This window comes from Saccopteryx leptura, chromosome 3, assembly GCF_036850995.1.
Source record: "Saccopteryx leptura isolate mSacLep1 chromosome 3, mSacLep1_pri_phased_curated, whole genome shotgun sequence".
In the NCBI taxonomy this organism is placed as follows: domain Eukaryota; kingdom Metazoa; phylum Chordata; class Mammalia; order Chiroptera; family Emballonuridae; genus Saccopteryx; species Saccopteryx leptura.
In genome coordinates this window covers 200,400,705-200,472,793 of record NC_089505.1, presented here as the reverse complement: position 1 = coordinate 200,472,793, position 72,089 = coordinate 200,400,705, and the positions used below count along the sequence as shown (strand labels likewise).

The following is a 72,089-nucleotide window of genomic DNA, read 5'->3' as shown; positions in this document are numbered from 1 at the left end:
GCACATATTTAAGTTGTGCAGGATGAACACTACTAAGATGTATTAGGCTGGGCTTTACCAGCTTTTACCTCTGAGTTCTGTTTCACATTGAAACAACCAACAGAGTATATAGATGATTCACTTCAAATAGGGAAAAGGTACAATCCACCCAGTTGAAAAGTCTTCCCAAATGACTTTGGACTTGGTTGCTGGACTGGAGGGGGTGGGGATGGGAGATGGTTAAGGAAGTTGACTTTTGCTACGTTTATGTTTATAACCAGTTACTGATAAGCATATGAGAAACTTAAATGGAGAAAATAAGATTTAGGAAAAAAGAAATACACTGAATATTAGAAGTCTTCCTGATATCATACTTTGTTATTAATCACTGCTTGCTAACCTAAGGGTGGCAATAAGGACTTGTATCCCAACATCTATAATCTTTCAAGGAAAAATAAACTAATTTCACAGATTAGCTTAAAAATTATTGTTAGGTTATTGGTGTTGCTAATGCTGGGAAGGCCGGATTCTGAACCTTCTTCAATGCCTGCAGACCAGCACTGTCCAATATGGCAGCCACTAGCCACGTGTGGCTGTGGAGGGTTTAACACAGGCATGGCAACATACGACCCGCAGGCTGCATGCTGAGTTTATGCAGCCCGCAATTAAATTTTTAGTATTCTCCGCTACTTTAAAATCTCAGCTACTCAGAAGCAGAAGCATCTTTGATTATTGGAAATCGAGATATTTAAGAAGGTAGTGATACGTGGAAAAGAATTCCGCGTGTGACTAATCTAGGGTTAACTTCCAATAATTGGTGGAATGGATTTGCGATACTTCTTTATTTTTTTAAAAAAATCTATTATAAAGATTTACAACTTTTGTACTCATCCATACTTGATATGAACTGTTTGACGTTTAGTGGCGATGTGAAACCCACATTCTTGTAGGCGTAGTTTGCCAGTGCGCACCCAAGGTCAAACAATTGGTTATTTTTGTGGTCAAGTGTGCTGATTCAAGTGGCATCGTAGCATAGACAATAGCTGCAGTTGATAACTGAAAATGTGTCCAGGCTGTTTGTAAAACAAAATAATTGTTTTATTTGTGATATAACCCCTTCAAGTTCATTCCATTAATTAAATATTGTTTCAATTGATTACGATACAGTTTGGATATTTATAAGGTATATAATTATATTTTTATTAAAATAATATTGTATATTAAAATATTTTTCACTCACATTTATTCATAAAGAAATTACATAATAAAATTTTGTTTACTTAAATGAATCATTTTTCTATTTAACATTTTTTAATTTTAATATTTCATCTGGCCTGTGAAAAGTTTTCTTTCTAATCTGGCCCGGGGGGAAAAAAAGTTGGCCAAGCCTGGTTTAACATGTGAATAGTCTAAGCTGTGATGATATGTTGACTATGTATCTTTAAATAGAACATTATCAATGTTCATTTAATGTGTTTCTATTTACATTTTTATGTGGCTACTAAAATTTTTTTTTTTCGCATTAACGGTAAGAAGTATTTTATTTATTTATTTATTTTTTAATAATTTTATTTTTAATGGGGCGACATCAATAAATCAGGATACATATATTCAAAGATAACAACTCCAGGTTATCTTGTCATTCACTTATGTTGCATACCCATCACCCAAAGTCAGATTGTCCTCTGTGACCTTCTATCTAGTTTTCTTTATGCCCCTCCCCCTCCCCCTTTCCCTCTCCCTCTCCCCCCTCCCCCCGTAACCACCACACTCTTATCAATGTCTCTTAGTTTGGCTACTAAAAATTTTTAACATCTTGAGGTGCTTTGCACTGAAGGTCCGTGCTACATTTTTCTGGGACAGCACTGGGATAAATCAATCAGAAGAGAGAGTGGGGGGAGAGGTCTCAGAGCAAGCAGGCATGGAACAATTCTTACAAGGAATTACTACCTAACAGTCCTTGTCCCACATACCCCAATCCTCAAAGTGACAGAGAAACCATGACACAGAAAACCTAAGCACTGCTCATGGTGTTTTCAGTAGACGAGTCATTTGAAATAATCGATAAACACTGATTAAGTTATGTCTATAGCTTTGAGGTAATATATATGAGTTGTACAGAGAGGGGTATGTCTAAAAATTAATAATTGGTGGTAGCAGTATTAGGATCAATACAGGGAGTAAGTGATACAGTCATAATCATCACCCCCTCCTAGCAACAATTCAAAGCTACTTGGTCAGTGGTCTCTTTCAGTGATTGGCACACTATGTCATGCAAACCAAATCCAGTCATCACTTGTTTATTAAATTAAAGTTTTATTGGAACACAGCTATGGTCATTTATTTACATATTGTCCATGGCTGCATTTGCACTAAATTTAAAAAAAATCTATGGTCAACACTAAAATAAGAGTGGCCATTTTAAATTAGATGTCTTTCCTCTTCGTAAGATCATCCAATGGTTTCCATTTTACATAGAATAAAGAAAAATAAAACCAGAGTCCATCCCACCCCCTTGACCTCACAGCAATCAGTAACTTGCTCTTCTTGCTGTTCCTAAAACACACCAACAAACACTGGCATCTGCCTTTGCCTTTACTGCACCCCTACCTAAAAGGCTCTTCACTATCTATCAAGTTCCATCCCTTACCTCCATCAGGTTTTGTACATATGTTGGTGACTACAGGATGTAAAATAATCATCTCCTTTCCTTTCTTCTTTTATATTTCCACACAGCATTATCATTAACTGACCTACCATATATCTCACTTCAGTGTTTACTCTTTTTCCTCCAACTACAGATAAACTCTAAAAGGTCAGGACTTTTTGTTTTCCTACTGCTGTATCCTTATTATCCAGAATGGCCCATATATACATCATTATGATTGTAACTGCACATAAGATAGTGAAATGTAGGCAATAAAAATATATCATTGAAATAAAGTAATAGGCAAATGGAAATACCTACATATCCTTCTTTTCTTCCTTCCTTCCTTTCTATCCTTATGCATCCGTCCATCAACTTAACCATCCACCTACCCACTAGAAAAACACTTACATAGAGGAAGCATGATGGCTTGAGGAAAGTAGCCAGCTCCAGCTAAGATAATTGTTGGAATGCTTTTCAGAAATTTGTTGTACAAACAGGAGCTAAACAATTGTCCATGCTGAGTAATGGAGGAAGGAAGATGATTCAGAATTTGTGATGGTCTAGCTCAATGTTTTCAAGATTTGGTTCAGCAAATATTTTTTTATAAAAAGGAATTTTAAAGACTTCTAATATATAATTTAAAAGAGCTGGTTGAAGTTTTCTCTTTCTGAGAAGTCCAGAGAGATGTGGCTTTCCCTTCTTTCCTCCATAGCATCAGAAGCATCTTTGTACTTAGACTATTTGAAAGTGTCTGACACCTAAAAAATGGTATCTCAGAGTTTACATCACTTTCATAATTTACAAAAATTCCAAAACATTTGGAAAATTAGGAAAGTAAGAACTGGGGAATCTAGGATGGTAAAATTGAAAGACTTTATCCCATCACACACATCATAGATGATATAATAGACTCATCTACTAATAAAGAGACATCCATTCTCAGCTCTGCTGCACTCCTGGCTTCACCTTAGCCATTTGTCGTCATTTTTTTTTAATTAAATGAAAGCCAAGATAAATAAAAATGTAGACCTCAGCAGCAGTTACCTGATAAGGATTCCAATACCAGAGCTGCTGACCAAGCAGACAGGAAGCCAGGCATGGAGGCAAGCTCTTCCTTTGGTTCTGACACTAGGAACACTCCCAGAACATTCCTCATACCATTTTCTTTCCTGTTCCTCACTTCCTATTGCTAATATTTTGACATATGCTTATGACAGACAGAGCAGTCCACTCTTCTGTTGAATAGTTTAGCTGATTACCATCATTTGAACCCACTTGAAAAGAGGAATGATAAATCATCATTATTGCCATCAATGGGGGTGGGAAGCAATCTTGCAATATATTATATAAATATCATCCAGCAAATACTGTGACATAAAGTAATACGTAGGACATAAACATGTTTCCACAAAGTTTTGAGGTCTTATATTGTATTGATTGCTTCAATCAAAGAAATCCAAAGAAATAGATTTAGATTTTCCCACATTTATATTGTATCTGAACAAATAATTCTGTTTTTCTTTTTTTAAAAAGCCAAGCTGAATTAAATTTTCCTCCATGATTTTTATTGTCTATATCACATGGCTTCTGCTAGAGGGTGTTCTCACAACCAGAGGCATTATATGCAAGACTATACCTTCACCTTGGGCTTTGACCATCAGCAAAGTGTTTAAATGTTAATTATCTATAAGCTTAAAATAATTCTGTTGAGTTAAAGAGAGAGAGCTGTTTTTAACTCTTTGATGTAAAACTAGGTACAATAAAAATGTGTTATAACATTAACATAAAGCTCTCAATACTCAACAACAATAGAGTACAGGCAGTGCCTGGGTTGCCAACGAGATAAATTTGGTGAGTTTAAAAATGTTTAAGCATTTATATGCACAGAAAGGTAAAAATAAATACTGGAGTCCTTAGATTACAACAGTCTGGACATACAACGTTTTGAGTTCACAATGCTCATTCCCATAAAAACTTAAAAAAATTGAGATGTGAGTATTTTGGCTTACGCCATTAGCACTGTACTTACAGACTACATGGGCAAACTAGTGTGATTAGAAGAAGTCATCAACCTTCCAGACTTGCCTGGAACAATTCTTTAAAAAGGTAGAGAGGCCTGCAACAGATCCTGTACCCTCTACATTAACTGCGTCTCGAGATGAAACACCTGTGGTGCAGGTAGAATCATCTCCAGCGTCTCCTGCATGTTTTTTAGGCAATCCTGATTCACCTGACCCAGTATCTCCAGCACCTTCTGCAGGTTCTCCTGCCTCTCCAGCTTCCTCCTCCCAATACGTCACGCTCTCCCACCTTGTAATGACCCTTCCACTGTGCAAGCCAGCCACAGAAATAAAGGTAAGGAATATTTTTTACACTCATTTTTTGTCATTTTTTTTCTTGTACTACAGTAGAGTCTACAGTACGGTAGATTTATGTCTTTTTCTTTTTTCTGTGGCTTAGTTGTGTTTTTATATTCTAGATTATGATTTTATAACTGTCTTAGGATAGGTAAGTGACTTAGGCTAGGGTGTTTTGACTTACACCAAAATTTGGGTTACATTACTGTCATAGGAACAGAACTGTGTCAAACCCAAAGGCCCCCTTTACTTTGTTAAGAAAATATCTAAGTTACATTTAATAGGTAAATGTACCTATACCAACTTACATGCAAATTCAACATAAAAACAAACCTACAGAGCCTATCTCGTTCATAACCTGGGGACTATCTGTAGTTATTCTACTACTCTAGCTGCCGCCCAGTTTCTCATCCTAAAAACCCTTGTCATAGAGCGATATTCTAAATTATCGAGTAATATACATTCACATTTTCAGAATCAGTTCAGCAAGAAATAAAACTTTGCATTGGTGGAAAACCAACAAACATATAATGCCTACTTCTAAATGGTACAATGTTTCTTCTTGATTTTTCTTGAGGAAAAATATACCAACAGCCAAATTTCAAAACTAAAAAATAATTTTAGGGATGGAAACTTTGACATAGTAAATAGGGTCAGTTACTGTACTCTTTGAATGAAATGGTCAGACTTTGTATATTTTTGTAAAGGGCTTTCATAAAACAAGTAACACTGTGATGAGCTGATTCAGTTAAGTCCCACTCTGATGCCAGGTTAAAAATCCAAAACCTCCAAAATGGTTCTCCTATTTCACATCAAGATATCCTTTAAATAAGTCATAGAAATCAGTGTTCAGGAAAAATTTCAAGAGTACAAACAACTTCCCTCTGTTCTTCAAGTCCTAACTCAGCAAAAGCCACATTAACATTTACTGCCATCTAAGAACAGGCGGATTTAATGTTATTAATGAACTTTTGTCTCTGTCCAATAGTATATAAAATATATTTCCAACCACTTCTTCAGGAAATGAGCCTAAGTCATCATGATTATCTGTAGAAGACATGTAGAAAATATTCAGACACGGGTTGGAGTGGGAATATTTTTATATCAATACTATAGGAAAATAGGGCCAAAGAATTAGAAGAGGGAGAGAAAGAAGATGAGGTGGAAGAGGAAAAGGAGAAGAAAAAAGAGAAAAAGGAGAAAAAATATTTTACATATAGGTATACTATGATATACAGAAAAATGTCAATGAATGATAAAAATGTAGCATAATACTAATCAAATAATTCAAGCTAAAATAATAAAATACTACTTGTCATACATAATATGCTACTCAGCATTTTTTTAATTACAATACCCATTGGTAGTTAGATTTTGGTAAATTTAATCTTGTAATAGATGATAGATGGTTCTTTAAATGGAATATAAACATACATATCAAAAACAAAAGTCTTCATCCAACAACTTGACCTTCCATCTCTCTCAATAAATAAAAAATCCAGAATATAGGAAAAAACCTCATGTGTACAAAGGGGTTCATCTTAGTTTAAAGAAACAAAAAATGACTACAATTCTGGCTTAAAACTCCATAATCTGTCCTTTGTTTATTCTTAAAATGCTTCTGCTTTTTCCTTTTGTTTCAATGGGGGTATAAATACATTGAGGGCAGCAAGTTCATGTTCTTCCCTCTTGCTACTGTGCAGTACTCACTGCCAGTGAGGGAAAAGCTGTGCAGTACTCACTGTCAGTAAGGGAAAAGTCAAATCTGATGGCCCATGAACAACTGACACTGTTTCTGTAAGTGTGCAAATTATGAAACTAGATGGCAATTCTAGATGTTTCTTCAAATGCCTATAGGAAATTTTGATTCTATAATGTAGATCTTTATAATAAATGAATTCCTGGCAGAAGGATAGTGCTGTATACCAATGTTTTAATGTATTTCAAAATATGTGCACCCAAAATAAAAGAATAAGCTCTTAAAAATTCAAATTTTGATTGCTAAGATATATTAAGGAAAGAGTTAGAAAATAGAATAAAATCTCCCACAACATAAAAACAAAGATAAAAAGATAAAAAATACAAAGGAAAGATAAGAAATGTGGAGGATCAAGCCAGGGCACTTGACTGACTGACAGGAGTTCCATTAAGAAAAAACAGAGAAAACCTAAGCAAAACCAAATAATAAAATAATGAAAGAAAATCTCCCAGGGCTACCAGAGATATAGTTTCCAGATTTCTCCAGGTACTATTCAGAATTAATAAGACCCAAAATCATTATGAAATTTGAGAACACCAAGATTAAAAGAGATCCCAAAAGTTGAGGGAAAATAAACATGGAATCTAGAGAAAAAATTTAATTTTTAAAGGTTTATATTTCTTTTCCCATCAAGACAAAAACAAAGATCAAACACTTCAGAGTTTAACAAATTGTTTAAGAAGGTTATACGCCAATTTTGAAGGAAACTGAATGTTACATGGTTTCAATGAGTTGATAACATTAAAGAGTCTGCTTTGGACTGGTTTTTTCATAGAGAGGCATGGGGGGTTATGAAATTGCAAGAGAATATGATCAGAGCATCTTAATTGGCCCTGTAATAAACATTATTTGCATAGTTATAGCATAAACACTGGTTACTGGGGTTTTGTTTTGTTTTGTTTTGTTTTTTTGTATTTTTCCAAAGCTGGAAACCAGGAGGCAGTCAGACAGATCCACCCGGCACGCCCACCAGGGGGCGATGCTCTGCCCATCTGGGGCGTCACTCTGTTGCGACCAGAGCCACTCTAGCGCCTGGGGCAGAGGCCAAGGAGCCATCCCCAGCGCCCGGGCCATCTTTTGCTCCAATGGAGCCTTGGCTGCCGGAGGGGAAGAGAGAGACAGAGAGGAAGGAGAGGGGGAGGGGTGGAGAAGCAGATGGGTGCTTCTCCTGTGTGCCCTGGCCGGGAATCGAACCCGGGACTTCCGCACACCAGGCCAACATTCTACCACTGAGCCAACCGGCCAGAGCCTTGATTACTGGTTTTTAATTTTAATTTTAATTTTAATTTTTTATTGATTGATTTTGGAGAGAGAAAGAAAGAAAGGGAGAGATAAATGATAGGTAGATGATAGATGATAGATAGATGATATAGATAGATAAATAGATAGATAGATGATAGATAGATAGATAGATAGATAGATAGATAGATAGATATAGATTCATTTGTTGTTCTACTTAGTTGTGCAGTCATTGGTTGATTCTTGTATGTGCCCTGACCTGGGATGGAACCCTCCACCTTGCTGTTCTGTGATGACACTGTAGTGGACTGAGATAACCTGTCAGGGCCTAGTTTTCACTTTTTAATTTTTTTTTATTTGTTCATTTTAGAGAGGAGAGGGAGAGACAGAAAGAGAGAAGGGGGAGGAGCTGGAAGCATCAACTCCCATATGTGCCTTGACCAGGCAAGCCCAGGGTTTCGAACCGGCAACCTCAGCATTTCCAGGTCGACGCTTTATCCACTGCGCCACCACAGGTCAGGCCTAGTTTTCACTTTTTAGTACCAACCTAAATACTTAACATGGGAGACTTCATAATGGTTACAGAATAGAACTGTTAACTTTAGCAGTGTGAAAACAAATGTACATTTTATACATGTTGAAGAGTAGAATGGTATAGAGAGCTAAAAGAAAAAGACAAGATCCAGTATCCCTACCTTTTGAAGTAGATTTTTTAATGTATTATTGTAAAGTTATCCAAAGAAATCAGAAGTACAGGGTTAATATACACACATTAAAAATTTGTACTGAGGAAACCCAGAGACATTTATGTCAATTGGGATTGTATTTGATTTTCTTTCTCTTTTACATATGATTCAAAGTCATTATATTAGTAATTGACAATTAAACATAAAACAAAAAGAAAAAAATCACATGTAATATATTAGTCTTGTTGATGGAAGGCATTACTAGAAACACATGAAATACCATTTGGGGACACATTGTACAGAAGACAAACTGTGGCATTTAATTTACAGTCCAGATAAAATCACTGTCATTCTAATAGCATACCCCAAAGTGATTTCTGAGGATCACAAAGGCCCATTTTGGCATGCATGCATCTTTAGAGAGCCTCTGAACTCAACATGCACTTACTCATTTCAAATTAAGAGGAAACTGACGCAATGACTCTGCCAGAGGGACCTCCTCTAATAGCTGGCTCTGGTGAGAAAGGAACAGACAGTACTATCTGGTCAACTGAAAGAGCTTATAACCTCAATTCTTTTCAAACTCTTTTGTTCTGCAATATAAGTGGGCCTTCCTCTATTCCCATCTACCTATACTTTTGAAAGACTTTTCTTCCAAAGATTCAGGCTACTTTATACATATTATCTTGATTATCCCTGTGTAAAGAAATCATCTTGCAACTCCAAGAAGAGTGGAAAAGTGAGGACCACTAAACTCATTTTTAAATGGAAAAACAGGTAAAGAAATTAAATAGTGACATTATAACAATGAAGTAGCATCAAAATTTCTATCTTCTAATTATCCAGACAGCTTCTTTGGAGCTACAACAAAGTTATCTCCAGACATTTTAATGATTCCTGTAGGAGTTTACAAATTCAGACCAGAATAGTTAAATACAACTTGAAGTGCATGGTCCTAATGGATGTCCAGCATTGTACCATTTACCTATTCCTTAAAATGTTTTCTCATAAACATCCTGAGAATATCATGAGCTCATATAAATACAGGAGGAAAGCAAACTTACACAAGACCATATAAAGAGAAAAAAATTAGTAATAAAAGTATATACAAGTAATTGAAAATAACTCTGTATTTAAGTTTCAGGACTTACTAAGTATATATTTGCCTTTCTAAATATTCTGAGGATTAAAAACTTCAAGGGAAAACAATAAAATTTAAATGAATAATATGTTTCTTTTTTCACTTTGGGTAGAGTTTATTGTAAACAGAATTGTAAAGGAGGGAAGAACAAAAGGGGTCCTCACTAATTAAGCATGAAGTCACCTTTGGTGTGGTGGCACTGGCTGGCCCTGTCTAAGAGTCAAGAGTAGGTCTTCCCTGCAAATGAGCCGACTTGTCCACGTAGAAAGTACAGCCTGGGAACTATCCCTAAGAGAATAGAGCTTTGCTTACATTCCTACTAGCAAGCAGACGGGAAGCATTCTCAGCCTGACAAAGAGGCAGCAGAAGCCAAGGCTAAAAGTAGATTGCATTTCTGAGGTTCCACCATTGAAAGAACGGAAACCATATGGAGATTACTTTATTATTCAACTGAAGCCTTCAGGTGACTTTAAATTAAAAAGAATATTGTCAACCACATCCCTGGGCCCTTTTTTGTTTGTTTGTTTTTCCCTTTTCCACCCCCTCCCTCCTCTTTTCAAATTTTACAAGCTCTGTGATTTAGTAGTGGAAATTCCCTAAATATAAATTAGCATTATGTCCACCCAAGGAATTCTTCCTGGCACTCAACCAGTAGTTTGGCATTAAAATCTCTCATGATTCTTTGGAGAGTAAGTTAACATTTAACGTGTGTCTGTCTCTCTGTGTGTCTGTGTGTCTGTGTCTATATCTGTGTGTGCGTGCATATACACACGTTGTTCCTTCTTTAGAATTATTCTGTATTATGTAAAGATATTTGCTGAAAAACATATGTGCGGTGTAAACTGAAGAAATGTAGCAACTATAACTGAAACGTAGGTCACACTTCTAAGAAATTACACCCAGTTTTTGTGCAACAGCAACTTCCAGATATCCTGTGGCCATCACAACTGTGAATATGCCCTCCAGAGCTCAAACACCTAGGCTTTACCTCCTCCAACTCTAAAAATAATAAAGCTGACTGCATTTGTCAGGACAGATCAGTGTGCAGCAGACAGATCACCTGTTCCACCAGCCCAAACCCTAATGACTGTAGGCACCAAAACCCACTTCTTTTTCTCACTGTATGTTCAACCCAGGTCAGGAGATCTTTTCCACAGAGCCCCTCTGAGACAAGATGGCGCAGTCTCCATCCCGTGAGTGTGTCCACTATGGTAGGAGGAAAGGAACAAAGCAAGTTTCACAGGGACTCTTAATGCTTCATCTGAGAAGCAACATTAGTGATCTCTGCTCACATTTCATGGGCCAAAGCCAGTCCCATGGTCATGCCTAACCTCAAAGGGGGAAAGAAAGTGCAGATGTCCTCTGTCTCTCCAAAGAGGGCAGTTGATACATTCGTGATCCTCTTTGATGACCACAAGAATCTTACAAAGAATTTTAAAGAACAAAACAACCTTCTAGAATCCATAAGGACTATCATTTGATTCTTCAGGGAGGTTCATAGATCTCACTTTACTGTTGTTTATAATCCAACCTCCAAGACAGGGAACTCAATTTCAGCTTGACAAAACAATAGAGACTGAATAGTATATCTATGATAGTTCTTATTCTTCTAGACCCCAGCATTACTGTGGGAGGTTAGGTAAAAACTTTCCTTTCTGCTGTTAATAACAAAGATAACAGAATAAATGGGTTCTCAGGACAGGAAAAGGGTGCTCTGTCTTGAATAAGCTGGTTAAGACAAAACTTTACAAGGATATAAGGAAAGAATTTTCTTGCTAGTCCTTTAACAAGGACCAAAAGAGTATTTCATCGCTTACCCTTAATGCAGATGCAAATTTTCTTACCAGCAAATAGTACTCAGGCCAGAGTATTCCATTTTAATGTAAGTCTTTTTACTTAGTACATATAGAACAACAAAAGAATGTCTGCATAAATCTTGCTTTCCCAAGATCAGTCCAAAAAACATATCATCTAAAGAGAAGCTGAAAATCAAATGAGAAATACATCGAAGTGGAACCTGATTTTCTCTAGCTCAGAAATATTTCCTTAGCATTCCTTCTTGGCTACATTAACCCTGCCCCATGCCCTGAACTTTCAAATGGGAGGAGTAAAGAGAGTTTATTGGAAGGAGTCTTGGAAGGCTTTTAGTAATATTAGAATACTGCTTACTGTTTACTAGATACATGGAGAGACTTAAATAAAATATTCATGCCAAACAGTATCTGTACAAGAAACCAGCTGTTCTTATTTATTCCAAAGACATGGTTACACAGGACTCCAAACTCTATTATCTAGGCTCAGCAAACTGCTCTAGCAACAACTGTGTGAGCTTTGAAGCATTTCACGTCACAGAACGAGGCCCTCATTTTACAGAGAAGTGCTGAGACAGTTTATTCTAAGAACCCTACATTCTACCTAAAAGCTATTAAACCTTAACAAAGGGGGAAAGAGCTCACACTAATGTAGGCTCAGCTCCTAATTACCTTCCTTCTTCCTGTCATGCCCAAGACTAGTAAGCCCACTTCGCCTCCAACACACGCCTCCATGCCCATGTTCAATGACTAACACCACCTCTTGAAATAGGACCAGATGCTGATGACCCCTATCTTAGTGCAGTCTTTCAGTGGTAAAACTTGAGTGAATTCATATACCTCCATCCTAAAGTACCTTTAAGTATAGTCATCTCACTTGAAAGGTTTTTGAGGACTCATTTTTTATTTTTTCATCAACATCAATAAATGACTGAGAACTGTATAACTACAGGGAAGAAGCTCTAAAGACTACTGGCTTTTAAATATTGAAGAGGACTAGTGCAAAAGCAACAACTACGGTAGCAGTTAAATGACATTTAATGATTGTTTTCTAACTGCCACATTCTGTATTGAGAGCTTAATAATCTCATCTAAATCTTAAAACAACCCTATGAGCTATTCCTTCCACAGAGGACACTATGAAAAGGGGAAGGGGAGGAGAATAACTTTATAGTGGGGAAACTGGCAAACATGACCTCAGCCAGGTGAATAAGGTCAAAATCAACAGTAATAAGCCATACAAATAGTATATATCCATGGTATGATGTGTTGAAAATGGTAATTCCACTTTGTGATCTTCCTCTCAAAAACCTATAACTCAGTCTAATCCTGAGAAAAACATCAGGTAAATCCCAAACATGGGACAGTTTATAAAATATTACCTAGTAATCCTTAAAACTGCAGAAGTCATCAAAAACAAGTCTGCGAAACAGATGGGAGGAGTCTAAGTGGACATAACAACTAAATGTAATACGGTATTCAGGGTGAGATCCTGGAACAGAGAAAGGACATGAGGGGAAACTAGCCAAATCCAAATGGACTCTAGAGTTTAGTTAATAACAAAGTACCAATGTCAACTCTTTAGTTTAGACAAACATTCTGTAGTAAGGTAATATGGTAACAATAGGAAAACCAGGTGATAGATATATGAATACATTCTTTCCATCTTTGCAACTTTTCTGTTAATCTAAAACTATTCTACAATAAGTTTATTTTTAAAAATGCTTTGAGTTTGGTGCTTTTATCTTCTTTCTAGAAATAGTATATGTATATATATATATATAACTGTATATATATATACACACACATACACACACACACACACACACACACACACACACACACACACACAGTGTGTCCATAAAGTCATGGTGCACTTTTGACCGGTCACAGGAAAGCAACAAAAGACAATAGAAATGTGAAATCCGCACCAAATAAAAGGAAAACTCTCCTAGCTTCATGCCTATTCAGTGCAGTTTGATGTGGGCTCATGCACAGATTTTTTAGGGCTCCTTAGGTAGCTATCCTGTATAGCCTCTACAGACTCGTCACTGACTGATGGCCTACCAGAATGGGGTTTCTCCACCAAACTGCCGGTTTCCTTCAATTGCTTATTCCACCGAGTAATGTTATCCCTATGTGGTGGCACTTTGTTATAAATGCGCCAATATTCACATTGCACTTTGGCCACGAATTCGAATTTAGGGAGCCACAGAACACACTGAACTTTCCTCTGTACCGTCCACATCTCGACTGGCATGGCCGTGGGCTGCTCTGCTGTATACATGGTGTTACATCATCATCTGCACATGCGCACATGCTGCCACATCATCCTACAGAAACTGGGAGGGTTTTCCTTTTATTTGGTGCAGATTTCACATTTCTATCGTCTTTTGTTGCTTTCCTGTGACAGTCAAAAGTGCACCATGACTTTATGGACACACTGTGTGTGTGTGTGTGTGTGTGTGTGTGTGTGTGTGTGTATATATATATATATATATATATATATATGGTGTACCGGAAAGTTCTGTCCAATTTTGGAATAAAACAAAATACAAATTTTTCTTACCATCAATAAACTTTATTAAATAATATAATTGCCATTATTATTAATGATTTCTTGCCAGCGTGAGGGCAATTTGTATACTCCATTTTTGAAAAATGTTTTATCTTTTGATGCGAAAAATTGAACCAGTGCTTGTTTGATATCTTCTTCATTTTTCAATTTTTTGCCCTTCAAAAAATTTTGTAAGGACAAAAACCATGTGATAGTCAGAGGGTGCTAAGTCCGGGGAATATGGTGGATGTGACAGAATTTCCCAGCCTAGTTCTGCAATTTTTTGACGAGTCCCCAAAGCAGCATGTGGCCTGGCATTATCATGATGCAGTATGATGTTCTTCCTATTGAACATCACCGGCCTCTTTTCTTGGACTGCTGTCTTTAAATTATCCAGTTGTTGACAATACTTCTCGGAATTGAGCTTTTCATTCAATTTTAAAAGCTCATAATATATTGGTCCTTGAATGTCCCACCATATACACAACATTCTCTTATTCAGAGTCAAATTTGGTTTAGAGGTGGGAGGGCTAGGTTTTCAGGGTTCACAATATGCCCTTTCCCTTACGATGTTTTCGTAAGTAATCCACTTCTCATCCCCAGTTATCATCTGGTTCAAGAAGGGCTCGATTTTGTTCTGAGCAAGCAGAGATGTGCATATAATGACTAGATCATCCAAATTCTTCTGACTTAATTCATGTGGCACCCATCTTGAATATTTCCACACCAACCTTATCTTCCAAATATGGTCCGAAATGGTTTGCTGAGCTGAATTAAGCCTTTCTGCGATCTCTGATGTTGTCAGAAAAGGATCTTGCTCCAACATGGTCTTAACAACATCGTCATGGATCAAAGATGGTCGCCCAGAACGTGGCTTATCAGAAAGGTTGAAATCACCTGTTTCGAATTTTTCGAACCACTTCTACATGTCCTATCAGAAACTGTACCTTCACCAAACACTTTCAATAAATTTCTACATGCTTCTGTAGCATTTCTTCCTTGTTGAAATTCGTAGAAATTACAGTGGCATAAATGAACTTTATCAGTAGCCATGGGTACACTATCGCTTCACACATAAGACTAACATGAATCAACTTTGTTTTAGTTAATTTGCTACGTCAGTATGTATACATTAAGTGATAAAAATAGAGAGGCACACATGCACTAAATAAACATGCTTACGTGTCAAAACTTGTTGTGATAGAAACAAACAGAACTTTGTGGTAGACCTGATATATGGTTAAATAGCTTTCCAAACTTACAAGCTAAAAAAGAGCAAAAGAACTTGGTCTAATATGTCTAGTCCACATTTAAGACATCAGTGGACCAGGGCTGTAAGATAAGCCTTCAGACAATGTCTATGAAAACTATTTCATCCCACATTTGAGGTAAGAAACTTAAATGAAAGGAATTTACTTCCTCAGGACAATGCACTTTTATTTTAGTGCACTCTTTTACAGAACGAGGGCATAACATTACTTTCTAAATATTTCATCTTTGTTTTCATCAGGAATTTCAATAATTTAATTTCATGTGATCAAATTTAAACAAAAGTATTAGCTCAAGACTTTGTCAAAATGTCAGTGTTTTAACAATCCATAGGAGATAAAAGCACTCACTAGCCAATGTATACTTCACCCCATAATTCCCTCTCTTTCAACTATGCTCACTTGTTACCACCCCCATCTTTTTATATGCTTGATATTTCTGTGCAAGAGAGCTCAGCCTGTAGCTTTAACAGGATGAGGGGGTTCAAAGCCAGGGCACCCTTTAAAAGGAAATGACATCAACATAAGGAAACACAAGCATACACTTCTTCAGGTCCTGAGAGATGTAAGATCAGCTGTGCCTACTCCAAAAACCTAAAGAAGACTAAATGCCCTCAGAAATATGAATTCTAACAGTGCCATCTGTGAAACCAGTGTTTCCCACAATGTGAAGCCAGCCTCTCTGGGAAAACACCAATATCCTCCCAGAAAGGCTCAAGTAGTCCAACATAAGATACATCCTTTTTTTTTTCCCCCTTAGAATTTGCCAAAATCAGACAGTAGGATTCAAAAAATTTTCTAAATACTGTACTTAATATACTGTTCCCTGTGAGAATATACAGCGGAAGTGATCCAGCAAATAAGAAAGCAGGCTACCTTCTGTGTGATTAGATTAGCTTGCCTAAAGACAAGTTTTTCTTAATCTTATTCAATTTAGGTCTTCCTTTTTATTTTTTAGGGCAGGTGATTCCTTATTGATTTATTTTATCACTCTGGGCTTGTCTCAGGAATAGCTAAACCCCCCCAATTATACTTCAAACATTCCCAAGGCAATTAGTTAATGGCACCATATCTGTTTGAATAGAAGGATAAAGAGAAAAACAGGGAAGTGCATGTGACACATTTTCCCACAGTATCAGAGCAAAACTGCAGTAGAGTAACAGACAGAACTAACTCTCTTGATTCATTGGACAATGGACGCTGAATCCAATCCAAAGTTTAACTCCTTCCCTTCACCATTGGAAAGAAATGAACCAAGTTCAAAAAGCCACAATTAGTCTCCTAGACACACACATACACATGCATACACACGCAACTTGGCAAATTGGTATTCATCCAAAACAAACCCTCCCTCTCAAGTATCTTTGTTATTTTTAGAGCTGAACTCATGAAAAATCTTCATTTTGAAGCCCTTGAAGGTTTAGGCTGGAAAAAATTCAGAAATTATTAAAAATAATTTCTAATCTCATTCCAATAGGAGAGGCCACATGGAAGCTACACTTCTAGGAGTATGGTGATGAGACAGAGACTGGACATCAGAACACTGCCCTTTGGGTAGATTCTTGGGGGTTCAGAGACACATTTAAACCTCTAGATGAGTATCTCCAAGTCTGCCTGAATCCTGATCCTCCTCCAGTCAGACGTCCCTAATCTAAACTTCCTATTTATATCCACCACAGTTTCAACATTCCAGGTGGACGGACACTGAATTCATTACACTAATCTCCCACCCTTCAAATCCTGTCCTAACTCCCCAAAGGACACCTGCTGAACATTAAACCCAGATTGAGTTTCAAAGCCAAAAACTTACAAAATAAGGAGAGGTCAGATTTTTCAAAGCTCTTGCCGAATAAGCTTTTTAGTGTCCTTTAAAGTTCCCATGAATGGTGTCAATTTCTCCCAATGATTTTTCTATCTGCTTTTGGCTCTACAGACATCTGAAGTTGCCAAAAATCTACATGGTAGAAAAATTTTAACCATGTGAGACAGCACAGAGCAGATAAAACATACATGCAAAATATGAAGCAAAAGGTTCCTGTTTATTCTTAATGCTTACATGTCCATATCATAGTTTTCATATTAATATTAACTCTCTGTTAGTAAAGTCACCTACATCAGCATATAAAGTGAACTGATCAGACATCTGCCCTGTGAAAAGCACACAGGAACACAAAAGAGACTTGAATAGTGCCTGGCAAACACAAAGACATAAATATATTGTTTAATGAATCAATCAGTAGTCTTTGACACCTGCTAAACAGCCACATCTCAAGAAAAAGTGAAAAACGTTTTCTCGTCTAGTCTTCAGAGTTATTTCTAGATAACTTTTATGCTTAAAATGCTATTTCCATGACTGCCCTTTGCTGTATTTAATATGCAGGTAATACATACAAATATTAGGAAATTGTTAAGAACACATAAGCAAAATAAACAAACACATTTACTCTCAAATCACCAAGAACTAATACCTTTTGTTTATATATATATATATATATATATATATATATATATATATATATATATAATCTTCCAAGTGTTTCCAATTCTTACACATTTGTATATACACACAACACAGGTATTTTTAAAATAGAACTATATAAAATTCTACAACATTCTTTTAATGTTTCTTATGGCATTTATTATATATTTCTACAATTTATTTGATAACCTTACATTGTTTAGACATTTATAACAATGCATTAAAATAACTTCATGATAAAGCATTTTTATACTAATATCTTTTGTTTTGTTTTTTTGTACTTTTCTGACGCTGGAAACGGGGAGAGACAGTCAGACAGACTCCCGCATGCGCCCGACTGGGATCCACCCAGCATGCCCACCAGGGGCAACGCTCTGCCCACCAGGAGGCGATGCTCTGCCCCTCCGGGGCATGGCTCTGCCGCGACCAGAGCCACTCTAGCGCCTGGGGCAGAGGCCAAGGAGCCATCCCCAGCGCCCGGGCCATCTTTGCTCCAATGGAGCCTTGGCTGCGGGAGGGGAAGAGAGAGTCAGAGAGGAAGGAGGGGGTGGGGGTGGAGAAGCAAATGGGCGCTTCTCCTATGTGCCCTGGCCGGGAATCAAACCCTGGTCCCCCGCACGCACACCAGGCCAACGCTCTACCACTGAGCCAACCAGCCAGGGCCTATACTAATATCTTTATACACACATTTGATCATATTCTTCAGATATATATTCCTAGAAGATGTATTGCCAGAATTATGAAGATGCATACTTTGTGGCTTTTGGTCTTCTATTTAACTGACCCTGGAACAACACAGGTTTGAACTGTATGGTTCCACTTATATACAAAGTTTTTTCAATAAATACTATAAATATATTTCCTCTTTCTTATGATTTTCTTAATAACATTTTCTTTTCAGTAGTTTAATTTATTGTAAGGATATAATATATGATACATATATAAAATATCTGTCAATCAACTGTTGATTGACAGATCAACTTCCAATCAACTGTTGGCTATTATCAATTCATTTGGGAGGGAGTCAAAAATTATGTGTAAATTTTTGACTGTGTGGAGGCTGAGGGCGGGTCAACATCCCTAACTCTCACACTGTTCAAGGATCAACTGTATTGCAAAATAATCTGATAGTGTATAAAAATCCCCCCAAGTAGTATGCTTTTTCCCATACCTATCGATACTACATCTATTCTCAAAATTAACAAGATCTGATGTTTAAAAACTGCATCTTGTTTTATTTTGCATTGCTTAGAGAAAAGGTAATTGTCCACATATTAAAATATAAATAATATGCATAACATTTTGATGCATTAGCTCAAAGTTGATAATTATAACCAATGGATGGTGGATAAGATGGTTTTGTTTTTGTTATTAAATAGCACCTTCACCTTATTGTCAGACACTTAAGAATGTCTTAAATGTTCATTTTCTCCCTTTAATTCATGGCCCCGTTAAGCACTGTTTTAAATGTCTGTATGTGCATGTATGCACACCTATGTATGTATAGTTATATGTGTATACATATGCATATACATTAATTTTATACATATATTTAATATATATTGATGTATATGTATATACACACACACATAGTAGACCTTGCAGTTTCCCTGTTCTCAGTAAATCAGCTGAGATACCATGAGCTACACATGTTTGTACCATAAGTATGACAGGCTTGTCCTGGCTCTGTGAGGAGGGCATAACCCCACACAGTCATCATAACTGACATCTGTGGGCAAGATGCCAAGGTACACCTCAATCATATGTGCCTGTTGAAGAATGCTCACTCACACACCTGCTTCAACGGTGAGAGCTCAGCCTGTGGGTTTTCCTTGATTGATGTTGGTATAACCGCTTCACGTTCTCTGTCAGTGAAGGGAAGTGGGCTCTGCTCAAAGCAGTTGTGGTGCTTCACACTTTCACCTGATGTTACACCAGGAAGACCAAGTTACAGAGGCAGCACACATGCCTGTAGGATCCCCATGCCCTCACTGACCAACGGAAAAGGCACCTAATCTTAAAATAAAACAACAACAAAAGGTTTTGAAAACCAGGAAACAAGCAAGCAAAGGAAGCATCTGTCTCTTTCCTTCTGAACAAATTACCCCCATGAAACACACATACACACACCCCTTCACTACCACCACCAAAGGTACTAACTGTATCACTTCCAAGCCTTCTTAAAGACTTTTAATTTTTCTTAACTAAGTGAATGAATTTCTTGCCCAAATTATCACAGTATTCATGCAATCGTTCTGACCCACAAAAATAGGGGGGATGCCTACTTGAATTTCAACAAGGTTCAAAAGCTTGTAATAAATCATGTCCACATGGATAGCTTTTCATCTTTCCACATCCATTTCTTACTTTCAAAATAAGCATTAAGTCTGCTAAGGGAAAACCCCATTTGGGATCTTTGGTACCCCACGGACAAACCCAGTCAGCCATGCATGTCCCCAGATGAATGATCTGACAAGACTCCACTGGCTTCAATCACCCTCACACTGATCTTGCCTTTCATTCTCCTTTACTGTGAAAGCTGATGCAATAACCATGATTTTAGAAAACACTGACAGCAATGAAATCCAAGCCAAAAATACCTGTATGTTCTAACAAAGCATATGCATAAACTTCACCAATTGCATGCCAAGATACTTGTGTTTCTTTTAAGTACTCCATATACCTAGTCAGGAGAGCTGTAGAAATTTCAGAAAAAATATAATAATTGCATCTAATTGAACTACATAAAATTGCCATTTTTTGTACAACTGAAATACTGCCAATTTCACATGGATCAACCTAAATAGTTACTTTGATATAAACATGCCGCAATTTTATTGGTGATTTGGGAAAAATGTTAATGAAGCACAGAGATTCATTTTCTTCATCCTTCATTTTTACTTCCTCTGTTTTTCTTTTTCTTTCTTTCTTTTTTTTTTTCTTTTTTTTGATAGAGACAGAGAGAGTCAGAGAGAGGGACAGACAAGAAAGAAGAGAGATGAGAAGCATCAATTCTTCGTTGAGGCACCTTAGTTGTCTCATATGTGCCTTGACTGGGGGGCTACAGTAGAGCAAGTAACCCCTTGCTCAAGCCAGAGACCTTGGGCTTCACATCAGCGACCCTGGACTCAAGCCAGAGACCATGAGCTCATGTCTATGATCCCACGATCAAGCCAGCAACCCTGCACTCAAGCTAACGACCCCACACTCAAGCTGGTGAGCCTGTGTTCAAGCCGGATGATCCTGCGCTCAAGTCAGTGACCTTGGGGTTTCAAACCTGAGTCCTCTGCATCCCAGGTGCACTCTACCCACTGCACCACCACCTGGTCAGGCTTCACTTCCTCTCTTTGCCTCCTTCCCTCTTTTGCTTCACTCTACCCCCCCCCCCCCAACATTGTCAGATGAAAACAAGAATGAGTATTCATCTGAAACCAGAACCTGTGTTTTGGTCCAATTTTAAGGTCCACAGCTGGACCTATACTTCTAGCAATATATATATTTAAGTAGGCCTCTAAAAATAATGTTTTCTTCTCTCATGTCTTCTGTGCAGGGACTGTTTATCTAATAATGGCATTCACTCATCCAAGAGGTGTTAAATACAACACTTGAAAACATACTTTTTGAACACTCTGACTGAGCTAATCACAATGCATTTACAACATTTTGCACCAGCATTTTCCCACTGGTCCCAGAGCTGCCTTCACAGTTTCTAGCCATCACGCCTTTTTCTAAAAAGCTTTTCACTGGAACTCACAAGAGTTTTCCAGACACCTTCACAAAGTATGAGAAGAAATTACAGAATTGTTACCCTATACTATTTTCAGACAAGAGTGTGCATTTAAGTGAAACACCCACCCATCTTTGCAGGAAGTAGAAAAATAGGCGGAAAAACCTGCATTTCTCAGCCACATATATATAATAACCAGGAAGGCCCTGCCCCAACCTGGTGTGGCAGCCAAATATGTGCTGGAACTTTCTGATAGATGTCAAAGGTCAAAAATTAGAGAGAAAAGATGCCAACTGAAGGTAATAATGTAGGGGGAAAATCCTTTGAAATTTCAAAGAATCTGTGAGCACAGAACACTGATTAGCTGCTGTCTTTAGTAACAGTGCAAGCCAAACAAAAACTAAATTTAACCCCACTTTGAAGAAAATGTATTAACTGATTTAGAGCTGTGGTTTCTGTACCTTTTCTTCCATGAAGATTCTGAATATCTTCAGTTCATAGGGTCATCAGCCTGATTTTGAATGCAACTGGGATAGGAATGGGGTGACAGAAACTTTAGGAGTTTAGATCTAAAATGACAAAATCATGACTGAGTCAAAAGAACCAATATAAACTAATCATAAGATTTTTCAGCTTCTACTGTATTATTCCCTTAGAGATAACTATAAATTTTATACTGAAAGACAAAAACAGAAATATGGAAAGTCCAGACATAATCCCCTCATTGTCCTGAGTCACAGACGTGTGTAACTAATTTTATAACATGGTCAATGTGACCCTGAAGAATTGGTTCAATTCACCTATGATACATGACAACTGAAAATTACAATAATGGCTAATGTGTATAGCAGTTCTACTACGTAAGTATATAGTTCTGTTTTAGGGGTATCAAATATGCTATGTCACTTAACACTCTTTCCAGCAACCGTGTGAGGTAAAGAACCACATTCCCATTTTACACGTGAGGAAACTAAGACTCAGAAAAGTAACTTTCCCAGATTGTCAAAGCTGATGGTGAAGCTAAGATTCAAACCCAGTTCTTCCTCATCCCAAAGCCTCTATCTGTTCTCTCCTGAACATCTCTTGCAGAGGCCAATCAAGAAGTAACTGTGGGCCTGACCTGTGGTGGCGCAGTGGATAAAGCGTCGACCTGGGAATGCTGAGGTCGCCGGTTCGAAACCCTGGGCTTGCCTGGTCAAGGCACATATGGGAGTTGATGCTTCCAGCTCCTCCCCCCATCTCTCTCTCCTCTCTCTTTCTCTCTCCTCTCTAAAATGAATAAAAAAAAATTAAAAAAAAAAAAGAAGTAACTGTGAGGATGAGAGTTGAGGACTCTACTGTCTTGTCCCCTGAGGACAGGTGGGGGACAGCTATTACTTGCCCTTCCCTGATATTTACCAGGGGAGTACACTGTTCCAGGGAAGCCAGGTATTCTGGCTACTACAGAAAACTTAACCAGATTTTTATATAATTTTAAAAAATTATTAGCACCCCAACTGGTTGGCTCAGTGGTAAAGCATCAGCCCAATGTGTGGAAGTCATGGGTTCAATTCCCAGCCAGGGCACACAGAAGCACTCATCTGCTTCTCCAATCTTCCCATCTTTTTTCTCTCTGTCTCTCTCTTCCCCTCCCACAGCCAAGGCTCCATTGGAGCAAAGTTGGCCCGGGCACTGAGTATGGCTCCATGGTCTCTGCCTCAGGAGCTAGAATGGCTTTGGTTACAATGGAGCAATGTCTCAGATGGGCAGAGCATCACCCCCTAGAGAACTTACCAGGTGGATCCTGGTCGGGCGCATGCGGGAGTCTGTCTCTTTGCCTCTCTGCTTCTCACTTCAGAAAACTACAAAAAAAAATTACCAGTTGGTTCTTTAAACATACACACACACACACACACACACACACACACACACACACACACACTGCCTTGTATGGGCAAACACTACCTATGTAGCTCTGTGGGCCATCAGTGTCTGATAGCTACCCTACCCCACACTGATTCCTATTTATTATATCCACCAGGAAGCCACACTACGGTCCAAGTAAAAAGTTCCAACAGAGACTTTATTATTTTATATCAAGGTTCCATACAGTTGGCAAATCAAAACTCTCCTTACACTCCACATAGTCTCAATGGACTGAAGAGAGGTATACATTTTAACAACAGAAGCATCTATCTTATCACAGGTTCAGTACATGCAAATGAACAGTAAAATAATTACAGCCACTAAGCAGGCAAGCTCAATAGCAGTGACAGCCAGCCCTGGGTTCAATTAGTCCATGCTTTCCCAGATCTACAAACCAGTAAAAATTCCAAAAAGGTAGACCACGAAGGCAGAAAGAACCTGCAGGACCCACTATCCCCATAACCTTTCTCGTTCCTCTTTCACCTTCAAGTTTGATGATTTGTCAGTTCTGGAACTTTTCTGAGAGGAGTCGATACTCACTCTGCCAGCCCCAGCTGTTCAAAGCTCAGCCCAATCTGTTCCATACAGTTGGCTGTATTATAACAATAATGTGACTGCAATTCTCCTTCATTTGCTGCAAAGATCATTAACCATCCCTCAGAGAGATACAGCATTAAAGGACGAGAGTGGCCAAGGCATAATAAATGGAAGTCTCTGGGTAACACAGTCCAAAAATGTAAGGTGGTGCCAGTGAGGCCACCTGACAGTCTCTCTAGTCAGAGAAAAGGGAGGAAAACAAGAGCAGGAGGGATGGGACATCAGAAAAAGAAAAGAAAAGCAAACATGCCTGGCAAACATGTATGTTCAGGTGAAGAGAAAAATAGAGAGGACAAAAAAAACCTGAAAAGACAACAGAACATTTAATGTTCAATCACAGGAGAGACATGATTCTACTTGCCTGGTAGCTCAGACATTCTACTACAGAGGCGGAAGTAAATTTGCATGAAGGGTGAGAATGGAGAAAATGGAAATACAATCCTTATGAAGAAAAAACATGCAATATTCTAGACAATTTTTAGTCCATGTAAAATATGGCGAATTCAGTGAAACCTGCCTTGTATCTGAAACTAGATCATGTATCTAACCTCCCATTCATAAAACTGTTGAATTACAGTGTAGAGTGGGTGTGTTTCTTCCCATTCAACTCACTCATTCAGTTATTGAAGCCTTACATGAGTTCTATTTGAATCCTGTTCTCCAACCAACCACTCCCTTCATCTTTCAGCTCAAGAAAGCAGCACTATGAAAGCATCCAGGAATCAGGGAAATGTCCTCGCTAGAGAATTCTGCATGTTCCATAAATAACTACAAGTTCTGTAGTTGATAATGAGAGCAACAAAATTAACACTTGCTTTGAGGTACAATGGTTGTATTTATCTAAATCAAACACTAGTCAATAATGGATAGATAACTGGTGGCTAAGTGGGAATTGTACTGGCAGCCTTGATCTCCTAAGAATTTACTTGTTTTTTCACACACACACACAAACCATTAGGCCGATAATCTACATCTTCCTTATTGTTTTAACCTTATTTCCCTTATCTATAGGTAGAATAGTGATTCCCACCTGGGGGCAATTTTGCCCTGCATGGTACATTCTTGGCTGTATCTTGGGGAAACGGGTAGAACCAGTAATTAGTGGAGAGAGACCAGGGTGTTACTAAATTTTGCAATATACAGGACAGCTCCTACAATCCAGAATTAACCACTTCAAAACGTCAGTAGTGCAGAGGCTAAGAAGCCCTGCCTGCAGGCTGTTTCAGGGAACGAACTCCCCCTGTTGATATTCTGTATGCTTTTCCGGAGTAGCAGAGCAGGAGTTCCTAAGTGACATCTTGCTGTCACTAACTACTCTTCTCTCCCCGTAGAATATTTAACATAAATGAAAAGGAAGGCAAGGAGCAGAAATTTAAAACTAATTTAGAATTACAATGGAACCACAGTAAATCCTATTATAGCAACAAACTTTGCATAAGGCTCCAACCAGAGATTTCATTACTAAAATGTGAAAAATAATTGCCATTGTCTAATTAAATTCACCTAGAAGGTAGCTTTAAAATATATGAACTCAAAAGACAGACAGCAAAAAATGGGATTTATATGTATCAAGAGGAAAAAGAGTTTGGCCACCATTTGTGGACACACACACACCCATATCCATCCAAACAGAAGACTATGTTAAATATCTAATATTGGCTTTGAATAAATGAACCTCACCTGACTGGGGGGAAAGTGCCGTGGGTGCAGGATTTAACCCTTTCCTGAAAGAAGAGAGACAATCCCCACAATCACACCTGAAGATTAATTAACGTTCTTTGATGTACTTATCTGTCCTCAGCCCAAGAATTCAGTGGAGTCATCCTAACATTTATAGAGCTTGGTAAAAAATAATTAGCTGTGAGGTAATTTCGTGTAAGCTCAGGTCACATCCCAATGTTGCCAAATAAACAGAAGTGCCAAGGATCCTTTCCTGTTGCTTCAGCCTTCAGACTGATGTGGTTGCTCACCTGTTTGGCTCTCCTTCCCACTGATCCTTACTCATTTCCTTGGGGTTTTAAGTGTGTGTGGCAGGGACAGGAAGGCCCAATGTGCTCGAGCTCTCTGGCTTTCCTGGATTCTCCTTGGCAGTCACACTTGGACTCAACAGCTCCCAGGAAGAAAAAAGCACAAGGGAGGAACAGTCTATAACAAGGATCTAGCTGTGCCTCCCCAGCCCAGGCAGAACATGTCCTGCCCTGCCAGGATGGGGAAATCACGTTTGAAGTTGAGCCCAGGCTTCCTGAGTGCAGACCATCCACCAGCCATTGTCCCGGTGCAGACTTCCACTTGGCACAAAAGAGACACGATAACAAAGGAATTCATTCTCTGAGAATTGAGTGCTCACCATGCATGAGGCACTGGGAGCAGAGGAAACTGACTGACAAAGACATGTGTCTTCAGAGCAGGAGAGAAGAGTCCGAAGGGAATTTTGCTTGACCAGACTTTTGGGTGGGGGCTGCATGTTCCCTTTTATATAGGGAATATAGAATATGAATTTGGTACACTTGATTCAATTGTCCATGTATAATTCAAAGGAAAAACGTGGATCTAGATACTTACAATCCTAGCCACTACCCAGCTCTCACCCCAAAGCTGCCTTCAAACCACTGTTGACAGAAAAACAGCATGTTATTAATCTCTGGTTTTAAAAAGGAGAAAAATTAGAAGGGGGACTGGATCATTTCTATTGTAACCAGGTCAATTAAAGAAATCCTTACTAGCCAATATACTTATAACATTGGGATGTATTTTAAAAAAACCAAAATCCTGAATAGTTAAGTCCAAGAAGGAAAACAGCAGTATTTAGTATTGGGCACTCAAAGTATTTTCAAGCCTCGGCAGAATTCTGGAAATTATGAAATAAGCCAAGGATGTTACATTGAACAGAATTCTCATCGTACATGTAATTATATTAAAACTTTTGAAGATTTTTTTTTTACCTCAAAGTGCTTTCCTCTAGTCAAAGAAGGTTAGGGTAAAAAGAAAGGGTATATGTATGGATGGGCCTAGAAGAGACAAGAAAGGAGGTAAAGGCACCCAAATATCATATCCATGCCCACAACTCACAAGGATATTTATTTTGTAAAGTGATAGATCATTCATGCACTTTTTTAACTTATGAAATCAGATTCACTCATTATTCAAAACTACCTTGTTTTAGTAGATTTAGTGAATAAACTATAAGTATTTCAGTGATGAAAAAAATTATATAACAAAACATGAGTGTTTATTGCATGCCAAGAATTTCCTTTCACCTCAAGTAAAATTTTCCGGAATAAACACAAAGTTGATCATAATAGCTCCAAGTCATTTTCCAGTTTCCCTTAATCAGAATATCCAAACAGTATATTCAGTTGTACCTGTGTGTGTGTGCATGCACATGTGTACACGTGCACACACACATTTATTTTTGGCATTGTGTTATTATAGAGTTTTGGCACCATGTTCTTTCATCTTACACTGTAATGTCTGGGACACACAACAAGTTTAGCCAGAAAAGTTAACAATTAGAATGACTTAGCTACAGCAACCAATATCAGGAAAATTATTTTTAAGGATCTATTTTTCTGAATAAATATGGTAGACACAACATTTTTGTGTCTACCATAGGAGGTAAAAATTTTTGTGAGTCCTCTTCGAGAAGGTAAATAAACTATCAGTGGATACTTGTTAATTACAACCCTCCTGTAGTTTGTGGTATTTGTGATTTAAGACAGGAAAATCATTCATTTTCCTAACGATCGTGGAGAAGCCTGCTGAATTTTATATAATGTAATTGAAGAGACAGTAAGTCAAAACATATAAAATACACTTCATACTTATCTTAGCCATCTGCAAACTTTCTTATAGAAACAACCTATTTAACATTAGGTCAGGAAGAATGATGAGTTGCCCAGGAATTGTTAAGTTATTTAACTATGAGCATTTGGCTGTCTCCATATAAAATACCAGTTAGCAAAGTTAAGGTAATAAACAGAGGAAGTCTTCCCACTGACATGTCATGTTTGTCCAGGGTGGCTCCCCAAAAAGCTGCAAGAAGTAATGACATGGACACAGAAGTGGGATAAAGAGCCACATCCTAATAGCACAGCAGAAAAATAAAATTTCCTGAGAAAATAAGTATAAAAATGACAGAAACAAATGGCAGAAAACCTTCCATGTCATTGTGCCAGAGCAGGCAGCTCCGATCATTCCCCACTCCCTCAGTGTGATGAAAAGCCTAATATGGAAAACACATACATCTAATTCAAATCAATCAAGCTAACCAGAAAACATTAAAAATAAATAAATAAATAAATAAATAAAAGCTGCTGCAGCAGCAGCCCAATATTAGCTAGTAATAAATGAGGACTGGACAGGGAGATCACTGAGCCCTGCGTGCTGGGGCATCTCTGTCACAGGAAGACCAGACTGGTGACAATGTTCAGTTCTCTGGCTGGGAGCTGATAATTACTCCTGTCCTTCCAGTGCTCCAGGCTTTTGAGCACTCTAGTCTCTAATGCCCTCCCTGTCCATCTTTGCTTGACCAGCTCTGCTATCATAGACTTAGCTCAAAAGTCTGCTGATAACCACAGGAAGAATCACTTCCTCCTCATTGTGCTAACGTAGCACTTCTTAAACTGCATTGTGACTAGCTCAGTACACTAGAACCCTGATGCCTTGAAGACAAATTGAACATCTCATTTCATCTATTATCCCCAGGGTCTAGCAGAGGGTCTGGTATATAGTAGGTGTTCAATAAACACTCCTTAAGTAAGTGTACCAATGAACAAAGAAGCATTTAAATTATCCTAAAAACAAAAAGAAAAAAAAAGGTTAGAATGACAAAAGCCTAGTTTGCATATTTCTGCCCTCCAATCATTACACTTCAAAGGATTCTAATTAGACAGAGTCTTTTTGCCTGACTAGGTGGTGGTACAGTGGATCGAGAGTTGGACTGGAATGCGAAAAACCCAGGTTTAAGACCTTGAGGTCGCTGGTTTGAGCATGGGCTCATCTGGTTTGAGCAAGGCTCACCAGCTTGAGCCCAAGGTCGCTGGCTCAAGCAAGGGGTTACTCGGTCTGCTGTAGCCCCCCCGGCCAAGGCATATATGAGAAAGCAATCAATGAACAAGAAAGGTGTAGCAACGAAGAATTGATGCTTCTTGTGTCTCTCCCTTCCTGTCTGTCTGTCCCAAAAATAAATAAATAAATAAATAAATAAATAAATAAATAAATAAAATAAAGACAGGGTATTTTTAAATATAAAGGAAAATATATTCCCAAACAGAAAGAGATAAATCAACTCATGTAAATTATTACAAGGACAGTGGATGTTATAAATCATAGCTATAAAATTCTAGTCCTTTGAAACCTATGTGGTTCTTCCTTTAGTTCTCCTCTTGCATCTTTCCTGAGATCTGTTTTTCCATCATGGAGTGGTTCAAGCTAAAGACCAAGTTGATGAAGAGACACCTATGTGCAAAATCTCCCACTCACTTCAAACATTGAGTACCTATGCCCAACGAAAGCTTTGATTTCCTGGGAAGGTGCCCAGAAAGCTTCTCATAATCCTTCCAAATGACTTAGTCCTCGCCCACCCTCTAACTGTGTCTAGAGTTCCATCTTACAACTACTTTCTTAAAAAGTGGGCACACCATATAATTAATGAAAAAATAGGATAAGCTTGGAAATATATACACACAAAACTATTTCCTAAGTCAACCAAGGCCAAGTCAAGGTTCTCAGGGAGCTGCAGTCACTAACCCATCAGGCTAAGAAATCACACTAGGGAGAGCAAGGCTATGAAGTCAGAGCACTTGAATCTGAAAGCACACTAACTGTGGGATCTTGGCAAGCTATACATTCTATTGAGCTACAACTTCTTTAACTACAAATGGAAAAATAATAGTGCCTACCCACAGGAACATTATTTGAGGGGGGGGAAATGTTAATACAGATAAAGCAAACATATTCGTGGCTCACATTAAGCACTTAATAATAGACTTATTGCTCATGGTCATCTTTATATGCACTTGTCTTTTAAATGATTACTTAGTAGAATATTCCAGATGATGACAAAATGCCCCTTTTGAGCAAAGCTCTGCCATAAGACATTGCCATTCTCAGCATATGGCATAGATAGCAGTATAAAACTCTATCCTTAAACATTATGTTTCTACAGGGTATGAAATCATGAAGGTTTTAAAAGGAAGTACAGTGTCATATTGGTTTTACTACAACCCATATGACTGCACAGAAAACATCTTTTTTCACCACATACAACTGAATAAACAAGGAAAACACCATGATGCTCACTAGCAATATGTTTAGGACCAGGTTACCTGGTTCTCCCAGCTAGCTTCTTTATCTGTCCCAGGAGATTAAGAAAATCCATACAATCTTAATATTTTTATTCCTCTCCATTTCTATATAAATCTGTGAACTTGCTGTGACTCACATCAGTTTTTTCAAGATTCTCTTGTTACTTTCTCCCCCTTTCACACTGACTCAGATTCAAAAGAAAAAAAAATACTAGAGAAAAAAAAACAACTTTTTGTTTCTAAAAAACCCAATTAAATAAACATTCCTGATGAATGCGTTCCTTACTTCCTTCAGCCAAGAATATCTGCTTCAAAAAAGTATGTGAGTGGAAAAAAGAAAGTATGCAAAGGGGCCAAGAAAGGTTATCACAAAACTGTGCAGAGAAAGCAGATGATGAAATATTCAGTGTTTGTATCAAGTTGGTTGTAAAAAGAATAGTGACCTCTTTCTCCTGATTTTGGACTTAGCAGACAAATGGCAATAAAGGTATAATAGGATGCTCATTTTTCACTTTGAAAGCAGATGGTGAGCAGTATCTGAGAACACTGAATCGTATACCCTCCTAGATATTTCTGCAGGATTAGATAAGACCAAAAAATATAATTCTGAACGTGTAAGCAATCCAATAAAAATCAGATTTTATGTTCTCTCTCTCCCCTTCATAACTGAGCAACATAGAAAATCAAAGATTGAACATAAATGTCAAAAAGATTTGTGTACAGCCTTTTTAATATATTATTTGTGTCTCATATCTATTATTAAACTTATCTTTATTGTTGGCCAAAGTGTTCTGATATTAGATAACAGAAGAAAAAAAAAAGGAATTTACCACTAAGTAGAAAACAAGAAAAAGGAGTATTACTTACATTCCAAATATCCTATGTTCACACACTACAAGTCCAATTTAGCTACAGTAGTAGTTTAGAAAACAGATCTAAATTTCTGACCCTACATGATATTTACTAACACGGTATCACAGATTAAAACAAAACTCAGTGTATTTATTTATTTATTTTAGTCTTCAGAAGACTAAGGTTTGGGGGCAGGGAGGGGGGGAGGTGATGTGATTTGAAAAAGTTTACACAGCTAATATATATGCAACATAGGAATTTGAGCCAAGAGTTTTCTAAATCCAGCATGTCTCTCACCCCATCAAACTATGGCTCCTCTGAGAGTCCATGTCCACAAAGGAGCATTGCAGAGGCCATGACTAGAAAGGCAGACTGAAGTCATCTGGCAGTGGTGGTTGCTTTTCATTCAGTAGGTGCAAGGAGCCACCCAAATTGTTTACTAAAAAACTGACACATTAAAGAGGAAAAGAAATATTATTGTTACAGTCAGATAAAATTTTAAGAACTGAAGCCTTTCCTCCTCTTGTAATGCTTTCTGATCTACTGATCTCTTTGATTAACAGGTTCAGATACATTGTTCACTGAAAAACCGGTAACCAAGTCACTCTTTCCAATTTCCAGGATCTATCATATTTATCATGATATCTCCTATATTGAAACCACACCTCTAAAAGCATTTTCCTATATTGTGAAAATCCAAGGCCAGCTGTTATGAAATCTGCTAACTGTGTAAATAAGAAGAGAAAAAAACGAGAACAGCTAACAATTTTAAGGAGAACAAAGAGGACTAATACTACTCAACTTTAAGACTTATTACACAGCTACAGTAATCAAGACAGTGTGAGATCAGTGAAGAAAAAGACAAATAGATCAATGAAACCGAATGCACAGCCCAGAAAAAGACAACATAAATATAGTCCATATAGTCCACTGATCTTTGACAAAAAGGCACGGCAATGTCATAAAGTATGGACAGCATTTTTCACAACTGAAACAACTGAACATCCTCATGCAAAAAGAAAACAGAAATTGAATGTAGACACAAACCTTATACCCTTCACAAAAATTACCTCAAAATGGATCACAGACCTACCAAATGGAAAACATAAAACTCCCTAGAAGATAATATAGAATAAAATCTAAATGAACTTGGTTTGGCAATGACTTTTTAGACACAATACAAAGGCACAAAACATTAAATAAATAATAAGCTGGACTTCATTGAAATTAAAATTTTCTCCTCTGCAATAGATACTGTCAAGAGAATAGGACGACAAGTCACACATTGAGAGAAAATATTTGAAAAACATGTATCTAGTAAAGGACTTTGTAGACCCAAAATGTACAAAAAACCCTTAAAACTCAACAATAAGAAAACAAAATACCATTAAAAGGGGGCCAGGCCCTGGCCGGTTGGCTCAGTGGTGGAGTGTCAGCCCAACGTGTGGAGGTCCTGGGCTCGATCCCTGGCCAGGGCACACAGGAGAAGCAACCATCTGCTTCTCCACCCCTCCCCCTCTCCTTCCTTTCGGTTTCTCTCTTCCCCTCCCACAGCCAAGGCTCCATTGGAGCAAAGTTGGGCCTGGCACTGAGGACAGCTCCATGGCCTCTGCCTCAGGCACTAGAATGGCTCTGATTGCAGCAGAGCAAAGCCCCAGAGGGGCCAAGCATCGCCCCCTGGTGGGCATGCCGGGTGGATCCCAGTTGCGCACATGCCAGAGTCTGTCTGACTGCCTCCCTGCATCTAGCTTCATAAAAATACAAAAAACAAAACAAAACAAAAGTAAAAGGGAGCCAAAGACCTTTACAGAAACCTCATCAAAGAAAAAGAAATGCTCCTTATCATATGTTTTTAGGAAAATGCAATTTAATATAACAAGATACCACTACATACCTATTAAAGATGCCAAAACCCAGAAAATTGACACCACCAATTGCTAGTGGGTAGTGGGAATGCAAAATGGTATGGCCAGTTTGGAAGACAGTTTTGGCAGTTTCTTATAAAGTAGTGGAGCTTATTGGCATTTACCCAAAGGGGTTGAAAAGTTATAGCCACACAAATAACTGCACATGGATGTTTATAGCAGCTTTATTCATAATTGTGAAAACTTGGAAGCAACCAAGATGTCCTTCACAAGAAAATGGATGAAGAAACTGTGGTACATCTAGATAATAGACTACTCTTCAGGGCTAAAAAGAAATGAGCTATCAAACCGTGAAAAAACACGGAAGAAAACAACTTAAGTGCATAGCACTAAGTAAAAGAAGCTCATCTCAAAAGTCTAAACCAGGGGTCCCCAAACTACAGCCTGTGGGCTGCATGTGGCCCCCTGAGTCCATTTATCCGGCCCCCCGCCGCACTTCCAGAAGGGGCACCTCTTTCATTGGTGGTCAGTGAGAGGAGCACATTGACCATCTCATTAGCCAAAAGCAGGCCCATAATTCCCATTGAAATACTAGTCAGTTTGTTGATTTAAATTTACTTGTTCTTTATTTTAAATATTGTATTTGTTCCCGTTTGTTTTGTTTTTTTTACTTTAAAATAAGATATGTGCAGTGTGCATAGGGATTTGTTCATTGTTTTTTTATAGTCCGGCCCTCCAACAGTCTGAGGGACAGTGAACTGGACCCCTGTGTAAAAAGTTTGGGGACTCCTGGTCTAAATACTACACGACTCTAACGCTATGTCATTCTGGAAAAGGCCAAACTATGGAGACAGTGAAAAGATTAGTGATTTCCAGGGTTTGAGAGGGTAAGAAGGAATGAACAGGCAGAGCAGAGGGGATTTATAGGGCAGGGAAAACACCATAATGATGGATACATATAATCATACATTCATCTAAATGTACTGCATAAAATGTATAATACCAAGAGTAAACCCTAATGTAAACTAGACTTTGGTTGATAATAAAGTGTTCATGTAGGTTTGTCAATTATAAAAATGTATCACTCTGGATGGAAATACTGATGATGTGGGAGGTTATGTATGTGTGATGGGAGACAGTTCATGAGAAATCTCTGTACCTTCCTCTCAGTTTTGTTGTGAATCTAAAGCTGCTCTGAAAATAAAGTCTATTTAATAAGAGAGAAAGAGAATGGAAGATGAATAAAATATAGTCATACTGGTGGTACCTATAATTTTAATCTTCTTGGGAAAAATATATAGCATTCCTTATCTTCTTAGATAGAATCAACACAATATATTCATGGACAACAGGCTCTGTGAGATCCTCTACAGAAACAAACTATTTCAGGTGGAGGATGATGACAGGTAAGGGTAAGATATAAATGTATGTTCAACACAAGCAATCATTTATTTGGGCATATTTGTGCACATAGATAGAAAATCGAAACAGCTTTAACTAAAGTACTCACTGACTGTGAGCCCAAGTTAGAACAGAGTAGTAAGTGCTACCCTCTGACAAGTGTAAAATAACTGGCTTATCCAAATTGGAATGTAAAAAGATAACCTTAGAACACCACTGTCAGGGGATATGTATGCCTAACTTGCAATCCAGACAAAAAGAGAAAAGGTTCCCACATGATGTTATATATAAACTAATATAAAAATGATTTATGGAAGAGATATTGTTTATGTTGGAAAGGTATAACAAAGTTATAAACAGTTTTTATTTAGTTGGTTCAATACCAGTGGAAAGCTCATGCCTCAAATGGCTCCATGAATGGTTCATCAGAAGCCAACTACAAGTCTACAAATATGTTTATTTTAAAACAAGAACAAGAACAGGCTGGTTCACTGTTCATGCATCTTTCTGAGGAACAGATATAAAACTCTCTAAGGGAACATTTCTATCTTCCAACTGCAGTTCTGTCGGCTTTCATAAGCACTCAGATAATTTTTCTAACTTTCTTCTGAAAAGAGTCCATAAACTATCAACAGAGTTTTATGTTAAAGAGAAGTATCTGAACACTGGCTAAAGTTGAGACTCAGAGTTTAGCAGGGCAATTAAAACCCTATCTTCAGTGAATACCTAAACAAATTCTGATCTAGTGATTCCATTTTTAAAGATGACAAAAAAGGGGATTCCCAAAGTAGTATCTAATCTTGGACTCAACTTTTTAGTTTTTTAATTATATGGAGTTTCCTTTCCAAGGACCCAATAAAAGAGGAGGACACCATGTCTTCTTTACTCCTCAGTTTCTTCCGTTGTTTTTATGAAATAATTTTCCTTGACCAGTCTCCCATACTGGGTCGGGCAGACTAGTTGGAGTCATGAGAAACTTCTCTATTTTATCTCCAGTGTGCTTTGAGTGTTGACCATGTTAATGGCAATGAATAATCCTGAATAACAGTGATAGTCTTTAGGCAATATAAAATATAAACACTGTAATTCTTAAGAAGATAAACTACAGCGTGTCCATAAAGTCATGGTGCACTTTTGACCAGTCACAGGAAAGCAACAAAAGATGATAGAAATGTGAAATCTGCACTAAATAAAAGGAAAACTCTCCCAGTTTCATACCTATTCAGTGCAGTTCGATGTGGGCTCCATTTGTGGCCGCAATTTGTACCCCATAAAACAGAGACATTTCTTTAACACCTTATGAACTGTAGTCTTGCTTAGGTGTAATTGTCGAGCACACAAACGCATAGATTTTTTTAGGGCTCCTTAGGTAGCTATCCCGTATAGCCTCTACAGACTCATCATTGACTGATGGTCTACTAGAATGGGGTTTCTCTACCAAACTGCCAGTTCCCACCAAGTAATGATATTCCTATGTGGTGGCGCTTTGTTATAAACGCGCTGATATTCACATTGCACTTTGGTCAAGGATTTGAATTTAGTGAGCCACAGAACACACTGAACTTTTCTCTGTACGTCCACATCTCAACTAGCATGGCTGTGGGCTGTTCCGCTGTATACACGGTGTTACATCATCATCTGTGCATGCGCACATGCTGCCACATCATCCTACAGAAACTGGGAGGGTTTTCCTTTTATTTGGTGCAGATTTCACATTTCTATGTCTTTTGTTGCTTTCCTGTGACCGGTCAAAAGTGCACCATGACTTTACGGACACACTGTATAATTAGAAACACTGAACTTAAAAACAGAATCATAATACTGAGAGAAATCTTAATGATAATTCAGTCTAAAACCACATTTCATAAATTTAAATATAAAACAATTTTATATTTGGATATGAGTTCAATAAATATCAAGTGCCTGTATCATTACCTTTACTAGTCTAGTAAGTGGAAAAGCCAATCTAGGTCCCCAGTCTTCACTCCTATTTCTTTTCATTACATTACTGGAATGGATGTCTGCACCATGTCTACCATTTTGAATTAGACCTCCAATTCTCTTGTTTCTCGTGATTGGATATAAATAACTTGTTTTCAGAATTCATAAGGGACAATCCCTATGAGACCAGAGGGCGCTGGCTGTTGCAGTGGAGTGTGGACCCTGCAGGGAGATACCACGTGCACTGCACCACCAACCCACACACCAAAAGGGCAACACTCCAGTATGTGGACCAAAGTCAGCTGAAAGAACAGTGATACGTTCATTCCACTCTTCAATGAAGAGAGGGCAGGGGAGTGAGACAACACTATTAGAAAAGAGTTATTCCTTTTCTAGTTTAAACTAAAGCAAGGGTGATGAAATGAAGAGACAGATTTTTCTTTATCTAATTTCCAGGCAGAACTAGGTAGAATGGAAACTTGGGGCAGAGATATTGCAAAAGTCCCGAGCTCACAGGCTAAAGGACGCTGCCCCTGTTCCACTTCTCCCTCCAGAATGCCAATGTTTGTTCCCTAGGCTACCAATGCAAAAGAAGCCAGTATTGGGAAGAAGGGAATTCTCGGCTCCTATAATTTATGAAGATTAAAACTGGTAATGCAGGATTGCCCAGAAAGAAGAGAGAGAAATTAATTTATTGTCTCAGGTCAGAAGAAGGTTAATATCTCTAACTGACCATCATGATTAGAAAAAGGTGAGCAAGCTCTAGCCAGTTGGCTCAGCAGTAGAGCATCAGCCTGGCATGTGGAAGTCCAAGGTTTGATTGCCAGCCAGGGCACACAGAAGAAGCGCCCATCTGCTTCTCCACCCCTCCCCCTCTCCTTTCTCTCTATCACTCTCCTCCCCTCCCAAGCCAAGGCTCCATGGAAGCAAAGTTGGCCCAGGTGCTGAGGATGGCTCCATGGCTTTTGCTTCAGGCGCTAGAATGGCTCCAGTTGCAGCAGAACAATGGCCCAGATGGGCTGAGCATCACCTCCTGGTGGGCATGCCGGGTGGATCCCAGTGAGGTACATGCAGGAGTCTGTCTGTCTGCACCCTGCCCCTGACTCTTCCCTTCTCCCACCCCACTTCTTACTTCGGAAAAATACAAAAAAAAAAAAAAAAAAAAGTGAGCAAAAAATATATGACTGTGAATACAAATCTTGCTTTTACTGATGATCATTGATGAGGGTCAGACAATGAAGATTGTTGGTTTATAGTCCACTGGTGACTGATATAAAATAACTGCTCAGATTACTGTTGTGTGTATCTCCTCTTCCCATCTATCAGGTGAGGCAACAAGAGATATAGACTGTCCAATAGATTAAAAATGGTCATGTATGTCATATTTCATCTAATAGAACCACAAAAAATATTGTAAGTATTTCCATTTGACAAATGCTGGAAGGAGAACTCAGAGAAGTTACAAAAACTTCCCCATGTTCACGAGGTAATTGAAAGAGGCTGGTCTCTAATCCAGAGCTCTTGACCCCAAGTACCTAAACCATGGACACTCACTGAAGACAGTATCTTATCCCTCTCACTCTTCCAACCTTTGTCTATATTTAAAGAGCTGAGAAGCAGAGGCAGTTTTTAAATGCTGGCCTTCAGTTCATAGATTTCAATTCTCCATGTTCTTAATACCCCTAAATTATTATTGAAAATGTAGAGTTGGATTTTTATATCTCTTAGGTCCTTGGAAGGGAAAATGACCTAATTTTTAGAAATCTTATTTTTTAAAAAGGACTTAATTTAACATACATGGGAGGAGGCAGGTGGTGGCTAATAGTTCTTTTGAAACCTATTCTAGAATCAAGAGGGCCAAATCCCCAGTGGCTAAATCAATCCTATCTTTGAATCAAATTAATGAAGCCTTCTACGTTCATCTTTATATAAGAGATAAAGAGAATGGGTTCAAGATCATTTTATGGTTGTTAGGGAAAGATACCACCTGTTCATTGAAAGCTAATGTTTTGATTCATACAGGCTTTGAGAAAATTAATATAAATTCTTTTGAAAGCAGAATTAGTAATCCAAAATAGTAATATTCTTTTTCCTCCCAAGAAAAACAATCTTTAGATAATTGGGATTTGAGAAGAATGGTGTAGTTCTCTGAATCTTGTGCCATTGTGGACATGCGATAATTAGCATTCACTGTTAAAATTATGAAGCAATCCCTTTGCTATGTTATTCAGAAGCCTTAACTTCCTATTTTTCAGATTAAAATGAAGACTAAGAGACTGGACTTGAACCATGTCTGAATGTCTGTGGGCTGTTTTCCCCACAACCAACAACCTTATTTAAACTCCCAACTTTTAAACTGCTAAAACCATGGAAACATTAATAATGACTCTCCTTCATTAAACCTCAATTTCCCCTCCCACTTGTACTTTCGACCAGTTTACTCACTTCAAAGCAAGCAACAGCACCCTGCTCCGTTATTCCGTTAAACCTCTGTATCTTCACCCAACACCTTCAACCAAAAGGAAGCCAAAGGCCATGAAAAACTTCATAATCTCCACAGTTCTCCTCATCCAGAGACAAAAATTACATAACCTCCACTTTTAAAAATTTTATTTTTGTATGTTTTCAGTTGCCATGGGAAAGGCTGTGTTTGGTCAGCTCCATTGGCAAAGGGTAATTATTGACCTTTTCTACACTCACCACACACCTGCAAGGCTGCAAAGAAAAAGAATAGATAATTAAAGGATCTTTCAAAGAGGCCAAGCAAGTGTTAACCAAACAGTGTATTGCTTTGCTACTGGTAGAAGTAAACAAGAGCAGCTGTATATTGCCAGTTAAACTCAGCATTTTCAGTGTAAGTATTAACAGCAATTAATATTTCCTCATAATTTAACATTTGTCAGGCACTATGGACTAAGCACTTTAAATGAATCATCTTTATATGGACAAGCTCCACAAATATAAATTTATAATTCCAATTTTGCAGAGATTAATGAGGTTAAGAGAGGTTGAGTAACTCACATGGGGCTAATTAGCAGTGGAGCCAGGATTCAAACCCTGAGCCCAGTAACTTGCCATGTGGGCTGTCACTCATGGCGCCTAACAACAGCCTGTGCTATATAACTCCAGCTAGCATCCAGTCTGGTCCACTAACCCACTGAAGGGACCCAAAAATCCTTCAACCTATCTCAAAAAGCTAAGAAAAATGCAAAATATTTTTGGTAGTAAAATACACGTGACCATAGGCCACAGCAGTCACAATGATTCTTTCATTATTCCAATTCAAAATAAGTATGCATGTGTGACATTCAAATTGTGTGACCTTTTCCATTGTCTTAATCTTTTCATTTCCTGGAGTTAACTTCTTAATGTAATAAAGAATACTACCTTCTTGTTAATAAAAATACTACCTGCTAAAGTATATTCTAAAGTGAACCTGGAGGCATAGTAGACCTGTAAGTTTGGAATAATGAGAAGATCAGTTGTTCTGCTTTCATTTATTTTATTTTCCTGGAAGAAGAAATACTTTACTTTGGCCTCTCTGTTAATTTAGGTAATAACCGAGATTCTTGTCATCTGTACACTGTGGATCTGGTTCCTCAGGGTGGAAGGTATAAACAAGTCCCAAAGAAACCTATGTTAATAGTATAAAGTTTAAAATGTGGTTAAGAGAGATTGGGTGGCATCAGGCATAAAGCCTTAGAGTAGGCTGACAATACTAATTATTCCATCTTTTGTCATGTCAACAAACACTAAAGTAGAGTCTTCAGAGGACTCGGCTCAATCTGCTCCCTACAGCTTCCCCCCAACGCCCCTGATCCTACCTATCACAGAAGAACCCAGACAGTGCCGGCCCCAAGTCTCCTTCATCAGCAGAGCATGTCCAGCAGTCTTGCAGCGCTGCCTGCAAGAGTTTGGTAAGACTCTGGCTCCAGTCCCCTGGCCTCATTTGACCTTGTCTCTCTGCCATATCACTCATCTCCTGGAAAGGAATTTTGAGTCTTTGAGTGTTAAGTAAACTGAGGGGAAAAAAGTCCAGCCTGGCTTCCTTGGGAGGGAGATGAGACCAAGGCTAGGGAAACACAATGATAGACTTCCACTTTGCCAAATTCCCATCCCTTTTTTGGCCATAGGCAACGCCAGGAGAGAAAGCCAAAAGGAGGTGGGAGGAGGAGTGGAAACAGCTCCTCCCCTTCCCCTGCGCTTCCTGGCCTGCTCTCTGTAGACACGCCTTGGCTGCCCTGCCCACGCGGGGAGGCGGAGGTGCACAGGCTTGCCGGCCTGCAGGAGCCTGGTCTGCAGAAGGTACGCGGGAGCTCCCGGCCACCTAGGCAGGGACGGAGGGCAGGTGGGCCAGCGTGGGTCAGGGAAGCCTGCCCAAGGACAGTGACCTTTCCATGAACAACTAGAGTACTTGGGGTCGCTTCCCAGAGGTGAGGAGAATGGTGTTCAGACAAAGAAAAAAGTATTAAAATGTCATCTTCCCTTTTTAAAGCACCACATCTTTAACCTACCCAGGTACTGTGGCTCAAAGGACAGAGACAGTGGCCCTGGAGAGCAAGACTGGGGGCAGGGCGGGGTGGGTGGGGCGGGAATCCGCCTGTGGAATGAAAGGTCCCCAGAACAGCAGTGGGGCCATGCTGTTCCACTATAGGCTCACAGACTGGGGCCAAAGCAGATCCTGCAATTAAATGTATACTTGCCAGCGGCTGTTTTCACACAGGAGGCAGAAAGTTAATGTCTGATGAACTGGAGCCCATGCCAAACTCCAGCTCAGTGCCCTCCCCACAGGGGACTAGTTCAAAGGAACGAATGCGGTGTAGTGGTGGCAGAACAACCCAGGGCAGCCGCGGGGAGCCCCTGTCTGGGCTTTAACCCTGTGCTTGGCTCATCCACCAATCTCCACACCATCATTAGTGCTTGGCTGAGACATCTTGCCCACCAGGCAGACTGAGGGCTGACCTTTTCTGGCCTTCACATGTCCTTGGCTAAATATGCTAGGTTCGCACTAATAAACTGGCCACTAGAAACATGTGGCTCTTAAACCCTTGAAATGTGGCCAATCCAAATTGAGAAGTGCTGTATGTTTAAAATCAGTAGCAGATTACAAAACTAAAGTATGAAAACTAAAGGAGACTATCTCAACTTTTTTATATCCCTTATATGTTGAAATTACAATATTTGGGGTATATCAGGTTCAATGAAATATGTTGTTAAAATTAATTTCGCCTGTTTTTCTTCCTGTTTTTAACATGGATAGTAGAAAATATGTAACATCAAATATATGGGTTGCATTATATTTCTATTAGACAGAATTGTTCTGGACATTTCATTGATGCTATTTACTGAACCAATGAAAGAATGCTGACTTAAGATCAGCATTCATATTTTTAAATCACATAGAAGTAGTCAATAGAAACAGTTAAAAGAAATGAGTGAGGCATTGTTGCTTTTTGAAATAACTTTGTATCTGGAGCTGCATTTTATTCTGAGTCATCTGCTGTGAGAAAATGCTTACTAATCACCCAGGACTTCAAAAGGATGAGAGGGCGACAGACTGTCAGCCAGGCCACACCACTGAGGCCAAACTGGACCTTCAGTTGTGTGGTGGAGACAGCAGAGCAGGAGAGCAGGTGCAGGAAGCCGTCGGAGGGGATGAAGCAGCCACTCTGTGAACCCCACCACTTTCCAAGCTTCCATCCCAAACACAACCATCATCGCAGTACATCTGTGTGCCTTGAATGTGTTCTTTAAAACTGTTTGAAGAAACTTCGTTGCAAATCAAAATCACCATGATCTGTCACCTCACACACATTGGGATGGCACTATAACAAAAATTAAAATGGAAAACTAAGAGGTGTTGGTGAAGTTGTGGAAAAATTGGAAGACTAGTGTACTGGGAGTGTAAAATGATACAACAGCTAATGGCAAACAGTGTGGAGGTTGCTCAGAAAAATTAAACAGAGGATCACTGTATGATCCAGTCATTCCAATTCTCAGAGATATCTGCACACCCACATTCACTGCAGCATTATTTACAGTAGCCCAAATGGCCACTGGCAGATGAATGGATAAACACACTGGGGCATATACAGTGGAAAGTTGGTCAGCCTTTAAAAAGGAAAAGCTGCCATGTGCTACCAAAGGGATGAATCAGGAGGACATTATGCCAAGGGAAACTGGTCAGTCACAAATACTGTAGAATCTCACTTATTCAAGGTCCCTAGAGTTATCAACCCACAGAAACAGGAAGTAGAATGTTGACACCTAGGAGACGGGGGAGGGAGAATGTGGAGTTATCATTCAATGAGCACCAAGTTTCAGTCCTGCAAGATGAAAATGTTTAGAGATCTGTTGTACAACAATGTGAATGCACTTAGAATTACAGGATTGCACACTTAAAATGATTAAAAGGTAAATTTTATGGGGTTTTTTTACCACAATTAAAAAAAAGGGGAAAACATGCATAGCATGATCAGTTTTACTGCTACTGAAGAATTCACAGTGAAGACTCTGATTCAGTATAACATTTCATCATCTTTATCATAAAAAAAGAAGAAAATGTGCTCAGATATTTGCACACTAATGTTTAGAACAACATTATTCAAAATAGCCAAAAGGTGGAAACAATCTAAATGTCCATCAGCAGATGAGCAGACAAACAAAATGTGGTATGCACATACATGGAATTATTATTCAGCCTTAAAAAGGAGTGAAATTCTAACATATGCTATGAACCCCAAAGACATTATGCTAAGCGAAATAATCCAGCTATAAAAGGGCAAAGATAGCATGATCCCAGTAATATGAAGTATCTAGAGCAGTCAAATTCATAGTCATTGAAGGAAAAATGGTAGTTGTTGGGGAGGGTGGGAAGCAGGATTGGGAGTTACTGTTTAATAGAGTTTTAGTTTGAGGAGATGAAAAAGTTCTAGAAATAGATGGTAGTGATAGTTACACAACAATGTGAAAGTACTTCATACCACTACATTGGACACTTAATATGATTAAAATGACATTTTTTATATTATGTACATTTCACCATAATAAAAGAAAAAGAAAACGTGACAAGAGAGGAAGTGTGAGGCGGTGAGAAGCCACCAGGGGCAGGAAGATTGGTATGGCCCTCGGAGCATCGAACAGGTTCTTCACACACATCCCGCATGGCTGCCCTGGAATGTGGAAGGAGCATCTCTGCTCTCTAATCCGGTCCCTCTGACAGCATTCTGTCTTCCAGTAAGTGTACAACCTTTTTCAATTTGCTGCGAGATTCAAAAATTAAACCAAGTGTCCACACACAAATGATAGAAAGAATGTGTGTGCACACACTATTTTTGGTTAGAATGTTTCTTTTAATCTACCATTCCTATTCCTAGCCTGTGTCTACCCTCACCTATGCCAAAGTCAGCAACACAACTAACAATACCAATGGCAAGAATATTCTTTCCCATACTCTGCTATTTATAAAATGATCTAGCAAAATAATAACAATAGATCTTATGATCTTAAAAATTACAGTACTTTTGTCAACAACCTTATATCATTAAGACCATTTCACAAATGAGTTTGATAAAAACATTGTCCAAGAATATAAAGGAGATGAGATTTTTTTTTTCCCTTAGGTCAGACTGATTTTAAACCAGAGCTCCTGGCTGCTGCCCATGAGGGCACTCTTTGTAAATGAAGGTCATCTAAATAGGACGACTATTAACAAATTAAAGGAAACAGGAGTAAGTGAGGGTAAGACAGGGCAGGCACTGGCTAGCAAATCCCATTGCCCAGACATGAGCAGTACCTAACTACACCCACATAAGGTTTGAAACCTAATGTTTTAGAAGGACTGATTACCATTACAATTTGAAAGTCTCTCTCTTTTTTTTCTTTTCTAAAATTCTTCCCTCTTAAACAGGAGTCAAGAGAAAACGACAACCTATAAAAGAGGAATTCTGAATAGGGAAGAAGGTTTATCATCTGCTCTCTTACAGTGCCTTCTAAGTTATATATGGAAGGAGTTATACTAGAGGAAAAGAAAAAACCAGAGGGAAACAGAATTGTACCCCAGCCAGTATACCAACCCTTCATGAATAATAATTTCCGCAAAATGATTTGTGCTTCCAAAAATATACTTTCTAGAAAAAGCAAGCCAAGGTATCAGAAGTAATCAGAGAACTGCATTCTTATTTCACGGTGTGAATGGATGTTTTGCATAAACCTAGAATATAGTTTTAACCTGCCCTCCACGGAGCTCAGATTATTGGGCAATTCAATGAAAATGGGCCAGAAAACGTAACACCTTCCTGAAGGTGTGCACTCATGTCCCATCTCACCCAGGAATCTAGAAAATTACCTTCAGACACGTCACAGCATCAAAGCCTTTGCTTCCACAAGCAGCTGAAAACTACACACAGACTCTTTCATTTGCTCTGCTGTTTTCTCTACAGGTGTTATTTTCTGAAATCCCCAAGCTTCTACCCCTGACTCACAGCTTTCATACACAGGACACTGCCCTCCATCCCATTTATCTGTATCCATTTTTAAGTGCCTGGCAAACACAAGAAGGCTAAGCAAAGGACAAATGCCAGTCTGTGACCTCTGTCTGGACTTAGCCAAGCATGATGTGGGAATCAAGTGTGTGGAATGGAGGTATCCATGGCAACAAGACTTCAAGGCAGGCAGGGGAGTCCTTTATTCTTTCTGCCAAGGTAATGGAAGCACTGAGGCCACCTGGGGGACCTGAAGGAGGACACAGCAAGTTCAGAGTTCTCTGATGACTGTAAGGACCTAGGTCCTCATTGTTTCCTCCCCCTTCCTCTGCTGCTCCTTGAAATAATCTGTCAGCCCTTTTGTGGGGGCGGGGGGGAGAGCAAATTAAAGAAGCATTCTCTAAAGGAAGTAGCTTATGAAAAAATGTAAAGAAGAGTGCAGGAGAAAAGTGTTTTCTTTACATAGAAAACAGCAGCTCTATTAGGCAAAAGGTTTGGCTACGCTGACCACCCTGACCTTCACTCTGTCTCTGATGTTTTTCACCAAGCTTTTTTGTTTGACTCTGCAACGTCATCTTATAGGTGAACCCAGTCTATAATGAAATGCTCCTGAGCGACATTTTGTTTTACAGATGTTTTTTAAATTACATTTGCTGTAGCTAGATACTTATTTAATATTATTCTAAGCTTTTAGAAAAAAAAGTTTGCTTTTTTAGACCCATGATTTGGAGACAAAGAAAAAAGTATAGAGTTTTAAGAAAACCAAAGTTGGCCTTGGTCATCTAGATGGACAAAGGCAGTCTGAATGTCAGGTCTATGCTGACATTATGGCAATTTTTCTAACTTGAGACCCAAACCATGGAAGACAGCAAACTCCATTTCTCTTTCCATCTTGTCTAGCTCTGCTCTAGAAAAGCCCTTTCAAGGCACTCAGATTATTCGAGACTAAACCAGAGAGAATTACAGTGTTACCTCTGCCAAGGGATCTACTTTAACAGATCCTCCTTCCTTTGGCATCAAAAAAATCTTTCTACACAATACACTGGATCACACCACTTAGCCTCCAAACCTTTCAAACAGTTCCTCATTAGGCTCTGAGAATTGCAAATCTCTAACCAAGTTTTCCGAAATCTCACTTGATCTGGCCTCTGCATATCTCTTTAGTTCCATTTTCTGCCATTCTCATTTACACTCCACACTCCAGGCCAACTATTCTTTGTGTGTGTGTGTGTGTGTGTGTGTGTGTGTGTGTGTGTGTGTGAGAGAGAGAGAGAGAGAGAGAGAGAGAGAGAGAAAGAGAGAGACACACACACACAGAGAGGGACAGATAGGGACAGACAAACAGGAAGGGAGAGAGATGAGAAGCATCAATTCTTCATTACAGCACGTTAGTTGCTCATTGATTACTTTCTCATATGTGCCTTGACCGGGGGGCTACAGCAGACCAAGTGACCCCTTGCTCAAGCCAGCAACCTTGGGTGCAAGCTGGCGAGCCTTGCTCAAACCAGATGAGCCCGCAACTTTGGGATTTTGAACCTGGGTCCTCCACATCCCAGTCCAGTGCTCTATTCACTGCACCACCACCTGGTCAGGCTAGGTCAACTATTCTTAATTCCCCAAATCTACCATTATCCTCTCTGAGTTTTGGCTCTTGATGTTACTCCTGCAAGAAAACAAACAAAAAAACACTTAACCCTTTCTCAACATCTCAACTCAGGTATCTCTTACACCAGGAAGCTTTAGTACTTGCAACAATTTCCAGCTTAAAGTCCTTCCAGGTACAACCATAGCACCCAGGCTCATCACCCAAGACTAACTGCCAGCTTCGTGTCTGTGGTCTCATCCAACTCGAAGCGGGAGCAAGAAGTGTATGCCTTGTTCAACTTTGCCTTAACTTGGGGCCCAGCACATAGGAGGTGGTCATTGAAGATTGACCAAAAACTATTGAGTGAGTGAATGAACACATAAATGAATAGAGGCAGCCTCAAGTGCAGGCATGGCGTGATTCATCACATCACAAAGACCACTGACCACATCTGGGCTCAAACCTCACAGTCCAGTTCTGCTTCTGCTTAGTTCTGTGGCTTCAAGCTAGTTCCTTAACCTCTGTGAACCTCAGATTCCTGCTTTTCAATTGATAGAGCAATGCTTGCCCACAAGTATTATAAGCACTAAGTGAGACAGTGTTTGTGAAATTTTTTGTGAACATTTTAATAAGTATATATAAAATGTCATTTCCAGGAGGAGGCTAAATAAGAAACAGAAGAACAGAGAAGTGCTCTGAAAAGTATAATTACTGCATGGATAGCAGCAGTCAAGAACCTGAAGAGCCTGACCAGGCGGTGGCACAGTGGATAGAGTGTCGGACGGGGATGCGGAGGACCCAGGTTTGAAACCCCGAGGTCACCAGCTTCAGTGTGTGCTCAACAGCTTGAACACAGGGTCACTGGCTTGAGCATGGAATCATAGACATGACCTCATTATCACTGGCTAAGGCCAAGGTTGCTGGCTTGAGCAAGGGGTCACTCACTCTGCTGTAGCCCCCCAGTCAAGGCAAATATGACAAAGCAATCAATGAAAAACTAAGGTGCCACAATGAAGAACTGATGCTTCTCATCTCTTTCCCTTCCTGTCTGTCCCTATCTGTCCCTCTCTCTTACTCTGTCAAAAAAAGAAAAGAAGAAGAAGAAGAAGAAAGAATCTGAAGAAGAAAACTGAGGGGCTATAGATATTCATGGTATGCTTCCACATAGAGAATAGAGGGACTTTTTTCTGAGAGGTAATTACATTCCCTTCTTGCCCATTTTGGGCCTAGATATCCATGTTCATTTCTACCAAATACTACTATTACTAACAGTTCTTAGACCTTTGTTTATTCTCCTTCCAACTCTTAAAACTCCATTTTCTCCATGGCCTATGTGAATCTTAACCAATACTTCGATATCCATTATCACCCGCATCTATAATGTCTTTATTCAATAACATGACTTGTATCCATCCCTCTCTGCCTGTTCTCCCAGTGCATTAAGAGCCCATATTTCACTATTCAGTGTTTTATCTTTAAATTCTTCACACTTATATGTGGTGTCCTTTCTGAAATGTGAGGAAGACCTCACATAACAGAAGAGCCAGTCTGGGTTATGGGAGTTGGCAGAGAAGGTAAGAGGTAAGAAATATACTGAGAGGTAGAAAAGAACATTGACTAGTCTGCCAAGGAAACAAAAACTTGCAATGAGAGATGAGAAAATTAGCTAGCTAGCCAATTTCTGAACTTCAAGATACTGTGGTAGTTGGACATAACACATTATAAAGAGGGCATTTGATAATGTTGCAGAGAGAGGGCGCAAGTAGGGGACATGGTTTACCAAATAAATATAACAAGTGGTTCTTTATCCTGAAGAAGAAAACCAATAAGTAGATGAAATAGAAAAGCAAAAAGAAATGGAAATCAGATGGAAGAAGAACCATCAGAGTGATCATGCAGCAAGATTTAACTGAGCACTCAGTTATCCCATGTGTGGAAAACCGCTCTAGGTGTGTGTTTGGGGTACACAAGGTAGGAAGCTTGTAAGCAGAAAACGAAACAACAGCATCGGTGCCTGCAAAGCCTGGCAGTCTACATAGGGTGACGAAACATGCAGAGATGGCACTATAACTAAAGAATTAAATTAGTACATGAAAGTGCAAAATGAGCATTGTAGACAGAATAAGGACGGATCACTGCATGCCAGTGTATTCAGGGGAGAATTTTCTGGAAGAGGAAACCTAACTGCTCTTTTTTTCTTTTCTTTTTAATTGAATTTATTGGGGTGACATTGGCTAATAAAATTATATAGGTTTTAGGTATACAGTTCTATAACACATCACCTGTATGTTGCAGTGTGTGTTTGCCACCCCAAGTCTAGTCTCCTTCCATTACCACTTATCCCCCTTTTACCCTCTTCTACCTCCCCCATCCCCCCATTTCCCTCTTATAATTACCATACTGTTATCTATGTCTATGAGTTTGTTGGGTTTTTTTGCTTAATCACTTAACCTTTTCACCCATCTGCACAGATCCCCCCCCCCCCCCAGCTGTCAGTCTGCTCTCTATGAGTCTGTTTCTGTTTTATTTGTTAGTTTATTTTGTTCATTAGATTCTAAATATGAGTTAAATCATGTTGACTTTCTCTGATTGGCTTATTTCACTTAGCATAATGCTCTCTGGGTCCATCCATGCTGTTACAATGGAGAAATTACCATCTTCATTATGGCCAAGTTATATTCCATTGTGTAAATGAACCACAGCTTTTTTTTTTTTTTTTTTAGATTTTATTTATTTTTCAGAGAGAGAGAGAGAGAGAGAGAGAGAAAGAGAGAGAGAGAGAGTAGGGGGGAGGAGCAGGAAGTATCAACTCCCATATGTGCCTTGATCAGGCAAGCTCGGGTTTCGAACTGGCAACCTCAGTGTTCCAGGTCAATGCTTTATCCACTGCACCGCCTCAGGTCAGGCTGAACCACAGCTTTTTATCCACTCATTTATTGATGGGCACTTGAGCTGTTTCCAAACTTGACTACTGTATAATGCAATGCTACAATGAACATAGGGGTGCATATATTTTTTCAAGTTAGTGTTTTGAGTTTCTTCAGATGAATTCCCAGAAGTGGTATTGCTGGGTCATAAGGCAGTTCCATTTTTAATTTTTTGAGGTAACTCCATATGTTTTCCAATGTGGCTGCACCAGCTGCATACCAGTAGTTTATGAGGGTTCCTTGATCTCCACATCCTCACCATCTTGGTTGAGATATTAATGATAGCCATTGTTAATTAATGATAGCCATGGTCAATCACCATGTTAGTTATTAATGATAGCCATTCTGACAGATATGGGGTGATATCTCATTGTAGTCTTAATTTGCATTTCTCTGATAATTAGTGACATTAAGCATCTTTTCATATGTCTATTGGACATCTGTAAGTCTCTTTGGAGAAGTATCTATTCAAGTCCTTTGCCCATTTTTAATTGGATTGTTTGTTTGTTTTGGTATTGTTTTATAAATTTTTTATAAATTTTGGATATTAACCCCTTATCAGATATATCACTGGCAAATATATTCTCTAATTTAGTGGGTTGTCTTTTAATTTTATCGATGGTTTCCTTTGCTGTGCAAAACTTTTTAGTTTGATGTAGTCACATTTGTTTAATTTTCCTTTTTTCCCTTGCCTGAGGCTGTATATCAGAAAAATATTGCTATGAGAAATGTTTGAGATTTTACTATGTATGTTTTCTTCTAGGATTTTTATAGTTTCAAGTCTAACATTTAAGTTTTTAATCTATTTTGAGTTTAATATTATGTATGGTATAAGAAGGCAGTCTAGTTTAATACTTTTGAGTTTAATACTTTCCTACGTATCTGTCCAATTTTCCCAACACCATTTACTGAAAAGACTATCTTTACCCCATCATATGTTTCTGCCTCCTTTGTCAAATATTAATTGACTATAACAAATTACTCTGTCTTAAAAGATAAGACAAGAAGGGCCTGGGATAGGATGTCAAGTCATGGAAACATGTACACAGAGATGGAAGTGAAATCTGCAAAGTATGTAGCACCAGTAACAATATCCGGATGAAACAGGACATGAATTTGGAAAAGTAGGCTGGAGAAGTGTAATGACGATTACACAGAAAAGGAAAGAAAAATCTGAAGGGAGTTTCAGTAGAGAAAGAGAAAGAAGAGAAAGAGAAGATCAAAACTAAAAGGAAAAGGAAAAAATGATATTACAAAGCATTTATCACCAGATAAAAATTAAAATTTAAATGTCTATAAAAAAGGAAATACGTCAAATGCCAAACAAGGTTAATATCATGAATATGTAAGAAATCATAGAGTTCAATAAAAGTAATATTGGAATCCCAGTAGAAAATTAGAAAAGTGCTTATAGAGAATTTACAAAACCTAATAAGCGAACTGCCAATAAAACATAAAAATAGCCTGGCCTGCATGGTGCAGTGGGTAAAAGCATCAACCTGGAATGCTGAGGTTGCTGGTTCAAAACCCCAGGCTTGCCTGGTCAAGGCACACATGGGAGTTGATGCTTTCTGCTCCTCTCCCCTTCTCTCTCTCTGTCTCTTTCTCTTTCTGTGTCTCCTCTCTCTAAAAAATGAATAAATAAAAAATATAAAAAATATAAAAAACCCAAAAAACATAAGAATAAAATTTTCAACAATACAAATAATTCACAAAGAAATATGGATTAAAGTAACAAATAAGGTATTATTTGTCCTGGGCCCTGGCCGGTTGGCTCAGTGGTAGAGCGTCAGCCTGGCATGCAGGAGTCCTGGGTTCGATTCCCGGCCAGGGCACACAGGAGAAGTGCCCATCTGCTTCTCCACCCCTCCCCCTCTCCTTCCTCTCTGTCTCTCTCTTCCCCTCCCACAGCCAAGCTCCATTGGAGCAAAGTTGCCCCGGGCACTGAGGATGGCTCCGTGGCCTCTGCCTCAGGTACTAGAATAGCTCTGGTTGCAACAGAGCGATGCCCCAGATGGGCAGAGCATCGCCTCCTGGTGGGCATGCTGTGTGGATCCCGGGCGGGCGTATGCGGGAGTCTGTCTGACTGCTTCCCCATTTCCAACTTCAGAAAAATACAAAAAAAAAAAAAAAGATCTCATTTGTTCTGTCAGATTAGGGAAGTCTTTAGAAAGAAAGAGAAAGGTCAATGTTGGCTTAAGGGCATCTAGACAGGCATTCTGAAATGTCAGTATTAGGAATGTACAACTCTCTTGAGAAACAATTTACTTATACGTGCAAGAGTCCTTAAAAAGACATAGTAGTTTTCATATAGAACACTAATTTGATAAAATAATCAGGATAATGGAAAAACTATTCATAACCAAAGATGCTCTTTATAGCATTGCTTAACCTAACATAATAGCCACGACCAGCAACAACAAAATTAGTACAGCAAAAAACCCCACAAGAAATTATAAAATAAATTATAATAAAGTCATATCAAGAATTACACTACAACAATTAAATATTGTTTTTATTGTTACAAGAAGAAAGAATTCAATACTGGACACAGTATGATTCCATTTATATAAAAGTGCATGAAGACATAAGCACGTGGAAATAAATACTAAATGGAAATCTCTCTCTACTTTAAAATTCTCTACTTTAATTATAGGTTGTTTTTATTTTGTTTTGAAGGTCTTCCTATATTCTCCAAATTTTCTACACTAAACATGAATTACTATATAATTCAAAATTTTCTTTGGATTTTGAAAAGTAATAGAAACATTTTAATTGCAAATACTATTTAGAGAGTGCTGTCAATGGAAAGTGAGAGCAACCCCCACTCTCAGCTGCCTAGTGACAAAGCCTTACTTCCTAGACAGGAGCAAATTTCCTTTCTACACCCTGGGACTCTGTATGACTATAAAGATGCTACAGAGGATTGCTCTTTCCACATTCTACTGTCCCCAGAAAATGACTTTTAGAAATCCTTTCATTATTGTTTTCTGCAAAGAAGATTTTTATAAATAGAGTAAATGTCAACTTTATTTTGGGTCTTAATTTTTCCAGAGGGCCTACATTCCATGGAATATACATTCTAACTTTCCTTTTTCCTCTCTTCTCTATTCTCCTTCCCCATTGACCTCTCCCTCTCTTCTTCTCTTCTTTCCTCCCCCTCTATCTCTTTTATAATGTCTAGCTGTGTCTCTTAAATACTGCCCTCAGACCAAGACAGCAGCTTTTTCTTTGATTTCTTCTATACTTCACATAATGTTCAGAGTCACATCCTCTAAGACAACATAAAAATTTCAAAAATACAACTCAGTTTCAGTTGCATTTTTAAGATATTTTCAAGCATCATAGAAAACAACTGTATGTGTGGTATCACACACACACACACACAGGCACATACACATGTGAAAACCAGAATGTGAGAAGTCAACATGATATCAATTCAAAAGGACATGTAGTGAATTTTTTCAGAGCAAATACTCAGACCATTCTGGGGCTGGGGCAGGAAGTAGAAGCTGGCAACAGCCCACCACTGGAGATGGGGCATAAAAGCGGCAGAAACTCTAACTGAAAGAGAGAAGCTTGAAATCTTTCTATTACCAAAGCAGGCAATTAAAACATTAAATGTGAAATCTGTGGCACTCTAAATTTCCTAATATGGTATAAGTGCTGAGTTTTCCAAAAAATGTTTTCTCATCTTTCAACATATCAAAGAGCATGCCAAAACCCCAAAGAAACATTTCCATTTTGAAAACAAAAATAAACCACACACATCCACATTCTATTAATAGTGTTGTCTTGCTTTAAAGACTCTGCATCCTTAGTGGAAAACCCCATTGCAGTTTACATAAATTTTAACATTATTGAAAACTCTCATCCAAAATAAACTGGGTGTGTGTGGGTGAGCTAGGTGGGACAGAGGCTAGAGTAATCAAACCCCTTTCCATATTTTCCTCACTAGAGACCAAATGTTATGTTCCTCCTCATCACACCTAAGGACTGTGTGAATACATTCTCCATATTTAGCAGCATTTCTTAAAAAAAAGTGTAAAGAAGGAAGCTGGCAGAAGACACACAGGTTCAAGCCAACTCCACAATATTTGGAGACCTAAGATAGAGGGGCATAGGCTTAGAACCGAAAATCCTAGCAGAAATTGCTAGATGAAGCAAAGGACATGTCAAAAATCCTCAAATCCAGACCATAAACTCTTAGTCCTGCCACCACAAAGAGGAAAACAAGCTGCCCTGTGTCACATTATGTTTAGAGACTGAATAAAACCATTATATGTGATCCTCTCCTTCAATCCAAATACCCATGAGCTGTTACCTATATGCTCAGCAGAGTCAGTGGCCTGGAATGAGTACAATGAGAGGTGAATGACATAGAATCTGCTCAAAAGATGCTTCCACTTTTTTTTTTTTTCTGTATTTTTCTGAAGCCGGAAACGGGGAGAGACAGTCAGACAGACTCCCACATGCGCCCAACTGGGATCCACCCAGCATGCCCACCAGGGGGTGATGCTCTGCCCACCAGGGTGCGATGCTCTGCCCCTCCGGGGTGTCGCTCTGTTGCGACCAGAGCCATTCTAGCGCCTGGGGCAGAGGCCGAGGAGCCATCCCCAGCACCCGGGCCATCTTTGCTCCAGTGGAGCCTCGGCTGTGGGAGGGGAAGAGAGAGACAGAGAGGAAGGAGAAGGGGAGGGATGGAGAATCAGATGGGCACTTCTCCTGTGTGCCCTGGCCGGGAATCGAACCCGGGACTTCTGCACGCCAGGCCGATGCTCTACCACTGAGCCAACCGGCCAGGGCCTAGATACTTCCACTTTTGAGGAAAGACCAACACACAAAACCTCAAAGGGATGGGTACTAGATTTATGCTGGTATACTTCATAAGGTTATATAAATATCTAATCACTATGTTGTATACATGAAATTAATGTAATATTGCATGTCAATTTATAATTGAAAAATAAATTTTAAAAAAATAGAAAGACCAAAGTGTAACTTAGTCCATCCTGAAAGACTGAGTGTGGAACTAAAATAGCCAGTTCATCCCCAAGTCTTTTGAAGAGTGCCCATATGCACAACCTTAGATGCTTGAGCTCTGAGTCACAGGCCCTAGAATGTCTTACCAAGAAAAGTAAAAGGGAAAACCAGTGTTATATGGGGACCACAAACTCACCAGGTAAGGTGAAGAAATATGAAGAGAACTGGCTCAGGATTTGGTGACTCAAACGTAACTAGCAATAAAAGAAAAGGTATATGATGGTGCTGAGGTGAATCTTTTTCAAGTCAACAGATGCAGCTTCAAATCCTAACCCAGCTATTTACTTACATGAACTGGGCAAGTCCATTACCCTGTTTCTCTCCCCTTACTTTAACAAGTAAAAATCTAACAGTTGATAGCAGGTGCTTTTCTAAGCACTTCACAATTCTTACTTTATCTATCCCAACAACAAACTGAAGTTGGTTCTGTTACTAACCCCACTTCACAAATGGGGAAACTGAGGCACTGGGCCACCACATAATCTGATCATAGCAAAGTGATGAGTCAAACCTGGGCAGTCTGGCCCCAATGCCTGAGTTCTGCAGTTCTACGTCATGCCATTTATCAAATACTTCCTCTGTCAAGGCTGTGGTATAGATTCAGTGAAATGCGTGTGCAGCACCCAGCACAGTGCCTGGCATTTAGCGGAAGCTGAATAATTTATCCTCTTCTTTTCACTGTTCCCCCTTCATTCCCCCTACCCTGCAGGAGGCTACAGGCAAGATTTTGCATAGAAAGGCAGTTACCTCAATCTGTGAAGGCTCAGAGGCTGGGGGGGGGGGGGGGAAGAGGGGGACAGAAAACAACCCTCTATCTTTATCCCCTAAGGCCTGGAACAAATGATCTAACTGAAGCAGAGATGTCCAGCACTTCCAGAGAGAACCTGCCTCTAGTTATTATGATCTGCATTCAAGGTACAAGCACTGGAGACCAGCCTTAGGAAAACTGAAAGGCTTCTGATTTTTGTACTGGGAGCTATGCATATGTTTATGTCAAACAAAACAATACCGAAAATTTATATCATACCTACTACCACCATAAAATGACCTACTTTCCAGAACCTTCCACTGCCTAGAAACAGGCAGAATATTTGTATCAGTCTGTGGCTTGTTTTAAGACAGTCCAGACACTGAGGGTGACCTAAAGAACAGAGTCCCCTTTGAAAATTATTAAGAATAATTAGGCCTTGGTTCCTGGGAGCTGTGTTGTGAAACATGAGAAAATTTTGTTTTCCAGCCTTTTTGGCAGTATTTTCATGAACTGGTGACAATAAAATAGAGGACAGAGACTATTTTTGTACTGATGTGAGTCTAAAGCATCATTGAGAAAGGTGCACATGTTATCAGTCAAGAGACTTACTTAGTTGGGCAAGTGGTGACCCACACAGCACAGGGGATCTAATACACCTAGAATTCTCCAAAGACACAATGAGTAGGTGTTACTGATCAAAGGTATTTATAATGCTATCAGATAGGAGTGCTGTCTACACACTTTTTCAACTTTTCCTCATTTAACAAAAAGTCCTATTTTGTGCTAAAACAACACAAGAACATTATTTTATTGCAAGAAAGAAATAGATCACTACAATGAATTACTGAAACTGTTCTGACCCTGAGTATGTGCTAACATGATGTAAAAGTAATTAAGAAGGAAAAGCTGACTTTCTACATTTTTAGTCTCGGTCACTGTGGCTATTGAGTTCATTGATGGCCTGCCAAATCTTGCAAAATTATAGTACTCCTATCCAACTGGTTTCTAAAACTATAAGCTTCTATTGTGAATAAGCTTGATTTTCTGCTTTAGAAATCCATCAACTGCTAAGAGAGGCTCAAAGGGCCCAGGTGCACACACCGGGAATCAAGTTCTTCATTCATTTAATTACAGTTCAGCGCCAGGGAGAGAGCTAAGTGAAGGTGCCGTCTCCCTAAAATGTTCATTGGAAATGGGAAATTTCTATCAGGGACACAAAAATGACATCCTTCAACTTGTCCATCTGCAAAGTACCCCAGTGTCAATGATGCTTCTGTAATCATATGCTAGCTACATTTAGGCTTGTGGCTTGGTCAGCACATTTAATGGGGGGGGGGGGGGGAGGGCAGAAAAGGAAATAGACTTAGCAGGGAAAGAGGAAGGCCGAATGAAGTTTTTCAGACTTTGTGGACCTGTGTGAACAGTTTCTGCTACTTAAGGTTTAAGCTGTTACCCCCTAGCAGGGATTTTTGTTATCTTCTTAGTCATTTCAAAAGCCATTAAAATGGTAATGAGGGAGAGAAGAGGTGGGGGAGGGAGGGAGTTTTTTCTGTGTGTGTCTGTGAGTCAGCAAAAGCCAGAAGCCTAACAAAACTACTTCAAACAGCAGGCTGCAGAGGAGGACAATAGCTTCTACCCCCCAGACAGTGAGAAATTGCATTATCCTAAGGGATCACGGGCCACCCGTGTTCAGCACAGATAAGTGAGAACCTTCCCTGCCCCAGCCAATAGGAGTCAGGCAGCACAGCCGCTCCCAGAAGCTCTGGGTGGCCTTCACTCCAGCCTCTCCAAAGACTTCCAAGGCAAAAACACTGCAGCTGTGTGGTGCTTGGAGCACAGGGGCTGGGAGAGGAGCCCGACAAAGCCCAGGGGCAGGGCCCTGCATTCCCCACCACCACCAGGTGCTCTAAATCCCCTCTCAGGGCTTAGGAAAATCACGCAGAGTTCTCCAGCTGATTCCTAAGCAGCTGTCTGAGCTGGCCGCACTGCCTTTCCCCAGCAGTCAACTCACATGGTGCTTCACAGACTCCAGAAACTGGGGAGATTTCCCTGCCAGGCAGCTTAGTACTCTAGACACAGTATAATTAATGCCATTTGGCAAAAGAGTGGGGAGTGCCAAAGTTAGTCCTAAAGAAGAAAGAAGGCTTGCCACACACCCTACGAAGCAGACACAAAGCCCCTTAAGACATTTCCTTTAAAGATTCTGGCAAATCCCATCAAGAACTTACATTTGCAGTAAAATTTTAAATTCAAAATAATGTATTAACTTCCTCTGAGAGAGAAAAAATATCTTAACATTTGAGAGAAAGTGTATGAAAGTTATACCACTGCTCACAAAAAATTAGGGGTATTTTATGACCTCATATTCATTTTGAAATATCCCCTAATTTTTATGAGCAGTAGATATGATCACTTTGGGGTTACTCCCATTTGCATAGGAAAACTCATTTAAAAATTTTTATATCACTTCTTAATTAGTACCTGCTGTTCAATGTACAGCATTTCTTTCTTTAATTTTCCAGTCAGGGGGTGTATGTATTTTTAAATATTTTTATATTTCTAACTAATACCTAGAGTATTCAAGCTAATACCAGAGTTTGTTCAACTGACAAAAAAGTTAGTCAAAACATAAAATAAGCTGATAAGGCTGAAATCTCATTAATATGCATACAGTCCCCTGACCATCCCTTGTCTAGAACCCAATTTTGCATATAAATCATTTTGAAAGTATATGTTTATTATATACACAAAGTATATTTTATATAACAATTTTTTTAATTGACTTTAGCAAGAGAGGAAGGGAGACAGACAGGAACATTGATCTGTTCCTGCATGTGTCCAGACCAGGGATCAAACTGGCAACCTCTGTGCTTCGGGACAAAGCTCTAAACAACTGAGCCAACTGGCCAGTGCAGCAAAGTATGTTTTTATTGAGAATGTGTAACAAAAGAGAAGGGATTATAGGATGCAGAAGATAGAAAAAATAATATTGAAGCACTGGTGCTGACAATATTTTATGCAAAACCAAAATGGTATAGGTGTTAAAATTAAGTCATTTGACATCTTGATCCCTGAAATGGAGGTGGAAAGAGGAAGGAGATGGTTTCCACTTGGCCCCTGATTTGTTGTGGGGCCTACCTCAAGTTGTGTGATACCTCTGTTATAACATCTGCAAAATGGAGATAACACTTCACACTACCTACCTCAGAGAGCTGTTAGAAGTTTAAATACCAAAATAGAAAATCCTCAAAGCTCTTTGAGTTTCTCATAAATAGAGGACTTGAAATGTAATAAAGAACCAGTACCCTCTATAAAACCCTGTATTTCTGTTTCAAGAAATAGGAAACAGACTCCAGCAATACAACAGGGCAAATAACTCACAGGGCATTACATCTAAGATCAGGGAGGCACTGGGCAATTCGGCCATAGCTTTCAAGAAAAGGTGAGGGGAAATAGTGCTGAAATTCAGAGCTACTCAAAACCAAAAAAAGTTTGAGGAAAAGGGAAAGGCAAAAACCAGTACTATTTCAACAAATGGTCAATCTCAAAAGAAGTAATCTTGAAAAATAAAATTTCCAGATTCTTGCCTCAAGGTCTAGATCTATAACAGCGGTTCTCAACCTGATCTATAAGAAGACAATCAAGTGACAAAATTACACTGGTAATTGTTCGAGTGTGGTCAAGTCTCGTAATATAGTAAATGGGTTCCCTAACGTATTAAGTAAAATGACCCTGTCACAGTGAATACAATTTACACACAGAATACATAAATTAGAGTACAGGGGTCCTCAGGTTACGACACAGTTTCTTTCCTACAACAGGGATGTAACCCAAATTTTGGTATAAGTCAAAACACACCCTAGCCTAACACAGACAGAACACTTGCACTTGGAACAGTCCAAAATGACGTAGGTGAGCGCACTGGGGGACGCCAGCTCCCTCACTCACATGCATGTTCAGAGGCAGATTAAGGTCAGTTGAGGCCCCAGGTGCAGAAGAAAATATTGGGCCCCTTAAAAAAAGAGAGACAAGGAAAATAAAAATACATGTAACCATATTTTAAAATAAATAAAAAATATTATATACTGTTAATGTTAAAATTGCACATATGACACCAAACTTGGTGTCATCAGAAAAATGTATTTTGCGGGCCCTTCAGAAGTCGGGGCCCAGGGTGCACGCCTGGTGCACCCACCATTAAATCCACATCTGTGCCTGTTTCTGCATATTGTTCCTCCACCTGCAACCAAACTAGTTCCCCCACGTAGTACATAAATAAGTATGCTGCTACTGGAGTAGGCCGTAAAACACATCTCAATTTATCAAAGTTTTTATGTGAGTGAATGTCGTAAACTCAAAATATTATATGTCTAGACTGTTGTAACCCGAGAACCCTCTGTATTTTTAATCAATTTATACTGGACACAAAAGCCAAAATGAACAATATATGTCCACCTTAAAAAGAAATTATTTTGGCCTGACCAGGCGGTGGCACAGTGGATAGAGCGTCGAACTGGGATGCGGAAGGACCCAGGTTTGAGATCCTGAGGTCTTCAGCTTGAGCGCGGGCTCATCTGGCTTGAGCAAAAAAAAAAAAAAAGCTCACCAGCTTGAGCCCAGGGTTGCTGGCTCAAGCAACGTGTTACTCGGTCTGCTGAAGGCCTGCGGTCAAGGCACATATGAGAAAGCAATCAATGAACAACTAAAGTGTTGCAACAAAAAACTGATGATTGATGCTTCTCATTCTCTCTCTGTTCCTGTCTGTCTGTCCCTATCTATCCCTCTCTCTGAATCTCTCTCTGTCCCTGTAAAAAAAAAAATTATTTTGGTGTTCATAGAAGATTGAAAGAATATGAAATATTCATATACCTTAAGATAATATGAATTATAGAAAATTTGAAATTGATAAATACATATTTATTATATTATATTATCATATCAAGCACTTATTGTGGTTCATGTGTCAGGTTAAAAATTATGTTTTTAATGAGAAATATCCTATTCCTGGCTCTCATGGAGCTCAACCCTGCCAGGAGGAGACCTAGACACAATAAAACAGAGCACAGTGGGGTATGAATCAGGTATAATCGGTGCTAAGGTAGAAGAGATGAAATAAGTAATCAATCCTGCATGGAAAAAAAGAGAGGAGGGATGCAGTTCAAGAAATTTTCATACATTCTGACACTTGGACAAGACCTTGCACAATAAACACTATTTCACCACATACAGAAGAAAGAAAAGGGGCATTTTCGATTAGGAAGCAGCAGCCATAGACAGATTTAATGACAGGCGCACTGAGTGCGCACCCTGGGCCCCGACTTCTGAAGGGCCCGCAAAACCCCAACTTTACACTTCTTTCTAATGACACCAAGTTTGGTTTCACATATGCAATTTTTACCTTAATAGTACATAATATTTTTTATTTATTTAAAAATATGGTTAACATGTATTTTTATTTTCCCTCTTTTTTTTAAGGGGCCCAATATTTTCTTCTGTGCCTGGGGCCTCAAATAACCTTAATCGGCCTCTGGCAGCAGCCCATGTCTAAGGGCATGTCCTGCTATGTCCTAATTAACACTATGAAGACAATCTGGGAGGGCCTGCATTGCAAGGTTTTGGGGGATAGAGGAGAGAGAATAACAGGGTGATATATTTGAAAAGAGATTTGATATTTTCTATAATTCAAGATAAGAGACTGAGGCAAAGCAGGGGGATGTTATCTGCCTCTGCCATGAGACAAACTCTAGGAAAACGGACAGCATTGCTGAGCCCAAATTGCTTTTTTTTTTTTTTTTTGCCTTTTAAATGATTCTTTTTATAATTTTTAAAAGATTTTATTTATTGATTTTAAAGAGAGAAAGAGAGAAGGGGCAAGGAGCAGGAAGCATCAACTCCTGTATGTGCCTTGACCAGGCAAGCCTGGGATTTCAAACCAGCGACCTCAGTGTTGCAGGTCAACACTTTATCCACTGCGCCACCACAGGTCAGGCCTAGGCCAATATTCTATGTGTAGATAAGGTAGACAGAAAGCAGTTCTGCTAAAGGGCATAAAAAGTTTAACTATGACTCAGGCGTGGTCAGGACTTGGATTTTCAGGAGAAACAGCAAGCCCAAATTAGGTAAATAAAACAGTGCAATAGACTGAATAGGGCCTCCAAAGATAACAGTTTCTAATTTCTGGAACCTATAATGTTACCTTCTAGGGCAAGGACTTTGCAGACATGATTAAAATAAGATTTTGATACGGAGTGATTATTCTGGATTATCCAGTTGGACCCTACATAACAAGTATGCTCATTAGATGAAAGCAGAAAGAGAATCTGACTACAGACAGAAGAGAAAAAGGCAATGTGAACATGGAGGTAGATATTAGAGGGATGCAGCCACAAGCCAAGGAATATCTGCAACCACAAGAAAATGGAAAGGACAAAGAAACAGATTATCCCCTAGGCCTCTGATGAGAGAGCATTCCTATTGACACCTACATTTCCATTGTTTTAAGCCACCAAATTTGTGGTGATGTTACAAGAATCATAGGAAACTAATACACACAGTGAGCAAAGCATCATCTCTCAGGTGCTCTTGGGTGCCACACCCACCAGTCCTGATACAAACAATTCAGATGAAAGGCACCTCAACTACCAAGAAGAAGTTGAAATTCAGGCTGAAGCCTTAAAGGAAAGCTAGATTATTAAACTGAGTAACTGGCCAAAATTTAGACATTGGGACCCCAATAAAATTACAGATTAGGTCAAAACAAGATAGATGGAAAAACTGCAAATGATAGCCACCAAATCATGGCCACTGATTGATGACACTTGTGGAAAGAAAACTGGCTGAATACTGGTGGGAAAAATAGGACAGATATAGCAACTGAGAGTACATCACTGGGCCACCTAATTTCTGGTCTAGGGGAGCTGACTCATTTTAAGTGTCCATTAGAAATGGGAAGAGGTTAGAGGAGGATGGAAAACATTTACACTCATCCTGACTCACTCAGGACTGACTCTAGACCAGGATCTGGACTAGAGTACAACATCAGAGACATCCGTGGATCCGGGTATGGAAAAATTACAGGAATGAGGCAGACAGGACATGGAATGCCAAAAAGCTTCAACCGTGCTCTTTAGTCCATAAGGGAAATAACACAATGAGACCTATTTGGGCGAGTGGGAGCGAGGTAGGATTGTCCATAGTGGGCTATGTGGCCCAGTAAGAAGGTAACTAAACCAGCCAAGGCTTTAGACAATAGAGGCCAGATATGAGAACAGGAAAATGCAGATGGATTAGAAAAATACTTAGAAGACAGGGCAGGTAACTTGAATAGGAAATGAGTGGTTGGTACGAACTGAGGGCAGCAGGTAAATGACAACACCAGTCTTTGAAGTACAAAACTGAAAAGAAAAGGTTATGGTAGAAGAGAAAGACAGACTTTGTCTGTGGCTACACCAAGTCCAAAGTATTGGTGGGTTATCCAGGGGTGACAGCCAGAAATCAATGGAACACAGATCTGAAATTCAGAATGTCAAACATGTCTGAGATGCTTGTGAAAGTAATGTGTTCTTTCATCTTCATCCTCCTGACCCATCACTATGAAAGGGATCCAAAAAAAGTTCCTAAACTTTTAATATCCTAAAAACAACCTTTGGAACCATACTCACACCACCAACCTCTAAGAAAAACCCTGCATTGGCAGCACCAAAAAGTAAACATATTAGAAATTTTCTAAGTAGAGGGAAAAAAATTCTTACCATTAGGCATTTCTCTTTTCTGTTAGTTTTGAGGACATCTGGTGGTATGGGCAACAGAGAACAGCTATGACTGGGTCAGGGCAGCTGAGAAGGATGTTCAAGGAGGACACCAGGATGACCTGTCGATGGAAAAGAAAGCTTACTCTTGAGATTTGCAGAAGACATCAGGTTAGATTCTGCCAGAGCAAGAAATACAGATTTACAAAAAGAAAATATGTTCACCAATATAGACACCTGGGGAAAAAATGAGGAAAAAATAAGGACACAGATGTATCTGGGAAAGAAAATGGATGGTAAAGATCAGCCACAGACTCGGCACGCCTCTCCTGCACCAGAATTCTCCTGTGTACAGTGCTCTGCTGCCGAATGCAAGCAGCTCTCCTTGCAGCCTTTAACTAGTCATGGCTATTACTAGCTGAAATGTGGAAATGGCTTACTGGGGGAGCATCGGAAATTTCAGATTAGACAGTCTGGGAGGGGTGACATGTGGGAAGGCAGCAAGATTTAACACAATGATGCAGAGGACTATGATATCATTTCGGTCCTCAACCAATGTGTGTAAAGATAAAGAAGGTTCTTTAGCTCCATATTGAAGACCACAGCAGTGCAGAAGTGACAATAAAATAGCTCCTCTATCTTAAAAAGCTTTTAGATGAACAAATATCCATAGGGAATAAATAAAAGACCTAGTAAAATATATGTAAATAAACAAACAAACACATGAGCAATTCAGGCCTTATATTTGTAAAACCTATTATGAAAACACATCTATCTCAGTGTCTCTGTTTAAACTTTGAAGGTCATAGAAATCCAGAGAGTGTTGATATTGCAGAATGGAGGACATAATCAACAGAAGCCCAAAACATACCCAAAATTAATCACATCACCTTATATTTGCAGAATACTTATATGAATGCTGCCTCATAACATCTCATCTGATCTCCAACCAAGCAGTGCTTATGTTTTCTCCCACAATTTGAACCATGGATTCATTCTCTATGTTTTTATTTAGTGCCTACCGTACAAATCATTCTGAGGGGAAATACACACATAAACAATAGTACCTGCCCTTAGGGAGTTAAAAACTGATTCGGTGAAAAGTATGAGACACAGAAATATAAAAATAAAAAACATAACATGGAAATTTTAAGAAATAGACTGGTAACAGTTAAATATTCTTACAAGGAAAGAAGTGAGAGACAGAGACAAGAAGGGTTATGAGCTTTTAAGTGGAGAAGTATATATGAAGGAAAAGGGGAAGACATGAACTGGAGCTCATGAGAAGTAGATGATTTCATGAGTGGAAACATAGGGAGAGGAGATTTCGAAGGATTGAACAAAAGAAGTGAAAAAAGAGGCCAGTGTGATGAAAGGTGTAACACTAAGCATAAATAAAAAAAATTTTCTTGCTGCAGAACAAAGATGATGGTAAGCCCAATGAAGACAAGCTGATTGGGGAGTCTGGGCTTTACCTAGAACCTATCTAAGTGTTAGGTCAGGAGTGAAACATGAACTTGGGCTTTCATCAGAAAGCTACACAGGGAAGAAAAGACCAGACACCTTTGTCTCAGAGGATAGTTAGAAGGCTGTTATAGTAACCTAGGCATGAAGCCATGAGTTCCTGACCAGGGAGGAAGGGACAGAATGAAAGAAAAATGGCTGGGAAAGGGAGTACTAACAAAGAGGGAAATGATTTGAGTGACTGTGAGGATAAAGAGGATGAAGAGCAGGGAAAGTTAAACAATGGGCTCAGGAAGCAGAAGAAGAATGATGTCATCACTAAAGCACTGGGAAGGCAGATGGTGGACATAATCTGAGGAATGATTCTGTTCTGAAGATACTGAATTTGAGGTGGGAATAGTATAACCTGAATGAAATACCTTCTGGAGAGGAGAGAGCAAACATGAACTCCATAGACTGAAGATACAAGGTTAGAAGTCATCACCTTGGGAGAATATTGAAATAATAATACAGGCATAGAGAAACCATTTAGAGAAAGAATTCAAGGGCTCTGGGCTGAAAAAGTTTTGGAATTTCTCAAACACACATCACAGTTTCTAACTCACTGGCAAACTATTAGGAAAAATTCTAAACCAAAGGACTTGGAAATACTTCAGATATGACATTGGACTTATACAGGGAACATATTTCTCAAAATATTTCAAAGGCAAATATCTAACAAGCAAAAGTCATCCTAAAATATCAAACTATCAATTTTATGGTTGGTAATGGCATTAATAAAGTTCTGTGGAATTTAGCTATGTAAATAAATTATGGTTAACTAATAATTTAATTTGTTTAAATCATTAAAAACCATAACCGACATAATAAATAAATAGATACATAAATAAATAAAACAAACAGTGTCACCAACAGGCATGTAGGATCTGGTATTTTTAGTGCCCCTTTCCCCTCATCATTGACGACCACAATAACAGCCATTGACATACATGTCAATGTATGTCATTGACATGTTTATAGTTTCTTAGGATGATAAACATTGAGAACTTTAGGGTCAAAAAGCCACAGAAGGTTTATCAAACTAGAAAGGTAAACTAACTGTTTTCTCAGGTTGTTTTCAAGCTCCTGGTAGAGAACACAAAGCTAGAAGCCATTTCCGCAGCTGCACAGACAGAGTTCTGAAGCTTGCCATTAATTAGGGTAAAATGATATGGCTTCTGCATACAAATAAAAACATAATAATCACGTCCTGTCTGCCATTAAAGAATGTCCCAGAGATATGACAAACAGAAGAACTACACTGCTCTCTGGCCTCATTTCTTTCTCCTCCTTCTGTAACTTACCAAAAATAAGGAACCCACTTTTTCAAATAATAAAATCTAAAAGCAGTGCCTAATATTTGTTACTGATTTGCTTAATAATAATGTCTGACATTTCTTTAATACTTACTATGTATCTGGTACTGATCTACACTCTGAAATATCTACAAAGAACATATGTGGTAGGTACTATTATCAACCCCATTTTAGAGGGGCTGAGTGAATTGTCCTAAATTACATCCTGAGTATGAAGTAGAGCCAGGGCTTGAAAATAAACAAAAGAATTTCAGTGCCTCTCTTTCTACCTCTATGCTGTCTGTCCTGTTTCTCAAATACATGCTCCAACATCATGTGTATTATTAACAAAAAAAAAAGTAAACTATTGTTGAAAGACAGTAAACACTGTCTATGACATAAGTGTTTCTTGAGTATTTCAAATCTCCAAGAGTACCAGATACAAACAAAAGAAAAAAGAAAGCAACACACACACACACACACTTTCTAAAGATAATTTAAATTAAAAAAAAAAAGATTACAATTGGATTTGGAGAAACTTTTGACCATTTAGGGTGACCCCCCCCCCCAAATGGAATAAGTGATACTAAAAGAGAAGTTAGAAACAATCACTCCTGGAAATCTTTGAGAGAAAAAAAAGCTACTTGTACTGACTCACATTTATCTACTTTTTAAAGTTGAGTTTGGACTAAACGCAGCATTGCTTTTAAGAAAACTTCAGAACATATCATTATACAAGTATCTGGCATATGGCCCTTGGTAAGTTTGGCACCTTTCATTAAAAATTGATGTTTCAACCTGTATTTGTAAAGAACACATTTTAACTGAAGGCCTTCACAACTAACTAGTTAATTATATTTTAGAATCTGCTAACATTTCTCAAGATCAAATGTTTTCACTTGGATAATTTTACCTAAGACCTTTACTTGCTACCTTACTTCAAAAATTAGAGGAGAACATGATTCTAAAAATATCTATTAAAAGGCAGGGAGGAGAGTAACCAAGAAATTCATTGAAGAAATACATCTGTCCATGTAACTTCATTTCAAATATGGATAGAGGGGGGAACTGTTTTTGGATTCAGTTTCCCATGATCCCATGATAATCCAAAGTTGATAATGGAGCTCACATGGTTCTACCAGACCAAATCATCAGAATGGAGTTTTCAGAGCAGGGTGCCAGAAACAGTTTTAAAAGCTGTATCTCTAGCTGCCAGAGAGACTTGAGATAAGCCCCACCATGGCCTATCCATCCCTTGAGATCCTAGCGAATCCTTTCTTCATCACCAAGGTGGTGCGGAGAATGATGCAGGAAATGTGGGTGATCATGCCACTCTCTCCCTGGCCACACAACCCTCCCATTCGTAATGCCCAGTATCATGCTAATGTTGCATAAATGAGATCAACAGGGAAAGTCTTTCAAACTCCATATCAATAAGGAGAGCAACAGAAGCCAGAAGCTCAGCATTTAAAATTTTAAAAATACTAAATTTAAAAAAACCCTCAAAATTAGTTTTGATAAGTGACTTCAGGATTCCATGAAATTTTAGAATTGCTCTGTTAATGGATTTAAAATTCAGGTGGTTAGATCTATGCCTAAGAAATTAGAAACTGCAGGCAGACTTCAAGAGTATAAAACTTGAAGTCCGATTTTCTCATTACTGCCTTCTTCAGAAATGTTTCTTGATGCCTCATCCTGCATGGAACACTCTGAGCCAGTGTTTTCCAAAGAGCATAAAACAGAGAATTAGTAAGCAGTGTAGCTGTTCATGGATATCTGGAGAGCAAAGACTACGTGGTCAGATTCTTCTTTCTGGGGAACACACAGTATAAATTAGTAAACTCAAGACTGAGAAATCTGTGGAAACTTTGTAAAGTGTTGCATACATTTATTTGACCACAGAATGCCTATCCCACAAGATACCTCATGGGATACCAGGACTGCATAGAAAACAGCTTGGGAAATGTTGCTCTACACTCCTGAGCTCAGCATTCAAGACTTAAGGGTCTGACCCCAAATGACCATTAATCATCATCACATACATTCACAAATCTGGTGAGCAGTGCCAATCCAACATCTTAGTTTCCCACCAGAGAGTCTCCCTTCCAGTCAAGTTTATCTCCTTGCCACATCCTAAGCAGACATTTGCGCCGCTGATTTGTTCAGACCATTCCCTATGCTAGAATCTTCCATCTTTTATTCAAATTAATCCCCTGGCACTTGAAATAAACACCCATCTTTTTTGAGCCTCTTCCATAGAATGCCATCTTTCTTCCCCCTGAATAAGTCATCCCTAAATGGTGCTTGTTTGGGACTCACCTGCTACTTGTATTACTAGTGTTCAAGCCTGTCCTTGAGAAGCAGTAAAAGATAGATTAAAGTCCACCAGCAAGTGATCTAAGTTCAAATGTTAACTACATGGTATTACTAGGTTCATGGGGGAAATTTTTTTCTCTGAGCTTCACTGGTTTCCTCGTCTGACATTGGGGTTAAAATAATATCTATGCATTGTGCTGTTGTGAAGTTTCAGTGGAGGTAACACCCATGACATTTTTCCAACATCACTTAGTATAGAAAGTACACAATACACGTCCAGTCTATTACATCCCTGTGATCTAAGTAAAGACTTACCCAAATGCTGTGACTGCTGAAAATGAGTCTACATACAAACCTCCACCATGTTCCCTTCAATGCTATTTTATGCTGTCACGTCAATTACTCACTGCAAGAGGAACAGAAAGGGCTTGCTCTGGGAGTTTATTTAGAAGAAATATCTGCAGTCCCTCAGTCAAATCATCACTAGGAAATCCATTAAGCAATCTAAATTGCAATTCCAGTACTGGCATGCCTGTAGAAATTATATGTGTGTTACACTGTCGTTCGTTTGCACATATTTACGTTTTTATCTAAACATGGTTTTAGGATCATATACAATAAGAACTGGCCAGTCTGTAAAGAATCACTTGAGCATGAAAGAAAGCAGGTTTTTGTCTTCTTTTTTTTTTGTGACAGAGACAAAGAGAGAGAAAGAGGGACAGATAGGGACAGACAGACAGGAAGGGAGAGAAATGAGAAGCATCAATTCGTTGCGGCACCTTAGTTGTTCATTGATTGCTTTCTCATATGTGCCTTGACCAGGGGGCTGGGGGGGGGGGTAGCAGACTGAGTTGACCCCTTGCTCAAGCCAGCGACCTTGGGCTCAAGCTGGTGAGCCTTGTGCAAACCAGATGAGCTTGTGCTCAAGCTGGCGACCTCGGGGGTTTCCAACCTGGGTCCTCCACGTCCCAGTCAGACACTCTATCCACTGTGCCACTGCCTGGTCAGGCAGATTTTTGTCTTTTTATTAAATAAAAACATTGCTAAAACAAAATCTAGATTTTAATTATTCTTTCATTTAACACATCAATGAATGCTTTATGGGGAAAAGGGAAAGATAACATTTTTATCTTATTATAGCTGAAAACCTCTTAAAATAACAACACATTCAAAAGTTCTTTCATTATCAAATAAATACAAATTAGTTTAACAATGTCTTAATGGGTGTCATTTAAGGAAAGATCTGAAACCCAAACCTACTTGGTAACATTTCCTTATTACTGTGCTTTCTTTCCACACCTCTGTGTCCCAATCTTCTCCTATACCTCCAACTCAACATCACTTTCTTTTTTATCATTGGATCTTGTAAGGTCGGTGGATAGAGGGATGGTCATGTGGGGAACCCAGGCCCGCCCACTTTGGCTAGGACTGCCCACAATCAAGCCCGCCAAAGGAAGCTTCCCAGGAACCATTTGGAAAGAAGCGATCATCTGCCAGCCAGTGAAATTTTACCACATCATAGTAGCTCCACTTCCCTAGAGGGACCCTTTAAATATCTCCCACATGGTTTAATTTTTTGCAACTTCCCTGACCTCCATCTCTCCTCCATCTTTCTTTCTTCGGGGCCAGGGAACCTTGCCGGGCAGGATGTGCGCTCTGTACTCAATAAAGCCTTTTGCTATTCCACACTTTGTGGCTCTGGCCCGTTCCTTCCTTCTCGGCGGGGAAAAATACCTTACAGATCTCATACTGGTTTTGTGCCTTCTAAAGTATCTTTTATTTTTGCCTTTTCATTAGGTGACTTAACTTTGTCGGGAGTGCATTTCACATATAAATTTTCAGTACTGTTACTTTCTAAAAGTCAAGTCTCATTTCCTCCCTTCTTCTCCCCTTCCCGCCTTCCTCTTTTTCTTTGAGAAGGATTGTTTTCCCGTGTTTGATGCCGATTACCAAGTGGAAGGGACAGAGTGTAAGCTAAAAACTAAATCCATCTTCAAATCGCCTTGCTGATGCCAGCGCTCTCCACGAGAACATGGTCTACTTCCCTGAAGATGGAGAGACTGGATTTCTACCCACTGCGGTTCTCCCCACCACTGGGTATAGGAACCAAATGGATTAAATGGTAAACACACAAAATAAACATAGCTTTGCATTATATTATATATTGCAACATTTCTCATTGTCCATGTGGCACTGTGTATAAAACGTACAAGTGACTCATTTTATATGTAATATGTGTGATAAAATACCAACATGTATACACATATATAGAACCTTAAGCAATTCTACATCTTCTCTAATAAAACCTAGTGGCAATTCTATTATAAGGTCTACTGGAAAGTTCTGTCCGTTTCTATCACAACAAGTTTCGACACGTAAGCACATGTTTATTTGGCGCATGTGTGCCTCTCTATTTTTATCACTTAATGTATACATACTGACGTAGCAAATTAACTAAAACAAAGTTGATTCACGTTAGTCTTATGTGTGAAGCGATAGTGTACCCATGGCTACTGATAAAGTTCATTTACGCCACTGTAATTTTTACGAATTTCAACAAGGAAGAAATGCTACAGAAGCATGTCTGTCACATCCACCATATTCCCTGGACTTAGCACCCTCCGACTATCACTTGTTTTTGTCCTTACAAAATTTTATGAAGGGCAAAAATTTCAAAAATGAAGAAGATATCAAACAAGCACTGGTTCAATTTTTCACATCAAAAGATAAAACATTTTTCGAAAATGGGATATACAAATTGCCTTCACATTGGCAAAAAAATCATTAATAATAATGGCAATTATATTATTTAATAAAGTTTATTTATTTATTTATTTTTGTATTTTTCTGAAGCTGGAAACAGGGAGAGACAGTCAGACAGACTCCTGCATGCGCCCGACCGGGATCCACCCGGCACGCCCACCAGGGGCAACACTCTGCTCACCAGGGGGCGATGCTCTGCCCCCTCCGGGGCGTCGCTCTGTTGTGACCAGAGCCACTCTAGCGCCTGGGGCAGAGGCCAAGGAGCCATCCCCAGCACCCAGGCCATCTTTGCTCCAATGGAGCCTCGGCTGCAGGAGGGGAAGAGAGAGACAGAGAGGAAGGAGAGGGGGAGGGGTGGAGAAGCAAATGGGTGCTTCTCCTGTGTGCCCTGGCCGGGAATCGAACCCGGGACTTCTGCATGCCAGGCCAACACTCTACCACTGAGCCAACTGGCCAGGGCTAAAGTTTATTGATGGTAAGAAAAATTTGTATTTTGTTTTATTCCAAAAGCGGACAGAACTTTTCAGTAGACCTTATATTTATTTAAACAAGTGAAATTCTGACATTTCTTTTTTTGGTCTCATTAGCACATTCTTAGTAGTATAAAATGGCTGAGTTTTGCAAGACATGTGTTTGCTTAGCATGCTAATGTGCCAAAAGGCCCACAAATCAGAGCATGGCATGCTTTACTGCCTGCTGTCCTTGTTATTTCTATGCAGTAATATTTCAGAGAGATTATCAGCAATAGGTTCACTTTCCAACTATGTTTATTTTTAATAAAATTGGAGTTTTTATTTAGACTTAGGGTTATACTTCTATTAAATTAGAAGAGTGTTAGGTCATTGAGCTCAAGTTCCTTTCTTGCAAATGTGTGTGAACTGCAGGAGAACCTGGGGACACCATCCCTTTCTCAGAAATTGGCATAAAGCTGGTTCATCTCTGAATTCAACTAGAAGTGAGATTAGTTAATAAAGAACTAAAAAGGATGTAAAAATAAAACAGTTTTATCTCAGCAGCAGTTTAAACACAGGAATTCAGTGCTAGCATGAGGCCCCACTAGATGCATGGGGAGTGGGACTCACACTATCGGCCTGTCCCTCCGCCCTCCTGTCTAAGTGTTGCTGACTCCATTTGCTCACCATGCACTTGGGAGATC

General features: G+C 39.0%; 1 long non-coding RNA gene across 1 annotated transcript; it reads left to right on the top strand.

Moving 5' to 3' along the window:
- Nucleotides 1-40,740: 40,740 nt before the first annotated feature.
- Nucleotides 40,741-48,518, top strand: LOC136400458 (uncharacterized). Its single transcript, XR_010750306.1, has 3 exons — nucleotides 40,741-40,824; nucleotides 43,573-43,755; nucleotides 47,244-48,518. It is a non-coding gene; the product is annotated as an uncharacterized lncRNA (long non-coding RNA).
- Nucleotides 48,519-72,089: the final 23,571 nt, after the last annotated feature.